At 46.3% G+C, this 71366-nt stretch overlaps 1 protein-coding gene, 1 long non-coding RNA gene and 1 pseudogene across 3 annotated transcripts; 2 read left to right on the plus strand and 1 right to left on the minus strand.

Annotated features, from left to right (window-relative positions):
* Window positions 1-503: 503 nt before the first annotated feature.
* Window positions 504-35546, plus strand: LOC149997509 (F-box/WD repeat-containing protein 10-like). The gene is given in 15 exon segments (XM_090257482.1): window positions 504-677; window positions 3594-3701; window positions 4904-5021; window positions 5613-5684; window positions 7528-7704; window positions 8823-9020; window positions 9112-9314; window positions 17113-17272; window positions 21289-21419; window positions 22379-22521; window positions 29435-29593; window positions 31223-31491; window positions 32321-32455; window positions 34674-35127; window positions 35129-35546. Coding segments are annotated over 15 exon segments (2868 nt in total). The 3' UTR covers window positions 35496-35546.
* LOC149997510 (uncharacterized) lies at window positions 28263-28848 on the minus strand. The gene is made up of 2 exons (XR_016514255.1): window positions 28773-28848; window positions 28263-28676 (listed from the first exon to the last, which is right to left on the minus strand). It is a non-coding gene; the product is annotated as an uncharacterized LOC149997510 (long non-coding RNA).
* Window positions 35547-44520: 8974 nt separating the features above from the next.
* On the plus strand, window positions 44521-57974 carry LOC149997511 (Golgi apparatus membrane protein TVP23 homolog B-like; annotated as a pseudogene). Its single transcript, XR_016514075.1, has 5 exons — window positions 44521-44651; window positions 49441-49530; window positions 50485-50616; window positions 56205-56333; window positions 57680-57974. The product of XR_016514075.1 is annotated as a Golgi apparatus membrane protein TVP23 homolog B-like (transcript).
* The last annotated feature ends 13392 nt before the right edge of the window (window positions 57975-71366 follow it).

Here is a 71366-nt window from a genome sequence, read left to right on the forward strand (position 1 = left end):
ATCAGCACCTGGGAGACTGTGCTCTACTTTTTTGTCCCCTCAAGTCATACAACATGACATAATGTAAGAGGAGAAAGTCGGCCATCACAGGGACGCAGATCCTTACCGTTTGTGCTCCTCTTCCTTGATTTCTCCAGCTCCCAGCTTCCTCCTTTCCCAGAAAGCCCACAAGGATTCCTCCTTCTTAACAGCCTGCACCGCGCCTTCATTTCCAACCTCCTGTTCTCTATGCAGCCCTCAGAGAGGAGAGCTAGGGAGCTGGGGTGGTGTCCATGGGGATCACCCCGCTGTCAGAGGCTGGCCTGGCGCCCGCACCGACTGCCCCAGGGATTGGTAGGCTGGTGGTCTTCTGAGTTGTTGCCGTGTGCCCAGCAGAGGCAGGGCCCCTGGGGGTGGAGGCTGAGAGGGACACCACGGTAGAGGCCACCGTGCTGGTGGTGGTGGTGCCCAGCCCTTGGCTGGAAGCATGGGAGCTCTGCTTGGGTGCAGGTCCGTGGGTGGGCATGACGGCGGGCGCAGCAGCGCCTCCCAGCGTAGGCTTTTTCCCAGCCCTGGCGCCAGGGGTCGTGACCAGGGTGCCCTGGCGGGTGCGCTTCCGGGTGTTGTGTCCGGAGCTTCCCGCAGGGCGCTGGGTGGCCGTGCCAGACGGGCCTGGAGCCGATGACGAGGCGGCCAAGGCAGGCCTGGGGCCGGCGTGCGTTCCCGGGGGGGCCTGGGCGATGCTGCCCAGGGCTGGCTGGCCTACAGTGGAGACTGGGGCCTGGGCTGGGCCTGAGGCTGCCCGTTTTATGCCTCGAGAGCTGGGTGGAGCCCCCGAAGGAAGTGCATAGGGAGCGGGGCTGGTGTCCATGGGGGTCACCCCGCTGTCAGAGGCTGGCCTGGGAGGTGGGCTGGTGTCCATGGGGGTCACCCCGCTGTCAGAGGCTGGCCTGGGAGGTGGGCTGGTGTCCATGGGGGTCACCCCGCTGTCAGAGGCTGGCCTGGGAGGTGGGCTGGTGTCCATGGGGGTCACCCCGTTGTCAGAGGCTGGCCTGGGAGGTGGGCTGGTGTCCACGGGAATCACCCCGCTGTCAGAGGCTGGCCTGGCAGCCAAGCCTGCAGATGTGCAGGCCGAGGGGCTGGCGCTCAGCACAGAGGTGACTGGAGCACCGGCGGACACAGGGGCACTGAGGGCAGGCACAGGCTGCGGGCAGGAAGGCACAGGCTCTGGAGCCCCCCAGCCCGAGAGGGCCCACGCCTCACCAAGCAGAGCCCTGAGGATCCGCCACCGCGCTTCTCGGTCTCTGTCCAAATCTTCTGGGGTCACCCTGTACCCGGGGTCGGGACCTGGTGGCAGGCTTAGAGGGGGCCCTCGCCTGCGCGGGAGCAGGCAGACCTTCCTTTTGCGGCGCCTGGAGGGTGCTGTGTCCCCTCTGGTGGCACCCCGGCCCTGCTCAGGCTGGCTCAGCCTCCGTGGCAGGGCGGCAGCTGAGGAGGGAGCCCCAGGGCGCTGCTGCCTCAGCGTCTTCCCGGCCCTCTGGGGCAGCCCGGCGTGGCAAGGGGCGGCACGCCTCCCCCTCTCCACCGGAGGGCAGCCTCGGGTGGAGCTATAGGAGCTGGTGATGGGGTTCCTCTTCCTGCAAAGGGAGGGGGAGCCCCTCACGGAGGCCTGGGCCTTACCGCGCCTTCCGTCTTCCCGGCCCTGCACCTGGAGGGTGCCCTGCAGGGGCCCAGGCCTGAGCACCGAGGCACGGAGGCCTCCCTGGGCCCCCGAGAGCCTGCAGGTAGGCGGGGCTCCCTCACAGCCCTCAGCCTCACTCTCTGGCACAGTGGGCTCCCCCCCCTCCTCACCTACCTCCTCCCCGTGCCCCCCACAGGCCCACTGGTAAAGGGACCTCAGGATCCCGAGCAAACGCCACAGGCTCTGGGGGATCCTCACACAGACACTCACGAAGGCTGCAACACCGCATGTGAGCAGGTGCTGGCGGGCTGGCCCTGCAGGAGGTGGAGGAGCAGGGACAACTGGGTGCCGCTGGCGGACCAAGGGAAACTGGCCACCTGGGGGAGCTCTGAGCTGGCCCCCTGGTCCCCAGGGCGGGGGGTGGGGGCAGAGTGCACTCAGGCAGTTGCCCATTGGGCGCGTCTGGGAGCTCTGTCCGGGAGCACAGAAACCGTCCTCAGCAGCCAGAGAGAGCTCGCCAAGAAGTATCCGTTGGGCTGTTGCCTGGATACACTTGGAACTCCCCGGAGGGGGGGGGGGGAGGGGGAGGGGGGCCACGTGGAGGGCCGGCAGGAGGAAGGCGCGCGCTCCAGCTTGCCCAGATTCTGTGGGAAGGGCGCGCCCAGACGCCTCTGGAGGTCAGTTCGGGGCTTCCCCATCTCGGGCTGGGGGAGGGGCAGGCGCACGCGAACGGCTTCTGCCAATTACGCAGCCACTGATCCTGCACCGGCCGCCCAGGCCCTCCTGTTACAGAAACAGGAGAGTCCAAAAACAAACCGCAGAGTTTGCAGCTGGGAGATAGGGAGCAGGAAGCAGCTTTCAGGATGCCCTTGCATGCCTGGAGCTAGTGGCTGGATACATTGTTGCAAAGATCCGCTTTACTTCCAAGACTCAGGGAGATGGGAGGGATCTTGGACTGTGGGCTGGTGTGGAAGAAGCAGACAGAGCCTAGGGAAGAAGCGGACAGAGCCTACTAGGGTTCTGTGAATGGTCAGGACGGTTTGCAACACCCATGGCCTGAGAGGACGAAGGGAGAGAGAGGAGGCAGGGAGGAAGAGAGGAGCTGCAGACATTTTGGGCTGGCTCTGGCTCTAGGAGGCTCACTCTAAGGCTCTCTCTGGCCCTCACGCCCTCACTCTCTGGCTCTTGTGGGCTCCCTCCATCTGGCTTGGAGAAGGGATCTCCAGGCTGCTTTAAGAAGAGGCTCTTGCCAGACTGCTTTGAGAAGAAGAGATCCATGCGATTTGCAGGAAGAAGGCAGTTTCCAAGGAGGCTGAGAATCCAGGCGGTCCTGCATTGAGAGCTGGAGGGCACCACAGCACAGAAAGGGCCTCCCCAGTCAGAACTGAGTGATTGGCAGCTGCTGGTAAAGCTGAACTGTGCCTGGGAAGTAGGGAAACGGTGTTTCTGACTTCCGTAAGACTGGCCAAGTCTGGGAGGGGGAGGCAGGACTTTGTGTAAATAAACAATTCTTTTCCTTTTCACCAAACTCTGGTATTCAGAGTTGTAATTCTGGCGGCGGGCAATCGGACCCCTAACTAAACAGCCCGAGTGCAGGGAGGCAGCGGGCCCAGGAGGCCGCGTCCATGGGCCCGCGACGGCCGGCGGCAGGGACCGCGCGCTCTGTGAGGGCGCGGGGCGCGGGGCCGAGGTGCCCGGGCGCGCGGTGCATCGGAGCACCGTGGTGCGAGGGAAGGCCCGGCCCGCATCCCGGCGCTTGCGGAGCCACCCTGCGTACGCGGCCCGACTCTGAGGCGGCGGCCGGCCGGGGCATGCCGGGGAGCCCGTGCTGAGCCCGGCCTCCGTCTCCCGAGCCCGCCGTGGATGATGTCGCTGCCCCTCCCTCCGCGGGCCGTCGGGCCTCGCCGCCGCGCCGACCTTGTCGGCGGCCAAGGAGAACCCGTGCAGGAAAGTCCAGGCCAACATCTTCAACAAGAGCAAGTGTCAGAACTGCTTCAAGCCGCGCGAGTCGCATCTGCTCAACGACGAGGACCTGACGCAGGTGAGCGGGCGGGGGGTCCCAGGGCTGCCCCAGAGACGGAGAGCCAGGCCCCGCGCAGTGCAGCCGCCGTCCCGGGCGTCCCCTTCGGGCTGGAAGTTCCCGGGCGCGGGACACCCCGCTGAGGGTCTGGAGGGGCCGGCTGAGGCGGGCAGAGCGCCTCGCCCGGGGTGCCGGCGACCCCCCCCCCCCCCGCCGGTCCCGACGCCCGTGAGACCATAGTTCTGCTGTGGACAAGCGAGCGGACGTTGCCTTGTGCCCGAGGCGGGCGGAGGTGGGGGTGCATCTGAAGGAAATGGAAAAGGAACAGAAAAAATGTGCGTGAGTCCTTGGGGGAGGGGGCGGGGGGAGGGCGAGAAGTGTATTGATAGACTCGGGACAAAGGGAAGATGCTCGAGCGTGCCGAGAAATAACATCCTTTCCCGTTCCCGTAGCCCTGCCGTGTGATTCGTGCTTCTTGGGTGACTCAGCAACGCCTGGTTTTTCTTAGTAGGAACAAGGCGCTTTAGGAGGTCTTGCTGCCTCACGGCACCCCCACCCCCCGAGTCTGACTTAGGGCCGCACTTAGACTTGTCCCCCAGCGGGCCCGGGGTGTCCCTCGTGTCAGACCCAGCCTGCCCTTGCTCCGCGTCATCGCCCCTGTCGGGGATTGCAGAGCTGAGGGGTCCTGAGGTCTAGGGGGAGGGCCTTGCTCTTGAACTTCACCTGGGGCTCCTCTTCTGCGCTTGGGGCCCAGCTCTCCAGTCACTTTCGAGGACTGAGGAGCCTGTGGGTCCTGGGGAGAGTCGTTCCCTTCCTGCTCTATCCGCCAGGCGAGGGCTTTAGGGGAGGCCAGTAGCTCCCAAACGTGCATCAGAGTCGCAGCCTTGAGGAATACAGAGCCCTGGGCCGACACCTGGGGCGACGTGGGACATGGGGCGTTTGTGTTGGTGGCAGCTCCCCAAGAAGTGGGGCTGGGCTGTCGACCCCACTGGCCTTCGGGAGCCAGTGTCCTGGAGTCTCTGGACCCTGGGAGGGCTTTGGCACATGCTGATTTCTTGGGTTTCCTGATGCAGCCCCGTCTGTGTCCCCGTGGGGTGTGTCCTTGCCCTCTGCCCTGCCTGCATCCTCTTCAGAGATTTTTCTGCCACACCCCTGAATCAGCCCAGGGAGCTCCTTTCACATTCCGGGGAGTGTGGGGGCTGGTTTAGCCGCTGCTGTTCCAGAAGAACCCCTTCGAAGGAAGCCGCTGCTTTCAGGTGCACCCGCCTGGCTGTCTCGAGTGCTCCTTGAGTGCCCACAGGGCCGCGCGCGTTCACGGGGCTGAGGAGAGTGGAGGGTTGGGTGGAGGGCTCACGGCCTGGGACTTCGTGCCTCCCTCTGAGGTCAGGTTCCCACTGGCCAGGAAAAGACTCCTTTCATCTAAAACCAAAAAAATTGGAAACCAAAAAACCCAAAACAGAACTGCGTCACCAGACACTGACCGCTGCAAAGTCACAGGGTTGTTAGGACCAAAGGGCCAGGTCCTCTCGGGAAGGCGGAGCTGCTTCCTGGTTAGGTGTTCGGGGCTGCGGGTAGGGTTTGCAAGGGAGATTCCCTCTTCTTGGCTGGATGCCTTTTTCTGAGAAGCAGTGGTGTGGTGATGAGGGTCCTGGGCCTGCAGTCAGGACACCTTGCTTCTAGTCTTGGGTGTCACTCGCAGCTGCGTGACCTTGAACAGTCCCTTTGCCTCTGTATTGTTCATTTCTTTTTCTGTACATTGGGACTAGAGATCCCTGACTTACGTCACTCACCAGGCTGTTGTGAAAAGCAAGGGCTGATAACTTATCAGACTTTTTGTACAGTAAAAAAAGAATCACCTACAGAATAGTAAACTTGGATTTAGGAAATTCATTCCTGAGCTTGGCAAGCATTGTTCATATATATATATTTTAGAGGGAGGGTTGATCCACTGTTCCGCTGATGTCATCAGAGTCCTGTTTCAGAGAAAGCAGAACAACATTTCAGGTGAACAGGCCGCAGGGGGAGCCAGGGGAACCCGAGACCAGGGAGCCAGACTTCAAGACCTGTAAAGGGCCCAGAGGTGTGGACAAACCAGGTAGATGGGGACTTTCCAGAAAGCAGGGAAGAGTTCTTTGTCTTGACACCCGATTCTGTTTACTGAAGGACAGATTGCTGAATGTGACTTCCTTCTAGAAAACTGTCAAATGACAAATGCAGAAGTGTGTATAGAACTTTTAACTGTCAAGCATTTAAAATGGATTTTTGTATCCTTTTGGCCCGGAAATGGCTGGTCTGTGTCTATTACTTAAGGCTGGTGTGGTTCATGATCAGTGGGCTAGAGACTGGACTGGCCTTGGAAGCGACATAAGGGGAGAGCTACTGAATTGCCTTGCCCTTCACCTTGCACTGTGCAGAAACCAGGCCAACAGGCCAAAACTTAGGGCTTCCCTGCCCCTTCCCCCTTCATTCTGCCATATTCCTTGCTTGCACATAACATCCAGCCTTGAAGTGGAGCTTATCCAAGGCTGGAGAAAGCAAAAGGGCCAAATAAGGCGAACACCCTAGCTCTCCAATTTTAGCTCGTGTTCCGAATCCTCAGGAGGGCCTATGAAATCCCAGGTGGCTGGGCTTTCTCGGGCCCCCTGACTTAGCAGGCCTGACAAGTGGCATCTCTAACAAGTTCCCAGCTGACACTGAGGTTGCTGGTTGGCACTTCACTTTGAGAGCCATTGATCTAGGCTGTTGGTGAGAAGATCTCGGAAATGTTTGGCCAGCTCAATCAGGGATGCAAAAAGACGAGGAAGGAGGCAAGAGATAGGAGATTCCTCAGGGGCCCGGGAGTGGAAGGTCCAGTGTGGGGAGGCACAGGTTTGGGAGGACGGGCAGGAGAAGGCTGGGAGGGAGTGTCAGATGGAGGAGTTTCAGAGTCAGAGGTCTCCAAGGCTGAGAATTCTGAATGTCTGTGAGACCTGATTTGCAGTGGTAGTTGTAGACTAATGGAATCCCAAACAACTTTAAAGCTAGATGACCTGCAGGGCAATTGGATCCCGATGTATGCCACTTGGCTTCCTTGGTGCATTAAGGAAGTAAAAGAAAGATAATCTGGAATGAAGAAATGGTGAAGAAAAAAATCAGAGAGTCCTACAAATAGATGAGAGGTCAATCAGGTGAGCTCCTTAATGTTGTAGATGAGGAAGCCAAAGTTCATGGAATCTGAGTGACTTGAACAAGGTCACTCAGCAAGGGGGTTGGAAACCAGGACTCGCCTCCTGAGCATCCCCCATAGTGCAGTGCTGCCCCTCACCCCATGCGGGACAGACCACAGCAGGCCTGGCTTTCACAGGCCTGGCTTTCACGCACATGTGTTGTTCTGTGGGTCTCTGTCAAAGGCTTTCGTCGTTCTCCACAGGAATCAGCTACTGCTTTAGAGTCGAGTCCAGTTACAGGTTGTGCAACCTTCTCCTTTCCTAGGGAAGCATCTCTCTTAAAACCCTGAATTTTCTGTTTTGTCTGAAGGATAGATATGCACATCAATGAAGAAAATGAAGCCAGAGTTTCAGAGGAGCAGACCCTCTTCCAGCTCTCGCCCACAGCGCTCTCACGCTCTTTCCTGCATGTAGAGCACCAATAAACTGCGTCGTAGGTGGGCTGGTAAAATCTAATTAGGGGCTTTCTGTGATTCTCGCATAGAAATTCAGGAGCCCCAAATGAAAATAGACATAACTGGTCTGGCCCATTTTGTGCAGAATTAAAAGAAGCAAGTAGAAATGAAACCATTTACCTCTGTTCGTTCTCCTCCACACACCTGTTTAAAGAACAACCTTGTCTTGACCTTTTGCTTTTTCAGGGCTTGATCAAGACTCCAATCATGTGTTCTTCTTCCCTGAAAAAGACTACAACCACCAGTTTGATACGTCACATGTTAACTGGGCATCCAGAACCAAGAACACATCCTTCCCTTTGTCCAGGGACTCAGGAAGAGAAAGATTGCTTGAAAAGCTTGTGGGGGAAGCAGCTCATACTGGTAAGTCAGGCTGCAGTGGGAAAGCCAGAAGCTATGGGACTGGAAGTCCCAATGGAGCCGGAGGGACTGAGAGAGCAGGAGGAGGCTCTGGGGAGGACAGATTCGGAGAATTAACATTAATTTTTCACCTGTGTTGGACTCGCTGCTATTTGGTCCCTCATATAATCACACATCCAGAAAGGGAAGAAGCAAGGATAAAATCACTTAGGATGACCCAAAAGCCCATGTTTTCACCTCCCCACCTTGGTTCCTCTGAGAGACCCCCTGAAAACAGAGATCGGAAAGGAAGCTGTGGTCAAGGGCTTCCTTGGACGTCTCCCTCTGTCCCAGGCCACAGTCCCTTCCTAGCCCCTGACCTGTGGCGGTGGGCACCTCTAGAATTCAACCGATTCTTTTTGAAAAACTCCGTGGTTACTTTGGCAGCATTGGATTCCTTGAGGAGGAAATAAGAGCAATGGGGAATTTGAACCCTGACCTCAAGGCCATCCCAAGTTGGTTTTCAAAGCAAGACATGTACTTGAAATAGCAACAGGAGACACAACCCATAGGTTCAAAAACATTTTTTCTACAGGAAATGTCAAATTTCAGAAGTAGATAGGACAGTATAATAAGCATTCATATAACTATCACCTAGCTTCAGTAATTAACAGAAAAGCAAAGAGTGTCACGTGATAGTTCAGATTTCTAATTTCTCTTGAAAGCTCGGATGGTCTGGGAGGCTGAGCCCCACAATCTCCCACGGCAATGGTTAGCTGCCGCTGAGCAGCAACTGGTCCCGCTGTCCTGTACTGCTCACACCACCCACCTCCCTGTTCTTACGTCAAACATTCCTCTTTTTAAAAATTGTTTCAGATACTTTCTTGTTGGAGTGATCTGAAGGAAATTCCAGACACCCTGGCATTTCACTTGCACAGGACAGGCTTTGAGGCTACAGACATATCCTTGAGCTGGGAAGGCTGCGAAGTACTTGTAGTTTGGTTAGGGGGTTTCTGTTTTCATTTTGGCAGAAAAGAATGACAAAATCCAGCAGCCTAAGAGCAGACCCTTGTGAGCTCTCCTGGCCTGGAGTTACCGCAGGCACGACCCACCTGTGCACCTTTCTCTGGCTTTATTCTCAGAGAGACAATGGAAGAGTTCGCTCCAGTGCATTTCTGAGCTGAATAGGCTGTTTTCTGGGAAAGCAAACGTGTCCAAGAGAGGGTGCACCCCCTCCAATCTGTTGGTTGACCTGGATGCTGTCAGAGACCTGTCTGGGGTCAGCAAATACCGGGACTTCATCCGTCACCTGCCCATCCACCTCTCCAAGTATATTCTGAGTATGCTGGGTTGTACTGGGGGATTTCTTAAGTGCCCCCCACCATTGCAACCCAGTGTGGAGGTTCCCATGTTTATATATATTTTTTTCAGGTATGCTTGATAAAAGCAGCCTGAACCGATGCGCCTCTGTGAGCCAGCACTGGGCTGCATTGGCACAGCAAGTCAAGATGGACCTGTCGGTGCACTCACTCATTCAGAGCCAGACCGCCTGGAGCCCCACTTCCTCCCAGAGGCCGGCCTGGCTGTGCGCCGTTCAGCCCACTCAGGAGACCCTTCGTGGCCTCCTACTCCCTGTTTGTTGCTTTGTAGCTTTCAACAGTCACCTCCTTTTGGTGTGAACTTCCCATTAGTCACCATTTGCTATACCATTGTCAGCGCACCCAGCAGGGACAACATGTACGGAAACGTCTTAGGAAGAGAAAGGCCGAGGCTGGAGAGTCCTCACAAAGCAGGGACTCCACCCCCTGCCCCCACCCCGAGAGCTGCATTGTGGTTTATGAAATCAGAACGCCATGAGAATGTTTTAGGTCAGCCTGACATAGGACATGGATGTCTGTAAGACCACAAAGTCTGTTCTTAGGTCAAATGCAATTTTCCCTGGTAGTAGCCATTTCTGGCATTTTTATTTGTGTTTCTTATCTGAAGCTTAACTCAAATTATGGACTTTTGGTAGCTGGGACTTTCCCAGCAGAGACAGATGAGAGGAGAGGGGGAGGGGCAAGTGTTGTGAGGCCGGTCCCGCTCTGGAAAGCTGGAAATTGCTCGCCATGTCTTTCCGGTCTCGCTCCCAATTTCTGGCATCGTTATCCCCTTAGGCCAGTCTACACACCTACTGGCCTGCCTGGCCAGGCCCGGGCCTTCCTCGGCCAGAGCTCACCCATCTTTCGGGTCTTGCCAAGCACCAGTTTCCCCTCCTCTTGGAGAGTAGGAACCAAGAGCAGCCATTTTCTGTTTTTGTTTTTGTTTTCCCCCTCAGGGGTCCTACACAAGGGGAACAGATCCTCATTACGCCAACAAGCTTTTTATCCCAGTTCCTAAAATGAGACTATGGAAAGCACATGCGTGTGAGAAATCAGAAATGGAAACTGAGAACAAAGGTGGGTTGTGATGGCACTGGGGGCAAGTCACTGTGAGTGGCACGCTCTCATTGGCTATTGAAGGCTGGAGTCCAGGCTCAGTCCCCACACAAGGGTATAGGACACGGGAGGATATAGGACACAGCGTGTGGATATAGGATACTGGAGGTGACGTTCCTTAAGGGAGACCAGAGTTCTGTGCTATCTGCTCTTAACTAGGTCACTTCCTTTTATTTTGTCTTAAATGCCTCACCCATTGAATGGGTGGGTTGATTTGGTTTGTCCTTACTTCAAAGCCCATGGCCCTGTCCTACGTCCATGGCACCAAGCCACCTGGTGCAGGGCTCAGAGCCAGGAGCACGTGAGCGATATAGCTGGGCTTTTCCTCCACACCCATCACTCCCTGCATCTGGAGGCTGCCAGAGCTGCAGCTCTGGGACCAGAGGCCAGGAGAGGAGGGCAGGGCCGGTCCAGAATGTCCAGCGCCCAGGATGAATTAAGCTTTCTCACCTTTCACTTCCAGATTTGTTCAGACTCTAGGCTGAAAGGGGAGAGTTACTCAACCGCAGATCTCCCCACCGAATCTTATGCAATAATGAAGAATAGGTGGAAAACTCTGAACTCTATGTTCTGCCTATCCAGTCATGGTTCATTCCTAAAACCATTAGGTTTCTGCTCCCTCTGCTTTGCCTAAGGGCCTTTTATTTTGAAACTATGCAGTGGGCCTCAAAAGAATGCTTAATGAAGGGTGGTCATATTGCAGCTTCCCATAAAAAACTGTGCAGTAGAAATTATAATTTGAGAAATAGAAGCATCCAGAGACACCATCTAGTTCATCTGTCTGTAGAGGCCAGACAGGTCCCACGAATGAGGGAGGCGGTGGTATGAGCAGTAAAGGACGATGGGACCACGATGAATTTGAGGGTTCACTTCCCAGCTGAAGGGGCCAGTTGCTACTCAGCTGCCACTAATTATTGCCATGGGGGATTGTGGAGCTCAGCCCCCGAGACCATCTGAGCTTTCAAGTTAGAAATCTGGATCATCACGCGACTGATTAAAAACATAGAAGAAAAATTACATGGGCAAAAGAAAACATTTGTTTACCACATGGAACCTGGAATTTTTTTTTATCTTTGAGTTGGCCCATTCACTCATTTTATAGATAAAGAAGCTGAGGCACAGAGAGTTTCAGGTTCCTAGCCAGTGATGACCTGCTCTTTCCAATCCTGTTGCCCTGTTAAGTACAGTGAAACTAATACAGTTCTTCCTTAGGTGATGTAGCTATAATCCCCCGGCAAAAAAGGACTCCTGAGACCGTGTTTAATATTTTAGAAATGTATAGTTTGAGAACAGAGAGAGAACAGGTAACACAGCATGGAGACCAGAAGAGAACATGTGAAAGAGCAAGACTAAGCAGTCAAGGGGGCTGCTAGGAAAAGGTGGGGGTCAGTGCTTCTGAGCGGTGCTCATGGCAGTGGGCACTGAGCTCAAACAGTGTGCCAGGCAAGGCACCAAGGGCTTTGTATACATTCTGCACTTGATCTTCGCCATAGATAGCATTGCTCCCAGTTCATGGGTGTGGAAACGAAGGCCATGATGTTAGAAAATTTACCCAAGTTCTCGTAGCTGGTCAATGGCAGAGCTGGAATTTGAACTCAGGTCTTGTTCCTCTCAGTGACTCTACCATGGTGCTTCTAGGCTCTCAAAACTGAATTGATTTTTGCAGCATTATCAGGAGTGTGTAGAGGACACTTCCCCTTATGATTTTTGGGTATACTGACCAAAAAACTTATGCAAAATGTATGTGCACAAAATCCTTCTTTTTGAAATATCTGTATTTTTATCATAATTTTAAAAGTAATATACTGTTGGTGGGGGGAAAAAAACCCACCAAATGCCAGAAAATGTATAGAGAAAAACAAAGACCTATAATCTTGTCATCTAGAGATAACCACCATTAATATTGGTGTCTATTCTAGAATTGTTTGCATACATAAAAATATTTTTTAAATAGAAATGGAGTTACGCTCTACATATTTCTGTAACTCACTCCAGCAAAATACTGCGGGTATGTTTCCATGTTAAATATGAAAATGGTATTTATGGTAACTGCATAGCATGACATCATTTGGATTTGTCATAAGAAGACCCTTTAATAATAAACTTTCCGCCGTACTTTAGGCCCAGACCTTCACTCTTCATTCATAAGGTTTGTGGAGAGCATTTCTATTTTATTTTTGGCTCTGAATGGTACTAACAAATTGCATCTTGACCAGTTCTTACGGGGAAGACAGAGCAGAGAAGGGAAAGGCAAAGTTGAGTTTTTACGACTAGTATGGTGGTAAGTACTCTTTAGAAGAGATGATGACTGGTTGAACTCAAGATGTGACAGATGGCAATGAGGACAAAATTACTCCTCATATTTAGAGTGACCATACATCCCATTTGACTGAAACATTCTCATTTTATTTGGTGATCCTGGAGTAATTAATAATAGTGACCCCTTTTGCAATCAAAATGTTTGAACAATAAATTGTCATCCTGTTCACATGTTATCTATTTGCTAATAATCTTATGACTGGGACATTAGTTCAACTCACCCTATTTTATTGGGCTACGAGCTCACTGAGGGCAAGGTCCATATCCTCCTCACCTTTGTATTTCCCATGGTTCCTATTAGCACAGGACTTTGACCCTGACATATGCTCACTGGATGCTGGTTAAAGAAAAAGAGAGAAACAGTGGAATATGCCGGGGTATAGGGCTTCCCAGCTGTGTTCCTCTGAGGTTTTCCATGAAAAAATTCTCTGTAGTCAAATAAGTTTGAGAAGATGGTCGAGTTACAGGTGTTCAGAGTCGCCCCCGAACTGGGGGAAGGGAGGTGCTCTCGGTGTCCGAGTGGGCGGAGGGGCGTGAGGAAAGTCCCACGGTGGCCGCAGAGGGACGACGCTACGGCTGCCACGCTGGGCCAAACGTCGCCGGCCGCCGGGCGCCGCAGCCCCTTACCCTTCGGGGTAGGTGGGGACGCATGAGGCACTGGGCCCCGCAGCCAGCGCGCAGTCGGCACCACGCGGCCGCCCTGCTCCTGGAGCCCCGAGGGACAGGGGGGCCCGCAGGCCGGGACGCCGGCGCGGAGAGGGCACCGGGTGAGCGAGCGGGCGGGCGGGGGGGTCGCCCTGGGCGTCTCCAGGACCACGGGCGGGGCTCGGGGGGCTTCCCGGGGATTCCGGCGGGTCGGCTCCGCCCTCGCGGTCGCCAGTTTCCCCGGAGGCAAACGGGCAAAGCCTCCCTGTTCCCGCGACGCGCTGAGCCTGGACTCGGTGCCGCCTGCGCGGCCGAGCGCCCTGGCGACAAGGAGCCTGGGATCCCGGGCCGGGCGGTGGGATGGAGCTGCCCCGGGGTCGGCACCGCGCGCCGCGGCCTCGTCCACCTGCCTCGACCTCCAAGCTCGTGGCATCGATGCCTTTCGCACCGGGAGCTGCTTGCTTCCGGGCCGAGTCGAGATCGGAGGTTGGCCGCGTCCCCGCAGCGTGCAGGGAATGAGGAGCGGCTGTCGAGTGACCCTCGAGACGAGGACACCGACTGCCTGAGTGCCGTTCCTGGAGGTGGCGGGCTGAGACCGAGGTGGAGCCCGGATGGAGCAGCTCCGGGTCCGGGCAGCTGCCGTTAGGCCAGGTCTTGGTCAAACCCTGCGGGAAGGGCTGCGCCTGCGGGGCGGAGGAGGGGTGGACGCTCGGCCTCCCACGCCCCCGCCTCTGGGAGGCCATTTGCTCTCACAGCGGTCGGAGAGGGAGCTTGGAGAAAGAAACCCGCCTTCTGATGCGGGGCAGATGCCTGGCAGCGTTTCCCGGTGACCTGTAGCCAACCTCGCTGCTCCGCCCTGACACGTCCTGCCCTTGCAGCCGCCTGTCCCCACCCCGGCGTGGCGAGCTCTCAGCGGTGGTTCCTGGGTAAAGCTGCGGGGCCACTAGTGCGGCTCTCCTGCGGCCCAGCCCATGGGCCCCGTGCCCTGCGGTGCCGCGCCAGCCTGCCAGGCACGGTGGCTCCTTGGCCTAGGGCGCCCGCCTCCCACCGCACCCCTGGGAGCAGGACAGCGGGGACCCCAGTTTTGCAGGGCTGTCTAGTTGCCAGCAGTTGGGTGTCCGTTTGCTGGAGCGAACTGCTCTGTGTGCGCCCTGTGGGCAGCCCCCCACCCTGGTCCCCTGGTGGGATGCCGCGGGAGGGCTTTTGTTCACCCTGGATAAGGGCCAGGCATGGTACCCAGGTCAAAGCGAGGCCCGTGGGAAGGTGAGGTTGGCCAGGGCTCCTGGTGGCCCTCCGTGGTTTCAGCATTGACTGCCACTGGGGGACCCCCAACCGCCATCCTGGCCCTTTTTCCCGGTGGATTCGCTCTTTTGGTTTCCACGTGATGGTGGGTCCCTTTGGAGCTCGTGGCAGAACCGGCATCCTAGGCTTGGTGTCCCTGCCGTCTGGGGCTGCGATGTCCCGCGCGGGAACGTGCCCGGGCTGCTTCCCTCACACTCGCGCGGGCTGACCTCGCTCCTCTGCTTGTCGCTCTCCCGCAGGCCCACGCCTCCCCCGGGGCTCAGCGGCAGGCCGCGCTCTTCTGCCTGCAGTACGTGGGCGTGCGCGTGCTGCTGCTGCTGCTGGGCCGCCGGGGCGTGGACTTCCGCCTGCTCAACGAGCTGCTGGTCCACGGCATCCACGTGACCATGCTGCTGGTCGGCGGCCTGGGCTGGTGCTTCATGGTGTTCGTGGACATGTGAGCGCTGCCGCGCGCGGGGCCGGGCCCTCCTCGGCGCGGGGCGGGTCGGGGCCCTGGCGCGCTGCGCCCCGCACACGCGTGCGGCCGGGAGAGGGGCCGGCTGGGACTTCTGGGCGGGGGCGCTGCGTCCTCTCCCCACCGGCTTTCCCCTCTGGCCGCTCTGCGCGCGCTCAGGGGCGCTGTCCCCGTGGCGCCGTCCCCGTGGTTCCGGGCTGTATTCGGAGAGCCTGTGTCGCTGTCCGTTCTCCAGGACACTGGCGGCGTGTGCTGCCCGGGAGCCAGCACCCCGGTCCCTGCCCTAGGGAAGCGTCCACCTCCACTCACCACACTGCCACTAAGCTGTTCATGCCGCCCTGGGCCCCCGGGCCTGGCACAGCCCGCAGGCCCTCATCCGCCCGGCACCCTGAGACATGCAGGGGTCTGGAGTCCCAGGCCAATCTCCAGGGTCACCTTGGTTTGCGCAGGTGCAGTCCGCGGGGAGTCACAGGCTCAGCGGGGTCTTGCCCCGGGCAGGTCCGGCGTCGTCCTGGACAGGTCTGAGTGGGGGTTTCTGCAGAGGCATCTCAGTCCCCTGCTCTTTCTTTGAGGGAACACCCAGAGTTGCAACCTGCATGTCTGGAGCAGAGGTCAGAGGTCGCGGGGTGTGCTTGGAGTGTACACCACGAAACCGGCCAACACTGTGTTTAAAAGCACCTCTCAGAGCCGAGGGTGCGGCCCAGGGCAGGATCTCTCCTCGAGGGGCTCAGCTGCTCCTTTGTCCCCGCCTTTGTGCTGTTGGCCTGGAAAGCAAAAATGAATGTGGCCCAGGGGCTGCTCTGGGTCACAGGGGACACACTGCAGGGGCCCAACGTCTTGTCCAGACCCCTCACTCTGACTTTCTGCATCAGGGGGGACGGGGTGGCCATGTGGTTTAGTGGCACCGCGGGCCTCCTTAGCAAGTGAGAGGGCGCTCCCAGTAACTGTGCTGGGACAGGACAGAGGGCCGATGAGGCTTCACCCCGAGTTACCCCACACCCCTAGGCGTGGGCGGTAGCCCCGTTGACCCTGTCTGCCCAGGCAGGCCAGTGGCCCAGGGGGGCTTTCAGGACTGTCAGGTGCCACTGGAAGAAAACCCAAATCAGGTAGAGAAAGCAGAAACCACTTGGCTGTAACTATGCCCTTCAGTTTGTTTGTAGTCAGACTCCTGAGACATCGTTAAACACACTGGGAAGGCCACAGCACATAAGACATTCAAACAATATACTACTATTAATTATTATTACATATTGTTATTAATCATATATTATGTGCCAAATCTACCAATAAGTCTACGAGGTAAGTACCATTATTATTGCCAGTTTACAAATGAGAGAACTGTGGTACAGAGTGGTTCAGTAACTTATCCGAGATCACACAACTAGTCAGCGCTGGGCCTGGGACTGGATCTTGGGCAGCCCGGCTCCAGAGCCCACTATTTAAACCTTGTGCTTTGCCCTGTCACAGAAGCATCTGGCTGAAGTGGAAATCTGTAATAATGATAGCTGAGACCCCAGGCATGCTTGTTTATTAAACACACAGTGTGACTTACACATGTTTCCATGTACCTCTTAGATATGTTTCAGAAATATACATAAAATATTTTGGATCTAAGTGGCTGTGGTAAATTGTTATGTTGTTCTAGGTTAAAGACCAGCTCTATCACTGAATCAATGCCATGAATTCTAGGCCTGGTGGTCACTCCAGGGACCCTTCTACCTAATGCCAACAAACATTTATCAAGCATTTTCTATATGTTGGTCACTGTTCTAAGGTTATATGCCTTGATGCAGGGTCTCTCAACTTCAGTACTATTGACACTTAGGGCTGGAATATTCTTTCTTTGGAGACAGCCTTGTACATTGTAGAATGTTTAACAGCATCCTTGAACTCTACAGACTAGATACCAGAAGCACCTTTCTCACTGCTTGTGACGACCAAAAATGTCTTCAGATGGTGTCAAATGTTCCCTGGGGGTGGAACTCACCCTGGGTTGCCAGTCACTGCATTTGTGTATTTAATTCTTCACAAAAATCCTATGTGGTAACTTCTGTTTTATCAACGAGGAAATGGAGCTTACACAGAAATTAAATAACTTCCCCTAAGTTACACCTAATAGGTACTAAAAGTGAGATTCAAATCCAGGCCTCTTAGCTTAACCAGGTAACTTTTCTGCCTTCCAACTGCTTTTTAATTTACAAGAACTCTATATGGTATGGCCCTTTGGGCCCTCAGAAAATCTCAAAAACATTTCTTTGGCCTAATTCCTGCAGATACTGGGATCTCAAAAGTGGGGCTTGCCTACGAATCTTCAGTGGCCACCAGGGGACAGTCACTTGCATGGATTTATATAAGAACAGGCTTGTATCTGGAGCAAGAGATTGCCAGGTGAAAGGTGAGAAAGAAGTGCCCCAAACTTTCTGAGAAGTTTCCACAAATCCATGGGTTGCCAAAATACATATTTTGCTCATTTCTATAGGCAGTCATATTTACTCTTCTATTCATCCATCCACCCACGCATATATCTATTGATCCGTTGCTTTGACAACTATTGGTTGACTACTCACAGTATACTAGACACCGTTGCTAGGTGTTATGGGAAAAAATGAGTATAATATGGCTCTTTAATATGGCTTTTTATTTGCTCAAGAGACTCATAATCTCCTAAATGAAAATAGATATATAGATATATAATGGGGGATATAATAAATGTGAATAATAACAACTGCCATTTATTGAGTACTAACTCTGTGACTGGGATAGGTGCTTTATATGTATTATCTTATTTAACTGTCACAAGAACTCAGAGAGAAAAACCACTTACCCTAAATTAAAGCTGCTAAGGGGTAGAGTGGGATTTGAACCCAGGGCTGTCTGCTTCTAAGTCGTATGCTTCTAACCAACATGCAGAATTCTAAGGGACCACCAAAGTGAGAGCAAGAGGGAAGGCACCACAGACAGGATACTATATGAGTGTGGTTTTGAGGATAAGCTGTTTTACAGGTGGAGGGAGAGTGGAGGACATTCCAAGCAGGAGGAACAGCACAGTAAATTCACAGATGGTTGAAGCAAACTATGCATTCGGGGAGTTTCCCCTTGCTTGGTACAGCGACTGTGGTGTTGAAGATAAGGCTGCTACGTTTGTTTGCAGCCAGATTATCAAGGGCCTTCTGCATCGTGGTAGGAAATTGCACTTTATCCTATAGGACATGGGAGGCTCTATGTGCATTTTAGGCTGAGTATTGACATGATCTAGTGTGCATTTGAGAGAGTAGCGATAGTGTGGAAGAAGGATTTGGAGAGCAGTGAGTCGGAGACAGGGGACAAGTTAAGACACTACTCAGCCTAGAGACCTGTGGTGTTTTTATACTGACACCACTGGGGGCCAGGCGAGGGCGAAGAAACTCAGGTCGATGCGAGTTTACATTAGGGGGCATAGGCTCCCTGAAGGGAGATTTCTAGGGAGAGCTGGCAGGACTTCACCACCAATGTGATACGAAAAGTGAGAAGGATGGAAGGGCAAATGATGAGGCCAGACTTTTAAACTCAGGCCATGGGGGATCTGGAAGTCCCGTTAATGTCAGTAGGAACTAAGGCGGACTAGGAGGTTGGGTGAGGGACGGAGGGAGAGGTGACAGCATCAGTTTTGGACACGGTGAGTGCGGTAGGCAGAATAACGGCTAACCAGAGACCTGCACGTCATAACCCGGGGGAGCTATGACTGTGCTGCCTTGCATGGCAAGAGGGACTTTGCAAACATGATTAAGTTAAGGAATTAAAAATGGAGAAATTATTCTGGGTTTTCAATGAGTACCCATGTTAGTTACATGGATCCTTAAAAACAAACTTTCCTGTCTGTGACCAAAAGGGGATGTGGCTGCCTTGGCTGGTGTGGCTCAGTGGGTTGAGTGTTGTCCCGCAAACTGAAAGGTCGCCTGTTTGATTCCCAGTCAGGGCACATGCCTGGGTTACAGGCCAGGTCCCCGGTTGGGGGCATGTGAGAGGCAGCCGGTCGATGTTTCTCTCACACATTCAGGTTTTTCTCCCCCTCTTTCTCCCTCCCTTCCTCTCTCTCTAAAAATAAATAAATAAAACCTGAAAAAAAGGAGATGTGACTATGGAAGGATGGTCAGAGAGCTGCAACGTTGCTGACCTGGAGATGAAGGGAGGGCGACATGAGCCAGGAAGTGCGGGCGACCCATAGAAAGTGGAGAAGGCAAGGATACCGCTTCCTCTCCCAGAGTCTCCATAAATGAGCACAGCCCCGCTGACACCTTGATTTTAGCCTTTTGTGGTCATGCCAGATTTCTGTAAAACACAACATTTGTGTTGTTCCCAGTATCTAAGCTTGTGGGAATTTGTTACAGCAGCAATAGAAAGCTAATAAGTGGAGCATGGGATTCCCGAGGTGACCCAGGTGAGAAGTGCCGTGGGAAGGCGCATGCGTGGCTGTTCCGGTCCAGAGCTCCGGATACGTCGACTTGGTGGTTACCAGTTATAAGGAAAGATGGCAGCCCCTGTTATGGCTGAGGTTTCCTGTGCAGGTCGGGAGGAAAGACTGGAGGGAAGAGAAGCAAGGGGTCCAGGAAAGCCCAGCATGTTGCGGTAGATGCAGGCAGAAGACGTGGGCGAGGGAGAACGCAGCGGCGTTACGTCTGCAAGCACTCACACCTGCCTGCAATACTCCCTGCTTTTTTGCCCTCCTCGGCCTGAATGAAAGGCTCCTTGCCATCACTGCTTTGAGGATGAAAGGGTGCGGGTCAGACGGTGGAAGGGCAGCAAAGCCTCCAGCTTGGGAGAGCCTTGTGGGATCCCAGGCAGGGCCGTAACAGGACACGGGGAGTTAGGTGCTCACCTTGGGTGTAAAACTTAAGGGGGCACCAAAAAGAAACCAACTCCTCAGTAATCAAGATACATACTTTAATGCAGTATTTGAAAGGTCAAAATTAATGCACGTGATGAAAAATATCAAAATCTCTCTCTCTTACCCTAACCCTGGCCCTGGCCAGCAACCTGCCTGCTTCTCCTGGGTTCTTCCTACCTGCCTGGGTTACCAAAATAGAGGGAGAAAGAGACCATTGGAAATCTGAAGGGTAACTCTCCACTTTTTAAATTCTTTAAACCAGGGCACTTTACCAATGAATATTTTAATTCCTCTTTCACCTTTTACATCTCTAATTTGATAAAAGGGCAATATATATGTAAAAAAAAAAAAAAAAAAAAAAACCAACGTACTCAGGTAAAGTTAATCTGGTGTCCATGGATGAGTGCATGGCCCCTGGATCCCTGGGTTCAAATCCCAGCTTAATCTGCCAACCACCTGTGTGATCTCGAGCAGGTTGCTGAACCTCTCCCTGCCTCAGTTTCCTCATCTGTAGAGGGGGAAGAATAACAGCGCTTGTCTTGTGAAGATGACCTAACACACGTCTAGCACTTTGAATGAGGCCTGGCGCATGGCTAGGCCTATACACCTATCAGCTGTGGTTATTCTGTCTTAGGTCGTGCGTGCTGCTGCGCGGGAGGTACTTTGGGGGCTGATGAAGCCGACTTTAATGCTCTCATGCCTGAATTCGTGGCACCCACTTTCAATTTCTGCCCATAAGCTCTATTCTCCCACCCACCCATTTACTCTCACATTCACCCTCCTGGCAGCACCTGAGGCCAGGGGTCCCCAGCCCTGTGTTGGGAACCGGGCCACACAGCCGGCGGTGAGTGATGAGTGAGAGAGCGGAGCTTCGCTTGCATTACCGCCTGAACTCCGCCTCCTGTCTCGCCACAGGCCCCCAACCCCAGTCCCTGGAAAAACTGTCTTCCGTGAAACTGATACCTGGTGCCAAAGAGGTTGGGGACCGCTGCCCTAGGCTGCTGCTCTAGCACCATCTACGTAGAAGCAGCAGTAAACCTGCCCCCAGCTGTGACAATCTCTCCATTAGTAAAATCCAAGTCAGAGTCAGAAATATTTAAAAATGTCAATGAAAATAGCTTTCTTTTCTCTGGGGGATAGAAGGTGTGGCTCAGGAGCACAGCATTTGGGAAGAATGCTCCTGACACCACAGAACACGTGTCACCATTTTCCTGACATGGCCACAGCCGGCATCTTTCAGGCTTGAGAAGGAATCTCATTGGGGATGAGCTGTCCAGCACTTGGACCCCAAGGCTAAGTTCCCGGGTTAGAGCCAAGGTCTAGGCATGGCTGGCTCTCCCAAGGGCCCGTGATCAGGAAGCTCTGAGCGGCACGTACACGGAGCTGTTGGAGAGCCTGTGGGGGGGAGGCCAGCCCAGATGAAGGTCTCCCGGGGTCTGACTTGATGGGCTCCACTAGTCTTAGCTTCTGTGATGGGGTGTGGAACTCCACTGTAACCTGCCTTCACCCCCTTCTTACCCCCCACCTTTCTCTCTCCTTCTTCTCAGAGTGGGATGTAGAGACAGGGAAGTGCCTGATGACGTTTAAACACAAAGACCCCATCTTGGCCACCAGGATCAATGACACCTACATCGTGAGCAGCTGCAAGCGAGGGATTGCCATGGGTCAGCTGGTAAAGGTGAGGGTCTTGGGCTGTGGAGGGAAGGGGGTGGTGCAGTGACGGGTGGAGGAGACCGATGGTCTCCCCCCATGTAGCTCCCTAGACCACCCCGGAGCAGTCGAGTTGCGGTCACCAGAAGGGAGGTCCTAAAGAGCTGCGGGGGAGGCCCCCTCCAAACCTGAGTCATTGTATGCTGGTGGAAAGTCAGGGCCTGTGTGATCAGGGGGGTGGTAGTGGAAGGGTGCACTCCGACTCAGCATTATATATGGGCTCAGGATATTTTAACAGCAGTAAAGTGCCTTTTCTTTTTCCTGAATATTCTGCCCTGATTCTGGCATGGGTAAGGGAATGAACGAAGTCACAATGGTTTTTCTCCTTACCCTCTGATGAGAACACTGGCTGTCTTGACAATGATTGAATGTTCACATACACAAAATGTTCTTGCCGGATTTGAAACCCCCTGGCCCGAGGGGGTGGTGGTGAGGTCTCATTGACGTCAGGAGTGCAGGATCTCAGTGAGAAGCTGCTGGCCTGGCTGGTAGATTTTTTCCCACCAATCTTGCTGTCACTGTGGCCTAACCAGCATTTGCAGGAACAAGGATGCTCAGTGCCCTCTGGGACCTGGTCAGGAGCTGGGACGGAGCACTCTGCTGGCAGCAGAGGACAGTGGATTCTGGCCCTCTCTGGTACTGCAGGAAGACGGGGCCTGCCCCAGCCACAGACCTCCGGGAGCAAGTCCTGCCCTGACCACATTCTCCCTTCACTGGGAGAGGGCCCTGGAGAGAGGGAGGCATGGGCCCCACCGGCCTTCTTAGAGCCAAAGTAAAGTTGGCTGGTTAAATACCCAGTTAGTGGGAGTCCTGGATAGGTGTAGGGTGGCTTTGCAATTTATCTAAAGAAGCCTCCAGCTTCGGCCCTTGGAGGAGTCACACACAGAGTTGAAGCTGGGCTGAAAACAGATGCAACTTTCTTTGCAGACGCTCAGCGGCCATGAGGGAGCCGTGAAGTGTCTATGCTTTGACGAGTGGCACCTCCTCTCGGGAAGTACCGACGGCCTGGTCATAGCCTGGAGCATGGTGGGCAGATATGAGCGATGCCTCATGGCCTACAAGCATCCCAAGTACATGCCTGCAAAGCCCCGTCTGGACAATGTAGTGCTCTCCTTTCCCTGCCACAGCCAGGTCAGTCCCTTCTGCTGCCTGCTGACCTTGTGTCTGCTTTGCTCCTCACCCATTTCTTCTTCCTCTTCCCTTGCCTGTTACCCATTTCTGCCCCCACCCCATTTTGCCATCTCCCCCATTTGTTTCTCTTTAAGAAATAACAATACTAGATGTGTATTTTGAGAAATGTTTGAAATGTTATACTTACGGCACACGTGATATATCTGTTACCTACTAAATGTATGAGTATCGGCAGAACTGTCCCAAATAATGCCAGTTCCAGTAAATTTAAGTTTTTGGAATTGGCCTTTACCTCAGGAAGCTTGTGTTACGAAAGCTTAAAATGATCCAAGGGACGAAGGTTTAAAAATAACTGAAGGCTTTCTCTGTCTCACTTATTTCACTTACATGTGGAAGCTAAAGAACAATGTAAATGAACACACCAAACAAAACAAAACAACGGACTCATAGATACAGAGAGCAAGTTGATGGTTGCCAGATGGGAGGGGGTTAGAGGGCAGGGTGAAAAGGTGAAGGGAGCAAGGAGTACGTATTGGTGGTTACAGAACAGCCACGGGATGTAAACTACAGCATAAGGAATACAGTCCGTAATACTGTAATGACCATTTATGGTGCGAGGTGAGTACTAGACGTGCTGTGGGGCTCACTTCTTAAATTATATAGATGTCTAACCACTATGTTGTACACCTGAAACTAATATAAAATAACATTGAATGTCAACTGTAATTGAAAAAAAAAACAAACCCTGAAGTTTTAAAGAAGGAGTTTACTTAAAGCCTGTGGGCTGGATTCTATTCCAGGACAGCAAATGGATTTTATTTCACAATTCCAATCCCAGTTTAGTGGTGGTGGCTGCTTGGAACCATTGAAGAAGTAGGCTGAGGTCACATCTGGATGTATTTGGAAAGGGTATTGTGGTCAGTTAATACTTTTGCCACGGCCGTAGGTTTTACAGCCTGCTCTATGCCACTCCTGAGCCACAGGAGTAATTCTTCTTCCTCTGAGTGTGATACAAACACTTCTAGGGGATGAAATGCTATCTCAATTGGTTAAAACAGTAAATGAGCTTCCAGGGGAATCTATCAGGGGATGGTTATTTAGTAAAATACTCTCAAAAGAACCTCCTGAACAGGCACACCGGCTTTGTGGGAGGTGGAAGGGGATTTGGATATCTCTGTCAGTGGTGTGTGGCTGCATTATTGATGGGTGGGCGCTGGGACAGGTCTGTGTTCAGGATTTTTCCAACCCTTAGGTGATTATCAGTAACTCCTTTAGCATGTTATATGGATTATCAAAGCTTGACCCCCAAGAAGGGAGTCAAATCTTATGTCATCTGAAAATTGTAACTTCTTAAAACCTTCCAAACTCAATTCAGTAGGATTTAGTTTAAGTATTAGAAAGTAATTTGTTTCCAGAAAACCCAGCAATTTGGTCACTATTCCACCAAACCAAGAGCCTCCCACTCCACTTTAGCTACAAGACCTTCTTAAACCATTCTCACTCCCATTGAATGACAGTCCCAACATACCATTCACATTGGTCTTGATACCTTGCACGGTTACAGCAAATCCATAGACATGTGCTGGTCGTTGCTCTTGTTTATACGGCCCCTCCTCCTGCTCATCAGTTTAAGTGCTGTAGATATGTAAGTGCTCAATAAATATTTCCACTCAATTTGTAATGAGGACTTATTTGACAGATTGCTTTTCCGGAGAGTTATAATGATTGGGCTGATACCCATCTTTTGAATATAACATATGTGAAAAAACAGATATAGTTGCTGTCTGTCCTTTTGATCTAAGTTTTTTATCCAAAATTAAGATTATGCATACAGTGTGGGAGAGAATGGATATGAGAAATAAAATTAGAGAATACAAAGCAGGGCTGACAAAAATGATGATCTGCAGAAAAGCTATGTACTCTAGAGTCTTTTTAAGAAAACTCTTTAGTCTTTAATATCTTTTCTACAGCTAGTATTATAATCTTTTTTTCAACTTTTAAATTAAGATATACTTTACATAACATAAAAGTCACTATTTCATACTGTACAATCCAATGGTTTTTAGTATACTCATAACATTGTACAACCATCGATACTAATTAGAGAACATTTCCATCAGTCAATAGTAATGTCCTCTGCTTCATTTCCGATTTTAGTAATTTCAGTTTTCTCTCTTATTTTCTTGGTCAGCCTAAGTAAATAATTGTCAGTTATCTAGCTAAAGATTTGTTCATCTTTTCAAAGAACCAACTTTTGGTTACATTGATTTTGCTTTCTTGCTTCCCAATTCTCAAATTCATTGATTCCTGTTCCAAGATTTATTTTCCTTCTTTGTCCTTGGTTTGAGTTTAGTTTAACCTTCTTTTTGTAGTTTTTTTAAGGTGAAAAGTTAGGTTATTGATTGGAGAATGTAGGCATCTACTGCTATAAATTTCCCTATGAGCAAATATTCCATATTTTCTTCTGTTATTCATTTCTAAGTTAATTTATTGTGGTTGGAGAGCTTCATATGATTTTAATCTTCCAAACTTTATTGAGACTTGTTATGTGGCCTAACATAAGGCCTATCCTAGAGAATGTTCCATGTGCTTTTGAGATTAATGTGTACTCTACTGGTATTTAGTGGATGTTTTGTATATGTCTCTTAGGCCTAGTTATTTTCTAATGTTATTCATGTCTTCTGTTTCCTCGCTTACCTTCCGTCTAGTTGATCTATCCATTATTTAGAGTGTGGTATTGAAGTCTTCAAGTCTTCATTTGTTTGTTGAATTTTCCATTTCTCCTTTTAGGTAGGTGAGTTTTGCCTCATGTATTTTGGGGTACTGTACTGAAGTAAATCGTCGTCGTCGTCGTCGTCGTCGGCAGCCGTCCGTCTCGAGAGACGATGGTGTAGCTTCTTAAGAGTCTATCTGCACCGCCGAGAATGGCTGTGCAGTCCGACTCGGGAGTGACATGGTATCTGTCTCCTCCCGTGTTGAATCGACATCTTGTGATGACGCTGAAGCTACAGAGCCTGGGCAGGGTAATATGGAGGGTCTGCTGTTGCCCATGCAGCAGACCCCCCCTCTCTTCGCAGCTGAAGGGTCCAAGGGAAAGACGGAGTCGATACAGCTTGGGTTCAGGTGCGCCGCAGGAGTTGCCGGTGTTGACTACAACGTCAAACCGCCTTAGGGACTCCGGCTCCGGATTTTCTGTCGGGGTTTACTCCCTTAGCCTTTCCCCTGAAGAGGTATGCCGCAAGGCAGCGGAGGTTTTTTGGAGTCAGAGTTTTCCTTCTCTGATGTACCCTGACTGGAAGATCGAACCAGCGACACTTAGCTCGCAGGCCGACGCTCAATCCACTGAGCTAAACCAGCCAGGGCAACTGAAGTAAATATGCATTTGTAATTGCTGTATCTTCTTGATGGAGTCACTCTTTTATCATTATATAATTTCCCTTTTTGTCTCTAGTAACAATTTTGTCTGCAAGATTATTTTGTGTGATATTAGTATAGCCACTCAGCTCTTGTTTGGTATGGCTTATCTTTTTCCATTATTTTACTTTTAACTTTTTTTGTGTTTTTGATTCTAAAGTGAATCTCTTGTAGACATCATATAGTTGAGTTATGTTGTTTTTAATCTTTTCTTCCCATCTCTGCCTTTTTTTTGAAGAGTTTAACTCACGTACATTTAATGTAAATGACTTATTTTTACCATTTTGATGTTTGTTTTCTATAGTCTTATGTATTTTTGTTTCTTAATTCTTCTATTATAGCCTTCTTTGGTCTTAGATTGTTATTTTCTAATGTTTATCAGAGAGGTTGGTCTGTGTTGTCCTCGCCTGTTTTTAGTATTAGGGTAATGCTGGCCTTGTAAAATGAATTTGGAAGTATTCTCTTTTCTTCCAGTTTGAATATTTTAATATGAAAACTCTGGAAATCAAATCTTTATTATCTCTAGGGTTTGTTTTTGTTGTTGACTGTTGTAGCTCATTGCAGTTTTTATTGGTTTGTTTAGTGTATCTGTGTTCTTTGCCTTGTTTGGCCACTGAAGTCTCCATTTCATTACTTTGGTATTATACTAGCGATTGGAAGGAGATTTACTTGAACACCTGGAAATAAAATGTCTCCAATTCTTTGCCAGGGTGCTCTGTGCTATTGATGGAAGCCTTGAACACTCATCCAAGCAGGCTAAAACTCTGCCTTAGCTCTTACTTCCCATTTGTGTAGAACATCATGGTCAGCCAATAGTGAGAGTGTAGGTTTTATTTAGTTCTTTGCCACGTATGCACACAGCCCCAGGAATATGTATGAGCTTTTTAAAGTCCTATGGACATTTTACTCCCCAGATTTTTCTCCAAAGCTTTTGATTAGTCAATTGTTTACCCTAAAAGATATGTATTGCCTTAGGCAGCAGTGATGAAAACATTAGCCTATAAATTTTTTCAATAAATTCCCCTAGGCAGCAGCTTTAGCACTGAGTTCCTAGCAAGGTGAAATAAATTAAAGTCTTTGAGTCCGTTTTCAGGAAACCATCAGACAGGTCATTTAATTCATTATGTATGAGGTCAGTTCTGTTTCCTGCAATACCAGGAATGTGAGCTATTTTCATGGCTACCACTGGACTGGGGAGTTAGAAGTGGGACTAGGGTCCATGCTGAGGCTAAGCGATTGTTCTTGTCTAAATGCTCCCTGGCTTCCTGTAAGCCTTTGATTATTTTCCAGAGTTCCTAAATAGTTGATTTGGACAGAGGGTTGTTTTTTTTTGTTTTTTTTTTTTGGCCACATTTTTCATTGCTTTAATGGAAGGGCAAAATTTTGGAGTTCTTTTACCTCCATTTTTATTGACATCACTTTTTGCAGTGTCTTTTGATAAACAAGGAACAAAGGATGAGACCAATACCTTATTTCTAGGACAGAGATAAAACCTGAAAGGAGACTGGTCTATGCTAGGATCATAATACTACTCACAATTAAGTCAGGTACTGAGCTGTTTTTTAAATACTTTCACTAATTTAATCCCAACAGCAGTTCTCTGAGGCAGAAATCACTACCCCCTTTTCATAGAAGAGAAAACTGAAGACCGAGAGGTTAAATTACTTTCTCAATGTCATACAGCCAGTTAGTGGTAGAATCAGGTCTTGATCCCAGCTTTTCTGATCCCAAAGCCCGTGCTTTACCTCAATAGACTGCAGTGGTATAGGCTGAGCTATCTAATGTCACAGGGACCTATGAGAAGTGCAGGTCCTGCTCAGCAAGATCAAAAGAGATACAGAAAGAGGCAAGCACTTCAACCACAAGGCACCTTCCCTCGTGCTGTTTCCCCTGCAGGTGGACTAAGATGCGCTTAGGGCACCAGTACAATAAAGTAATTGTATTTCCATCTAAGGCAAAAACTAGAACTTTGTTGGACTTTCTTATATTTAATTTTATCTATCTACCTATCTATCTGTCTATCTATCATCACATGATGAGGGATTCAAGTTGCATTGGCCTCATTGCTGTTCTTTGAATAAGCTAAACATGCTCCTGCCTTTCAAGTTCTTTGTTATTTCTGTTTTGCTGGTGGTAGGAGCCTTGAAAAGTCTTAATCTGGCCCTTGGATCTTATCAAGACTCCCACCAAATGGCATGAAGTCAATGTTATTTTTTCAACACATTGTGGCAATGGTCATACTCTGAAACATGAGCCAGACACTCACTTTTCCAACAAAGATTTATTGAGGGCCTGCTATGGGCTCGGCCCTGTGCTGGGCATGCAAAAATGAATGAGACATATGTTGTACCCTAAAGAACCTGTCAGTAAACTAAAGTTTGTGTGTGTGTGTGTGTGTGTGTGCATGTGTGCAGGGGGAGATGGAGAGAAGAGATGGTCTTATGGACTTAGATGAGTAGAGATGGCAGGGATGGGTGGACTTGCTTTGAGTATAAAATAAAACAAGCCTTGGCTGGTGTGGCTCAGTGGATTGAGTGTCAGCTTGTGAACCAAAGGGTTGCAGATTCGATTCCCAATCAGGGCACATGTCTGGGTTGCAGGCCAGGTCGCAAGTTGGGGGTGCGCAAGACGCAATCACACATTGGTGTTTCTCTCCCTCCCTCCCTTCCTTTCCTTCTCTCTAAAAATAAATAAATAAGATATTAAAAAAAAATCGAACAAATTGGTGACATGAAATTCAACTTTTCAGTATCATCCATAGGAATGGGTTAATTACTCCTCTCAGAATTGAATATTCCATATATCTGGAGTCTGTCTTGGACCCAGCTGTCGTAGCAGGATTTTGTTGGAGACATCCACTTAAGTCTCCTCCTGCTCTTTTCTGTTTTCTTGCTGGTCATCAGAGAAGGAAACTCATACATCTTGTGCCTGGGTACAGTTTTCCTTCAGGATGTTTAACTGAAAGAATGAAAGCCACCAATTTAAGGCCCAGAATAAACTGCTCCAATACCAGGTTTTTGCTTCATATGAAAATGATCATTTTTGCTTGTTTATTTCTTTCTTTAATACTGTTTGAAAAGGAATCAAAACATTAAATAATTCTCAGCAGACTTTTGTAGAAGTCAACAGCTAAGAACCAAATGTAAGAGAAAGGCAGGATCATCTATAAAACAGACCTCACAAAAATGTGTGACATAAGCCTTTGTACTTGGTCACCTACGGCACTGTGACCAAATGGCAGACCGGAAGGGGAGAGTACAGCCAAGTCTTGAGTGTTACTGGTTTACATCCAGAATTAGAAGATAATGGCAAACATCATTTTAGGGACAATTAAAACCACTGCCTCCCAACCATACACAAAAGACTGAACTACAAACAAAACAAAACACAAACAAAAAGCCTACGCGGCTTGCTGCCCGTCGCTCTGTTCCCTCCCAGGGAGGTGCTGCACGTCGCCCTTCTCTTCCTCCGGGTCATCAGCGCCTGCGCAGATGGCAAGATCCGCATTTACAGTTTCCTGAATGGGACCTGTCTGAAGGTGATGAAAGCCAATGGCAGAGGTGCTCCTGTGCTCTCCTTCTTTATTCAGGGCAACAGGTGCGTGGTAGGTGTGGAGGTTGGAGCCATGAAGAACTCTGTCGGGATGATTTTCTCTTCTCTGGGACACAGCCTTGGATTTTCTGGCAGTGGGAGAGCGTAGGTGAAATTGGGCTCTCCTTCAGTTTTGGCTGGAGGAGAGTAATAGTCTCAAGGGAGACTAAGTGGACTTTGCACCAAACTTAGCAAATCCTCTAAATTTGTTCTGGATGTCTGGGCAAATCATGCAGGGAGTGCAATATGGCTTTGCTGCGGGGACCACAGTCTGCCAACTGCAGCCCCTGCCTGCTCGCTGAGCGTGCTCTCAGCTGCCAGAGAGCCCCGCGACTGTCTTTGACACCTCACTTCTGATGTGGAGCCGTACGAGGAGGCTCGGGGTGGTGGGGGTGGCAGGGGCAGGAGGTCCAGTGTCCAGTGGGACAATGCTGAGCAGATGAGTTTACAGAAACCAGAACCACGACTAAACTAACTGTATGTAGTACTGTTTGTATTATGTCACGTTTGGGGTGATATTATGTGAAAATACCCAAATAGAAATAACTTTTAAATTCTACCACAGGCTCACTTGAGACATCAGTTAGTCTCCGTGAATTGTATCGCCTTGTCTCTAATGAAACTTTATTAATACTCCTTCTCATGTTAAAGGGGGAGGGCTGGTGATAAGTGTCAGTGAACAAACACTTCTCAGTCATGGAGTAATAACGTTAAAAAAAATCACCTCTTTTTCTCATTCATGACCTCTGAAGAGAGACTATTTCCTTTTGGCTTGAATTAAAATAAACCTGAAAGAGATTTCTAATTAGAGTGATTCCCCAAATTTTATTCCAGTATTTTCCACCAAAACAAGTCACTGTTTTAGAGAGTTAACACGGACAATTAAGGTCTTGAAATTGCAGCCTCTTGGAGCTGAGAGGAACCTGCACACAGAGTTTCTGTTTCTTGCTCAGTGAACCCTGGGAACCACAGAAACCAGTGCGGAGGTGCGAGGCAGTTCCTGGGGGGCCAGGTTTGGAACTCCCGTCCTACCAGGTCATTGAAGTGGGGATTAGGGAGACAGAAATCATCCTGCTTTACAGAGAAGAAATGTTCCGTCTAAACGTAGAGCAAGCACAGAGCTGCGGGAGGGCTGGAGTGAAGGAGAGTGGGCTGGATGGAGGGTCATCGAGGGAGGGAAGCCTCCCCATGAAAGAGTTTTCCACGTCCCCATCACAGCAACAGAAACATGACTTTGGGGGCTGTGCTTAAGAAAAGAGTGAATTTCAAGACCTCTGTGTGCAGAGTACCTCAGCCTCTGCCTTGAGCATCCTAGGTACTTGGAACTCACTCTAAGACCAGAAATTCTTTTAAAAGTATTCTAACGGCAAAAGCAAAGTAATCAGAACATATGTGCCCTGCTCACCTTTAACAACAGCAACAACAAATCAGCCACAGGGCCCGTGACCTCCGCTGTGTGGCCTGCTGCCTGTCGCCACTCCAGACCCTTCAACACGCCCTATTGGTGTGGTCACTCCCCAGGGCATCTTCCCTTGGTCTGAGGGCTGGACAGGACAGGAGCTGGTGTGCAGATTGGGAGGCCGGGCAGCGGCGGCCTCCACGCTCCTTTTGTGGGTCATCTTGTTGTGGTTCCAGGATGCTGATCAACACGGAGAGCAATATTCTCCTGTTCCAGTTTGAGAATATAAAGTGGCAGTACTCCCAGGAACAGGCCAAACAGAAGAAGAAGGACAGAGAGGAAGACAGGGATGAAAGCAGCCTCACAGAAGTCCTCTCCAAGGCTAGCACTCAGGTGTACAGCCTGAGGGGCTCCACGTTAAGCAAACAGATGGTGGCCCAGGAGTCCCTGTTTAGTAAACCCCACAGGCACCGCATTCTGCTGAAGGCAGCCAGGTTCCTGAGAGGTAAGAACACGGACTCCCGGGTCCTCTCCGCGGTACCCAGTGGAGCAGGTGACAGGCTGCCAGGACTAGTTTCTGTGTGGGATGTTTTGGCCAGTGGCTTCTTAATGGTAAATTCCCTACCTGCAAGGAAGGGGGGAGCAATTCTCTTTGATTTGCCAGCTCAAGGGAACCCCCTGATTTTCCAGGCCTAATTTTTCAGGCTTATTAGAGTCTTTGTACAGTAGCTAACATTAGCTCTTAATACTTGCCATTAAAACAAAAAACAACCAACCAACATCTTCTCCCCATGCCCCCAAGCCAAACATATAGTACATAATTGTTTCTTAGGACAAACAAGATATTATTATACTGCAGAAAAATGATCAATGCAGAATGTGTTATCTCTAGACTCCTGATTGATAACATGCATATCTGGAAAATATTAGTTATATAGCAAGTGTGTGTGTAAGTGTGGGTCAGAGTGACATGGCTCATGCCATTTATAAGACACACAAAGAATAAATTACGTAGGGGCTGGAGGAGAGATTCCTTTCCCTTACCTGCCCTGTATTTGGCTTGTGAAATTGCGTCCAGAGATCAAGAGATTGCCTCCCAGCATATTACCTGCAAATGGTCAGCTAGAAGAGACTTTGGGGAGTTAGATAATGCTCAGAGCTTAATAATCAGTAGGAAAAGTGGGTGGGAGGAAAGTCAAGAGGTGATCTAATACTAGTTTCATATGACAAGCAATAAGATGTTGGTTTGGGTGAAAACCAGCCCAATTATCAGCTATTTACACCTATTTGGATTAAGTAAAGCTATTATTGTTTCCTCCTCAATCTTTATTTAGCAATGTCCATGGAGCCAACATCACACCAAAGAGGTGGCAGGAAGAGAGCAAGTCCTGTTTCTAAGGAAGCAAACGCCTCAGATGGGAGGCAGGAGAGTTTGGAAGCCAAGTTCCTCGCAGGAGATAAGATGGATGGTGATACTTTAGTCTGAATCTGTGGCAAGATCCATCCCTCTCTCTCCCCACCCCCCACCCCCTTTCTCTATTGCTCACCTTGCTCAGTCTAGTTTTTCAGCAGATCGACACTTTGCTTGGCTTTGATAATTCTGAATGAATGGACAAAATGTCCAGTTTTTCCTAAGAGTGATTGGTTTTACTTCATTGTCGCTACTAAGTTGAGGCCGCAAAGTGAGCACCTTCCTAAGAGCCAAAGCTTCTAATTCTGGGCTCACAGCCTGACTCCCTTCCCTGCCAGGCAGCCTCCACACTTCTTGGACTGTGTGCCACCAGTCTGGTGAATGGGCCACAGAAGAAAGAAGAGGCAATTGAGGCTGATTTCAGAGGGCGTTTTAGGGGATTTCGTGAGGAAGGAGATCAATTTGGGGGTGGGTGCTATGTATGTGAGATACGGAGATCAGGGGGAGAGATGGGGAAGGAGCTTTGAAGAAGAGTTACTGGACATCACAAAGAGTATCACCCTGTGTGGTTTCTGAGAAACTTTGATAAAGATTTAAACTGCCTTTCAAATAGTTTTGGTTAATATAGTAGTTTTCTTTGACTCAAACTCCCCACAGAGACGACTTTCAAAGTGAGGATAAGACAATTACATTTTAGTGGGTACCTTTGTATATACCCCTGTGTTTGTGCACCCGTGTGGGTATTCCTGTAGTGTGAAGTCTTGGGGGTGGCACTGCTGAGCCAAAGGATAATTTCATTTAGAAACTGGAAAGATACTGCCATAGTTGTCCTTTAAAAATGATGTATGAATTTACCATCCCACCAAGGACGAGCGAGAGCTCCCACAGCACCCACGCCAACACTGGGTATTAGCCATCATTTTGTACTGTTTGTAATGATAGGTAAAAATGGTATTTGCATTTCTTTAAGGATGATCCCAAACTAAATGTCCATCAGCGGGCAATGACTAAGCAAATAATGAAAAATCCACATTATGCCATATTATACAAAAGCTAAAATTGTTATCACGAGGACCTACGTGTATTGACTTGGAAGGAGATCCACAATATATTATACAAAAAAAAAAAAAAAAAAAGAGACAAGTTAATGAACAAGGTCATCATAATTCCTTTTATAAAGGGAGAAAGAGCTGTGTGTTTTGTCACACATGTACACACGTGTGGAATGGTTTTTTCTGGGATTGAAAGGTGTGGGGGAGAAGATTTTGATGTCTTAAGTTTATTGTGTTATATGTTTTAATAAAATATTACTTAATTCAAAAAGTATGAGTCTTGGAGAAATTTGAACTTTTATCCTATCCTAGTACATTCATACATAAACATTTTGGGATAAAACTATTTGGTCAAGGAAAATTGTATGCTTAACACACAGATGCATCTTATTTGCTAGTTATAGATTGGTAGACTTTGGGGTACAGACTTTCACTCTCTAGGTTTGACAAGACAAATGGCTTCTACTTTTCATGACTCAGTTATTCCCTTTATAAAATGGGAATAATACTTTCAGTGTATCCGTGAAGTACTGCAGGGACTGAAAGGACAAAATGAGGTATAATAGATTCAATATAATAGATTTGCTCACCTGGGAAGACATCCTTTTAACTCAAGGCACCTTGGAGATCCTGACCATAATGTAGTGTGAAAGAATGAGTCCCTGGCCCTTGTCAGTAGCTTTTGGACCTGCTGATGTTGTTCAAACATTTTGGGAACTCCTATTCTGGAACTGCCTTTTGGTCCTGCTGTGATATTTAACATTTCCCACGGATGACATATTTTTAAGGCAGTTTTGATTTTGGAAAATGTCCAGAGATCATTTGGAATCAAATTTGATTAATGTGATGGAAATCAAATTTTGTGATTCACTTTTTCTTTAAAAACAGAAGTATGTTACTATACATTTACAAGGCCTGTTTTGTGTGAATCATAAAAGAGGTATGAAGTTTCAAAAATGTAGAGCATTGGGATCATATATGTTCCCTCCAAAATATGCATATCTAGAGGTTAATACACACTTGCACACTAGTGTATTTGTAAGAGACTGGTTGTATTGAATATGTTGTAATTGCTGGTATCATAGAGGATTTTGCCCACATAATGGTATATCCATTAGGCAACAAAGATCTCAGTTTGCCACAGCAGTTAGAATTGATTTAATTGTCATGCATAAGTACTTAATGTTTTGATAGAACACTGATTTGTTTTCTTATTTTTTGAAGAACCAGATAATGTGGAAAAAGTACCAAAACAAGAACAACTGCAAACTCCCAGAGACCTGACCAGTCACTCAAAGAGAAAGTCCCGGCAAATCACTATGTTGCCAGACCGGTTCCTCCTGACCGTTAGTTCCCTGCAGCAAGCCCATCATTCAGGGAAGTTTGCCTATCCCCATAGGCCCCAGACCCAAGTCACTGATGCCTGGATACCTTCAATTTCACACCCAAGGAAGGTCCTTAGTTTCAAAGGAAAAGCAATCCAACATGCAGTTGATAGGTTGAGAGCCAGCAACCCTCCCATAGATATGAAACAAACCAGTACTCCCCTTGAAGTCCAGAAACTGCAGCCTAACTTGAAGAAGTCTTTGCACAGTCCCCGAGTCCAGTCCAGCATACCCCCGCCCATGATTATACACGCCAGGCTCTCTGGCAGCTTAAAGGGTGAAGACCGAGCAACCAATTGACAGGACAGTGCGCAGTGTCAGCCCCTTAACCAGCATGCAGGTCATGAAGCCACACCGCATGCTGGCTCCCCCAGTAGGCCCGACAACCCAGTCTGCCAAGAACGGATGGCCTCGCTTCTACACGGCCCTCGATCCCTTTAGAATGAACACGGAATTCATGTTGTTGACTGTGCGGGAGGAAAAAGAGTACGAGGAAGCCAAGGTGAAAGAATATCAGGCCAGAGAACCCACTGGAGCAGTTAATCCAGAAAAAGCCAGCAAAGCTGCTTGGATCAGGAAGGTCAAAGGCCTGCCTATAGATAATTTCATGAAGCAAGGGAAAACAGCAGCCCCTGAACTTGGTCCAAATGTATTTATCTGAATCACACTTGGGAAATCACATTGTCTTACAATAAAAAGGAAACTAACTCGATGTTGGTGTTTGGCTTCTTGTTCTCTTTCTCTCTCTCTCTCTCTCTCTTCTGTTTTCTGATGTGGGAAATGCTCACAATAAACATCAGGACGCAGAACTTCAGCAGCAAAGTGAGGTGTTTTTTCATGATTCTGCACTAATGGGCACGCAGCCAGAGAGGCGGGCATGACAAAGTGGAAAAAGCAAACTGGCTTTATCCTAACGCAAATAGTCCCCTCCCCTGTCTCTCCTGTTTCTTCATTAACTGAGTACTCCAGAGTTACAATCTAGCGTGATTATCTAAGGGTCATCAGGTAATAGGTCTGTCTCTAGCTCTCTCTTACAGATTCTTTAACTTGTTTGCTGAGTTGTCTACCTACATTTTCCCATTTCCCTGTGTTTGTGATGAATATCTTCCTCCCTTTGACCTCGGAGATATTTGTGATGAGCTGAGGAATGTCATTTCCTAATTTGTATACTTATATTCTTTCTTTTTTAAAAAAAATTATTTTATTGTTTATGTTGTTACAGTAGTCCCAACTTTTTCCCCTTTGCTCCCCTCTGCCCAGTACCCGCCTTCTCTCCAGCAATCCCATCCCCCTTAATTCAGGTCCGTGGGTTGTGCATATAAGTTCTTTGGCTTCACCCTTTCCTATATTATTCTTAACGTCCTCCTGTCTATTTTGTACCAACCAACTATGCTTCTTAGTCCCTGCACCATTTCCCCATTTCTCCCCCTTCCCCCTCCCAGCTGATAACCCTCCAAGTGGTCCCTGTACCTATGATTCTGTTTCTATCCTGGTTTGCTTAGTTGGAGTTTGTTTTTACTTTTTAGATTCAGTTGTTGATAATTGTGAGTTTGTTGTCATTTTAGTGTTCATAGTTTTGATCTTCTTTTTCTTAAGTAAGTCCCTTTGACATTTCATATAATGGCTTGGGGATGATGCACTCCTTTAGCTTTACCTTGTCTGGGAAGCACTTCATCTTCCCTTCTATTCTAAATGATAGCTTTGCTGGATAGAGTAATCTTGGTTGTAAGTCCTTGCTTTTCATCACATTGAATACTCCTTGCCAGTCCCTTCTTGCCTGCAAAGTTTCTTTTGAGAATTCAGCTGATAGCTTATAGGCACCCCTTTTTAGGTAACTCTCTGCTTTTCTCTTGCTGCTTTTAAGATTCTCTCTTTATCTTTAATTTGTGGTATTTTAATTATGATGTGTCTTGGTGTGGTCCTTTTTGGGTCTAGCTTGTTTGGGACTCTCTGTGCTTCCTGGACTTGTATGTCTACTTCCTTCACCAAATTTGAAAGTTTTCCTTTATTATTTTTTCACATTAGCTTTCTATTTCTTGGTCTTCCTCTTCTCCTTCTGGCAGCCCTATTATTTGGATGTTGGGATGTTTAAAGTTTTCCCAGAGGTTCCTAAGCCTCTCCTCATTTTTTTCAATTCTTGTTTCCTCATTCTGTACTGGTTGACTGTATTTTTATTCCTTATGTTCCAAGTCATTGATTTGAACCCCAGTTTCCTTCCCTTCATCATTGGTTTTGTGTGGGTCTTCCTTCATTTCATTTAGCATAGCCTTCACTTCTTCCCTTATGCATGTGCCATACTTAAACATATCTGTCAAACCTCTGAGCACCTTTATCACCAGTGTTTTGAACTCTACATCTGTTAGGTTGGCTATCTCCTCATCGCTTAGTTCTCCCACTGGAACCTTGATCCGTTCTCCCTTTTGGGCCATACCTGTCTCCTCATCTTGACAGGCTCCTGTGTTTGTTTGCCTCTGTGTCTTAGGTAGAGCTGTTACACGTGTTATGTTGTAAGGGGTGGAGCCTTAGGTATTTGTCAGTATAGGGCAACCTGTTTCACCATGTTGTGGCACTGTACGTGTGGGAGGGGTCTGAGAGGGAACAATGTCACTTGCTCAGCACTCGCACCTTTTCCAAGCACTTCTCCCACTTCCATTTGGGACTGGCGCCTCTCTAGCTGTTGCCCTGGGTGTTGTTCCCAGAGTGGGTGGGTCTGCGGATGTTCTAGGACCGTGGGGGCCCTTTAAACAAGTGGACTCTCCTGAGATACTGGCAGTTTTTTCCTCTGCCCCAACCCCCACTGGTTTGCACAGTCAAAAGCAATGAGGCTTTATTTTCCTGGTGCTGAAACTGTGAGCTGTGCAGTCTGGTCTGGTGCTGGGAGCACTCCCCTGGTGTCCCTCCCTACTTTTAACAACATGTGACTGCACTTTCTGCTGGCCTGTCACCACTACCACTGCTGCTGCCACCATCACACTGCATCCTCTCTGACTGGCTCCGCCCCTTCTGCCTGTCTGGATGAGTATTTCTTCTTTTATATCTTTCTTTGTTGGACTTCCATGCAGCTCACTTTTCTGGAACTTCTGGTTGTCTCTAGTTTTGAGGTAGTTGTATTCCTTCTTAGTTGTGGAGGGAGATGCAGCGTGTCTGTCTAGGCCCCCATCTTGGCCAGAAGTCCTTATATTCTTTCTTTGTTTTACTGTTGACTCAGAGACTGACCCCTTGATTTATGATTCAATCACAGTTGGCCTTAGCTATTAATTATTTCCCACTGGTTTGACAGTTGCCAGCTTCCTTGTTCACTATATTGGCAATTAACATGGGGATTCCTAATTATCTTCCCATAAGCCAAAGAATTGATATTATCAAAGTAAGAAAACAGAAGGAGGCTGGGAGAGATTAGCATTTGTATTCCTACTGAAAACCATTCACTGAGACTATGGAAGCCCAATTTTATGGATGGGAGATAGGGAAGTGATAGTTGGAAATTAAATACCATGCATCACTATTAATTTAGTACTATCATTTTTATAGGAAATAAACTGATGAGATTATATCAGAATAATGCACTGAGTTCCTTGGTATTTTTGCATGGAAGCCTGATGAAGCTCAGTGTGTTCAGTTAAGAGTCTAATAGCAGAAGCCCTCAGTGGCGTTGACCTATTGCAGTTGAGAACATTATGTGTTCTCTTCCTTATTAGGGCTATCTTCTGAAAGAATTAAGCAGATTTACCTTTTCTACAAAGGGGGTCACTAATATCAAGTGCGTTGAGGTTTCTACTTATACCTTCTGAGGATGGTATCTGGGTTCAGGCAGGTAATTTAGAATAGAGCATCCTGCCACAAGGGCATGGCCCAATGGGGAGCTCAAGTCTCATCCAAAGGGGGTAGCTCCTACTCAGTGGCTCAGCATGGCCACAGGATGCTGTGAGACAATAGAAAATATATATTGGCCTGTGCCCCTGGTTCCTGGCACAGAGCTCCCAAACCCCCTGGAAATTCCTAAGTGATAAGAGCAGTAGGAGTATCTTTTGTTCTAATGAGGTGACTTGGGTGGGCTCCTGGATGGGCTCTGGTCCCCAGGAAGATCAAGCAATGATTCAAAGCTTGGAATTTTCAGCCCACATTCCCATTCTTTAGAGAGAAAAGAGGGGCTGGAAATGGATTTAACGATTGAACATGCCTGCACGTGTAAGCTCCATAAAATCCCAATAGTAGGGGGTTTGGAGAGCTTCCAGGTTGGTGAATATATCCCCATCCTGGGAGGGAGACACACATCAACTCCACAGGAGCGCCTAAGCTCAGGACCCTTTCAGACCTCATCCTATGTATCTCATCTATCTGTTATTCTGTGTCCTTTATCGTACCCTTTATTAATAAACTGGTGAATGTAAGTGCGTCCCTGAGTTCTGTGAGCTGCTCTTGCAAGTTAATTTAACCTGAGGGGGGCCCTTGGAACCTCTGATCTATAGCTGGTTGGTTAGAAGTACCTGGGCTTGTGACTGGCATCTGAAGTTGTGTGTTATAGTGTGTGTGTGTGTGTGTGTGTGTGTGTGTGTGTGTGTGTGTGAGAGAGAGAGAGAGAGAGAGAGAGAGAGAGAGAGAGAGAGAGTCTTGTAGGATAGAGCCCTTAGTTACTGTGTGATCTGATGCTATCTCCAGGTATACAGTGTCAGAATTTCATTAAACTTAGTAAAGACCCACAGAAGAGAAACACAGTAGGGAAGAACTGTCTTTTTTTCCTATACAGATGGTAATGAATTCAAATAGAATGCAAAACAAAACAACAAAAATCCGAACCCCACAAAACCCTACAACCTACACTTTGGATGGGCCATCAAAAACATGGCCTCTAGATGTACAGGTAACCTGTTCCAGGCCTCCACTTTTCACTGTCAAGTGCAGGAATATAACTGTTTGCCAAATTGAAAAAATATATTTTTCATTATTAGGTTTAAAGTAGCATCGGCAAATAGCCATGTAAAAACAGTGATATGAATAGAAAGAATCCTCCCAATTAAGGAAATGTGCTAGTGCATATTATTCCCTGAGCCTTCCACAGCAGTTTGAACCATAAACCATACAAATAGGATGTTGTTATAGTCAGTGTCATACATGACTTACAGTCCCTGAATTTCAGGTCCTTCATATGGGCAAAACTGTTACCGAACCGAACCCAGAATCACTTTGAGTTCTTGTCTTTCCAAATAAAAAATTTTAACTCAGGGATAACGATAATGAAAATAAGATTTATTTCAGCTCTGCAGAGAACAGAAACTTTGAGAATCACAACCAGAGTCATACCTGCATGTGAGTGCTCAGGCTTTTTATTGGGGTCAGAGGCTGGGAGTAGGCTCTTCCATTTTGGCATAAGTTTCTATGGCTATGGGGTGCTGACCAATGTGATCTTCTCCCCACATGTGCACCCTGGTCTCGTTTTCCTTTTCTTTAAGCGCTGTGGATAAGTTAAATAAAGGTTAGTTGTTTATCTTGTGTTTCTCTTGTGATTTTTGGAACAGGGCTGCTGAATTAATGGGTGAGACCCAACTCTCTTCCTATCCCTGACTTGGTTTGCTATCTCTCCTGCCCAACATTCCTCCCTTCTCTGGACACCTAGGGTATCTTGCAAGTGCAAGAAGTATCAAAGGAAGCTCCCAGACGAGGGTGATCTAAGCTATGTATTCTCTGGTCAGGGAGAAGAGATAGAAACCATTTGCTCTCACGTGTCCTTGGTTAGGGGAGATAAAGTCTTGTGATTTAACAGCTGTCAGTTGCTCGTACTGTTTGGCCTTGTTTACTTTTCTTATCTCTTTCCCCATTCCACTTGCCCAGGAATTTTCCTAGCTTCTTACTGTTCTGTCACGAGATCATACCATTAGCAGCTAAGCTTATACAACGGTAAGAATACCATCTTCTATTTACTACGTACTTACATTGTAGGATACTGTTATCAGCTCCACTTTACAATTGAGGAAAGGTGTAATGGAGGTCAGCTAATTGGTGGGGGCGGGGTGAGGAGAGGTGAGGGGGTGATGGGGCCGGCTCCAAACCAGATGCTCAAACTCCAGCGCTCAGCTCTCACTCTGTTCCTTATTTTCCCTGGTTTCTGCTTTCCTCCCATAATAAAACCCTTCATTGTTTACTCAGTCCTCCTGCTTTGTTCCTCTTAGGAACTTTTTACCCCTTCTCAGGAGCACATTAATATTTTTTCAGTTTCTAAAATGTAAAATACAAATATGATACTGTACAGGAAAATACATCCCATAAACCGTTCAAACAGAACGCAGCTATGGAAACATAAAGCCCTCCACCTTAACCCCGTCTTCAGGACATCGATGCTGGTGGGAATGGCAGCTCTTAGGGAGCAACAACATCTCCAGGCGACAAACCACGAAGCTTTCCCTGGTAAGCCAACAGCGGGACAGGGATCCTTTCCTAGCTGGTTTTACGCTCGGGCTTGGATCAGCGCTCGCCTCGGATGGCACGGCTCACCCAGATCCCTGGTGGCCTCCGCCGCGGTCGGCACTTCGCCCAGACCACGCGCACTGCGGGCCCCCAAGACAGCCGGTCTCTGGGTCGCCCCGCTCACTCCCTCCCTCGTTCTCTGGCGCCCCGCCCCGCCCCCACGATCGCCCCGCCCCCACGCTCGCCCCGCCCCGCCCCGTTACGTTCCTCCCTGGAGGCGCCTAGAAGCGGAAGTGGGAACCGGATGCACGTGTACTTGGCTCCCCCTGGCCTGACGTGGCTCCTGGAAGTGGTGCTGGCGCGGGGCCACGATGTCGCCGCAGGTGAGTTGCAGCGATGCCTTCTGAGGGCTGCGGTCCCTGGGGCTCGGCCTGGAAGGTGGGTGGGGCGCCAGCGGGGCATCCCGGGCCGTCGTGTCTGCGTGCCGGCTTGCTGCCGGAGTGGGGGGAGGGGCGCCGTGGGTGGAGGGCCGCGGGCCTTTGTCCGGGGACGCGACTGGGCGCCCCGGAGCCTCTAGTGGACGGTGGCCCAGGTGGCCCAGGGGCCAGAGACGTCGGTGTGGAAAAGCGCATTGTGGACGAGCGCGGAGCGCGGGGGCACCCCGGTGCCGGCCTGCTGAGACGCTGTCGTGGGAGGTGGCGGTGGTCTTCTCGGCCGGCCTTGGGGAGCGGCCTGACCCGTCGGCGCGCGCTGCGATCCTGCAGTAACGGGAGGCGCCGCACGTTTCCAGTCCACAGCTTTACAACCAGAGACTAGGAGGAATAAGTAGATAATCTCTTACTATTACAAAAAGATTACTATAAAGTGCTCTTTCGCTTAGATGATCATAGGTGATTTTTCCCCATCGGAGGGATTTTCGTGGCCCAGGCAGTGTTCCAGGCCCGGCCACACTGAAGCTGCTGTAGCTGAGGTCACCGATGACCTGGGAGAAACGCAGCGGGCACTTTCTGCCTTCACCCTGTGACCTCTGCTTTCCTCGCCTTGTCACCTCCTCCGACGCTGACCCGCCTGCGTGTCTCTTGCGAGGACCACTGTAATTACGTCATTGGGGCCACCTGGATGGCCCCCATCTCAATATCATGAATCACTTCTGCAAAATTCGTTTTGTCAAGAAAATGTACATATTCATAACGCCCAGGGATTAGAACTTGGACTTCTCTGGTGGAGGAAGAGGAAGCATGATGCAGGGGGATGGCGGGAGCAAGGTCACAGAGGTGGGCAGTGGCCCTGTTGGGACAGGAGAGTTTTTTCCGCCAAAGCGCTGTGGGTTTTAATAGGGGGATGATATGACCGAGTGTGGGAAGGTCTCATGGAGATTGGACTCCGGATCGGGAGTGTCACACAGTAGATACGTCGCCATCATCTGGAGGGCTTTGAAAAATCCTTATGCCTTGACCACTCCCCAGACCAATGACACCTGAACCTCAGGGTAGGACCCAGGTGTCGGATTTGTTCTGGTTATTTATTTATTTATTTATTTATTTATTTATTTTTAAAGCACCCCACGTCATTCCAGCCTGCAGCCAAGGTTGAGAAGCACTGTCTCGTGGATCTGAATTCATCTTACCTTTCTAGCTCTAGTTCCTACTTCCCTTCTTCCCCTTTTCACTTGCTCTGTGGGTTCCTTGGCCTTTCCCTGTACATGCGTGTGTATTCTCACTCGTGTACCTTTGAAAATGCACCCTGTCGAGGGGCTTCAATGAGCAGGAGGCCTGCTGTTCTGTCAAGGCCCAGCTGATAAACTCCTTCTGGAAGCTTCTCTGCGTGGGGGTTTTGCCAGATGACTGGGATGGGGCTGAAGGAACTGCACAGACCCTCTTCCTAGTTGTGAATTGCAGATGGCTAGACCAGGTCTCCGTCTTGCCTTCCATCCTGACGTGCATGTTGTCTTGCATGCAGTTGGCACGCACATAGTGAATCCATTGTGCTTCATGGATATTTTATTTTCTTATTAGGACAGTAACGATGACAGTGAAGATGTTGCACTCTTTGATGCAGAGGAGGAAACAGCTAATAGGCCCAGGGAATCCAAAATCAGGTATGAAGATAACGTTTAAGAGTTGTGTTATTGTCCAGAGCTGCTCTGTCTGCAGACTGGTGCAGCTGATGGGGTTCAAGGCAGGTGGTTGTGATGTACTTGCGGATATTGTACATCACTGGTATGATCTTTAGTCTGGTCAAAAATGGTGTTTCGTATTTCCTTTGGGAATCACTGGCATGTGGAATTTTATACAACACTGAGTTTCCAAATCTGCAAATACAATTAAGTGAACACTGGTGCGTTAATTCTAGCTCTGGTTTACTAAGAATGCACCATTTCTTTAGATGGTTTCTGTAGATGCATCATGGCATTTTGATTTATTGTGCAAATTTCAAAATTTTATCTTTTGTATAAACTACCATGAAAATATCAAGGCAAACATTTTTATTCCAAATTTAGTTCTTTCTGAAAGAAATTCACTTAATGACATCAAATTCTACCTAAATCGTGAAAACGTTATGCTGAGAGATGCCAGTCACAAAAGATCACATATTATACAAGTTCATGTATGTGAAATGTCCAAAATAGGCAAATCTATAGAGACAAAAGGCACATTAACGGTTGCCCAGGGCTGAAGAAGGGATGGTGTTGGGGTAGATGGGGAACATTTTCCTTCGGGGTAATGAAACAGTTCTAAAGTTGATTGTGGTGATGGTTGTACAGTCTGTGAATACATAGAAAACCATTGGATTATGTACTTGAAGTGGGTGAATTGAATGTCGTGTGCCTTATATCTCAATATCTCTGTAAAAAAAACAAAACCAAAACAGCTCTTCCTGATGGGTACTTCGTCTTCATGCCTGAAGTGATTTCTGAGGGCCTTTGTCAGGATTTTTGGACATAATGAAAGTAGGATACAATCCTAAGAATATGGTTTCTGTTATTTCTCCAAGCTTGGTAAAGTTTCTTCTTACATATTTTGTAAAAGTTTATGTTCAATGACGTGTTAAAGTCATGTTTACATAGTGTATTTGCTGTGACGGCAGGGCTTGGTCAAATAATGGGACTTTGGAAAAAAAGGAGAGGTCTGTGGTTTCTTCTTCCCTGAGTCACCTCTTTTATTTTGACCAAACTGCGTGATTATGCTATGGCTCAAGCATTTTTCATCTATATCCGCAATACCTGTCTGAAATGTAATTGCATTTCTTTTTTTATGTTTTGGTTTTCAGACATCCAATGGCATCATTTTTTCATTTATTCTTCCGAGTCAGTGCAATTGTAGTCTATCTTCTCTGTGAATTGTTCAGCAGCAGCTTTATTGCCTGTATGGTGACGATTATCTTGTTGTTTTCATGTGACTTTTGGGCAGTCAAGGTAGGTTTCATTATTTTTATTTGAAACCATTTAATATGATGAGATAGAATGGTATATGAACAGTAAAAAAGAAAATGAAACTTAGCATTTGGATTTGCATTAAACTATCTTTTTGTTAAAGGGCCAGGTGTATCAGATCACATGTAGGTTATTCTACTCACTTGCCTGTGCCTTATGCCAGCCTACATCAGCTTTAAAATTATACAAATAAATGTGACTAGAAGCTGCAGACCCTACATACTGTTTCTAATCCAGGTTACCAGTTTTGCTTCAGGGTCACCTCCAGCTGTCCCATGTATGATTTCCCGGAAGACCCCAGGATAGTTTGTTCACAAATACTTCAGGAGTACCCATCCTTTGTGAAGGCTCTAGGGCAGTACTTCTCAACCAGGGCCAGTTTTGCCCCCCAGGCACATATGTCACTGTATGAAGACTTTTCTGGTTATCATAACCGAGGTGGGGAAAGTGTGCTATTTGAAACAGCTAGTGGGTAGAGGCCAGAGATGCTTCTGAACATCTTAGCTGCACAGATTGGATAGTTCCCACAACAAAGAATTATCTAGGCCAAAATGTCAGTAGTGCTAAAGTTGAGAAATCTTGTTGTAGAGGCTAGCGAGGAGCATTAAGAAACAGTTTCAAACTCAGAGGCAATGGTAGAGGGATGGACAGATGTATAAGTACATAGATAGATGGATATGTGATATAGTAACTTTTAAAATATTAACTGAAGACCCTGTGTGTTCACTGTAAAACTAGACTTGTCTGTGTCTTTGGAAATTTTCATAGCAAAATGGTAGGGGAAGAATCAAAGGAGAAAAAAAGCAAAAGCTAATTTTGTAATTTCAGAGAGATGTATATCGATTCAAGGGCCTGTAAGATGTTACAAGTCTGGTCACACCCACCAACCCAGCCGTTTTAGACCTTTTGATTCTTACAGGAATCAGAGGTGACTGGCTTGCTGGTCGCCAGTTTCCATAGGCCACAACATGCTGAGAAGGAAGATTGCGCAAGTCTGTTTTCTTTAGGCTTTTCTTTGTACATTTCTTCTTTGGCTTGTTTTTGTTTGAATTTCTTCTGTTGCTTTATGCTCTGAATAGTTTACTGTATCCTGGTCACAATTTTGTCTTTGAGGAATGTTCCTTTTTCTTTGCGTAATTTCTGTTGAGCACATAGAACATGGCCTTCACTCAGTTCTTTTTTGTGATTTCCAAATTCTTATAATTAATCCTTCTGGGTTTAGGGTTTTTAAAATGTGGCCAAAAAGTATGTTTTCTGATGAGTGCTTATTTTTCTTTTTTTTAAATGAGGGCTTAAAAATGTCACCCTTTTATCTGTGGCAAAGACAACTATCCAAACCATTCCTATGTGAAGCGCAATTAAAAAGTCAAGATGGGGAAATTGTTAAGTGAACTTGAGGAAGGGGGTAGGCAGGATTCCAAACCTAGTAAGGACATACCTGTGTCATAATTATTATGAATCTTTATATAATTGTCAAAAGAAGAGATAGAATCATTAAAAAGTAAAATAGTTTTAAAAAGAAAAAATTAAAATCTTTTAAAAAATTTAACTGTTAGAGCCTATATGGTGCTTTTGTTTTATTCCTTACTCTGACAGAGTAAAAAAGGTTTAATAATAGTTTTTAAAATACAATGGTAACTATTAGTAAAACTTAAAATAAATTGTGTATCTTCCATGACGTTAGAGAAGGTAAGAGCAACTAAAACATAGCTTATAAAGGCATAATACAAGGTGACTGATGGAAGTGGTAGCAAATTAGTTATAATAGTAAATGTGATTTGATTAAACTCTCTTATTAAAGATTGGGTCAGAAATCAGAAGTCCAACCAAAAAGTTCTAACTAAAATCATGACATTAGAGAAAGTATAAAAGGCAAAGATAACATCAGACCACTTCAAACAAAAGGAAAGTTGGCAGTAGAATATTATCATTAGAGAAAATAGAAAAGGGAGCAAGACAGCATTCAATGGAGCAAAAAGGCCATTTTATAAATCACAGTGAGGCTTATCCGCAGAATGACATTACGTCAAACTGTCTAGTAAAAAACTTAGAAACATTAGAAGCAATGGAGGGAACATTGTGATGGGGTCTAAGAAGACACTGTCTCTGATCGAAGCAACAAAAAATAAGGAAGGTCTAAAGGATCTGAATGAAATAACAAGGTCAATTTAATAGCAGTATTTGGAACTTTTTATGTACAAGGATAATTTAATGACAGTTCAGTTTCTGTGCAACATTTGCAAAAATTAATTAGATGTCACTACAAAGAAAATTGAAATAAATTGCTCAGAGTAGCTACATTTTCTAGCCCAGTGCAACAAAACTAGAAATTAATTAAAAATGGTTGTGAATACTGGAATTTTAAAAAGCCAACCTGCGAAATATCTTGGCTTAAAAAGGAAACAAAAACCACAGATAATATCGATTATTATACCAAATGACATTTAAAAACTATAAATAATAGCTTATTGATACGTAATGACAGTGATCATCTGCACGCAATGTAGAATGTGTCTGAAGCTGAATTCAGAGGGAAAAAAATAGACTAAAGGCTTTTATTATTAAATAGAGGTCAAGAAGTTTTTTATAAATTAAATTTTGTTTTTAATTTTCAGCTGAGTATATGTTTATTGATTTTAGATAGGGAGGGAGGGAGAGAGACAGACATTGATCGGTTGCCTCCTGTACACGTCCTTACTGGGGATCGAACCCACAACCTAGGTATGTGCCCTGACAAGGTATGGAACCTGGTGTACGGGACAATACTCCAACCAACTGAGCCAAGCAGCCAGGGCAGGTCCAGAAGCTTTAAAACAAAAGCAGTAAGCTTGAGAGAAATTAGGAAAATAAACTCACATTGGTAAAAGTGGAAAGTAAAGAATTGGAAAATGGGAAAATGGAGGACGAAATAGTCTTAAGAGCCGTTATTTGAAAATGCCAATAAATAGACCTCTGGGGGGTTTCGTTCTTTGCCAGCTCTTCTCTTTTACTTAGCCCATAAATGTTAGCATTTCTACAAAGTTAATCAGTCTCGAAGGCTCCTCCTTTTGTTCTCTGTTCTTTTCCAAAGCACTGTCATCTGCGCTTCTGAGTTCAGCTGCTTATCTTGAAGCCAGGCTGACTCCCAGATCCGTATCTCCGGGTCAGGGTTGTCCTTGCTGCTCCACACCTGTCCGTCTGTCTTCTTGGTGTTTTCACTTGGCTTTCTGAGAGCACCTCAGATTCAACATGTGTGAAATATTCCTTGTCCTCTTCCAGCCCCCCAAATGCTGCTCTTCCACCACGTTCCCTTTCATAGGGCCTTGAATCAAGTTGTTTTTTTCACAAGAGAAAACCAAAAATATATGGATTGTTTTCTTTGTACCCCATGTCAAGTAATCACCAAGTTCCGTAAACCCATAGATTTGACTTTCTTCCTAAGGGCTTCCGTGCCTGCTTACGTACCTGTCATATTTCCATTTACACATTGCCTGAACTCAGGGATTCCTAATCTTTTTTGTGCCATGGATTCCTCTTGTGCTATCAGTAGTGTTTTTAAAGACATAAAATACATTAAGTATCACTAAGTTATATTGAAATATGAAAACATTAAAAAGGCAAATTTCTAATTTAGTAGTATGTACTTTATTCAGGCATTCAATAGCGGGATCTAGGAGCGGGTGTAATGACTTTGAAAGCAGTGATGAGCATAAACAGTATTTTGTGATATCTGCAACAAGTCCAGTACAATATGAAAAACTGTTTTTTATTGTGACAAAACCACAGGTACTGTTAATTCTGCTGTGGTTAACTGTCTACATTCGTAATTTAAAGGTAAACTAAATTTTAGCCAGAAGTTAGTGAAAATGAAGACACACTTTTCCCCATCCAAGTTCACAGAACCCCTGAATCTATTAGTGAACACCGCTGATTAAAAATTTCTTGCATTATTGATTCCTACTTGTCCTTTAAATTTCATTCCAAATGTCGATTCCTCGGAGACATTTTCTGATTCCTGACTAGATCGTATTTCCCTGTTAGACTACTAAGGCCCACGCTCCCCCCTCACAGTACTTAGCATGTTCGGTAATGCAGCACACTACGGTAGTAGACTGGTGGCTTATAAACTACAGGACTTTATTTCCCAAGTTCTGTGGGCTGGAAATCTAAGGTCAGGGTGCCAGCATGGTTACTTCTGGTGGGGACCCCCTCCTGAGACCCTGGCCTCTGCTGTATCCTCACCTGGTGGAGAGCAGAGAGAGGGCGAAAGCTCTCTCTTGATTCTTACAAGGGTGCTAATCCCATTTAGGAGGGCTCCTCTCGTATGACCTCATCTGATCCTAATATTACATGGTGGCGGGTAGAGCTTCAACATATAAACTTTGGGGACACATAAACATTCAGTCCGTGACAACCATTTTTAGCGACATTCAGCTGTAAAATATATGTAACCCCAGTCAGGATATATAGGAAAAATAGGTGAGAGCAGCTAAAGAGCAAGGGGTCTCGGAACACGGTAGGGAGCCGGAGAAAGGACAAGAGTTCATGAGGGGAAAGGGACGGGTAACGTTTCTGGAGAGGCCTGCTCTGTCACCTCCGCCCCTGCCGGCCCTGCCGTTGCCGTCTTGTTTACTCTTTGGTCCAGGCCTGGTGTGTCACAGTAGAAAACTGACTGTTGTGGCGGGAACGCGGATGCTGCTCTGTTTGTGAGAGGTTACACTGAGATATGACCTTATGGTAGGTCTTTAGATAATGTTTTTAAAATTCATGTGTGTGTATTAATCTTTCCCAGAATGTCACAGGTAGATTAATGGTTGGCCTGCGTTGGTGGAATCACATTGACGAAGATGGAAAAAGTCACTGGGTGTTTGAGTCCAGGAAGGTAAACTCCTCCTCCCTGTTTTTTGAGTGTCATTCATTAAGTTAGGTATAGATTACATTTTAATATTTATAGATGAAGTATTTAAGATTAAAAGTACTACCCCAAACATTTGACATGCCAACACTAAACCAGACAGCCTTCTACAACTAATTACATTTTTCTGACTAGTTCAGACCAGAAACAATGTGTGTATAGGAAGAAGGCAGGAAAAAGAAATAGAAGGATTGCAGTCTGAATTGATCAGAGCAATCTGTTCTTGAAGTCGGACCTTCAGGGGCCCTAGGGGGCTCTGGTCTGTTTCGGTGGTTTGCTTATCTATGGTGAACATTGTTTTCCTGTGGCAATCGGTTTGGGTGGCAGAGGACAAAATTCTTGGAGACAGTTCCAATGATATTGCTGACCTGCTTAGAATGCCTTGACAGGTATTTCTCAGAAAGCAGCAGAGTGCTCAGTGAGCCTGCGTTCCTTTGTGTTATAAAATCTACTGAATAAACAACTTACTACTCTTTTAAATTCCTAAGATACTGTGGTCATTGTCCAGAATCCCTTAATTCCATTTTTTTTTTTTTTTTTTTACTGGACCCTGACTTGACCTTTTAGGATGAGTAGAGACTTGATTTCCTTGATCCTTCCCTATGAATAAACAGTATAAATGTAAGAAGAATTGAATAGAAGCCTATCAGACCATCCTTAAACTGTCTGCTCTGCCCTGAAACTGCAAAATTCTTGATTTAAAACAAAGTATATTAAAACCAGTTCTTAAAATTACAGTAGTGGTAGATCTACTGTTTTTTGGGGTGTTGGAGGTAGAGGTGGGGGTTTGTGATTTAGGACTTGGGTTATCTGTATTAATTTATTTGAATTTGAGGGTAAGATGTCTTTCATCAAAAATGTTAAACTTCTTACTAGTGAATATCACAAAATATTGATTATTAAATTCATGTTCTTTTATAGGCATCTTCTCAAGAGAATAAAACTGTTTCAGAGGCTGAATCGAGAATCTTCTGGTTAGGACTTATTGCCTGTCCAGTGCTTTGAGTGATATTTGCCTTCAGTGCTCTCTTCTCCTTCAGAGTGAAGTGGCTGGTGAGTATCAGGGCAGAACTAGTGAATAATCCATTAAGATGCCTAAGGGACGATCATAGTAAGCAGCCATGTAGGTTAACACTAGGGGCCTGTGTTGAATAGGCAGCTTGATCATGTATTTCCCACGATTGATTTACTAGCTCTACTTTTTAAATATTGGTGAGCAGAGTCCTGTTAAAGATCCCATTTCACCAATTCTGCAGGTGCCTAGTAGAATTTTAGTTGAATCCCCTTATATAGAGATGACCGTGTTTATCAGATTATTATCCTGTTGGATGAGGATGTTCAGTAAACTCCAAACAAACATGTTTAGCTTAATTTGTAACTAACAGAGTAGTCTTTTTGAAAATACTGGTTGCTAACCTTTTCTGGCTATCTATTGCTTATATAGTAAATCTCAAAACTTAGTGTCCTAAAACATCAGCAGTCATCGTAAAGGGCTTGTCTGGAAGCTCTGGCTGGGGATCCTTCATAGTTGCATTTGGCCAGCAGCCGTGGCTGGTGTGGCTGGGAGCTGTAAGGTGTCTCCTCTGCATGAGTCCCGTGGCCGCCCGTGCGGCCTGGACATACGTCCTGGGCTTTCTCATAGCCTGGTGGCCCCGTGGCAGTTAGGCTGCTTACTGGAGGGTCAAGCTCCAATTAAGAGAATTCCAGCTCACAGTCTGAGTTACCCTTTACACCTGAATGAGTGTGCTCGGGTTACCATAACAACGTACTGCAGACTGGGCGGCTTAGACAACACTTATTTCCTTACAGTTCTAGAGCCTGGAAGCCTGTCCAGAGCTTTGGGTGATATTTGCCTTCAGATGTAGGCAGGGTAGTTTCTTCTGAGGCCTCTTTCCTTGGCTTGTAGATGGTCGTCTTCTCCCTTTGTCCTCACGTGGTCTTCCCTTTGCACGTGTCTGTGTCCTCTTTTCCTCTGCGTATATGGCCATCAGTCATATTGGATTAGGGCCCGCACTGGTGACCTCATCTTATTTTAATTACCTCTTTAAAGACCCCATCTGTAAATATAATCACATTGGGGGTACTGGGGTAAGGAGGTCAACGTACGCACTTTTAGGGGACATGATTCAGCCCATAATAACCACCTAGCCTCAGAAGTCACAGCATCACTTTGCCACCTATTCATATTCGAGAGAATGGGAATTCGGCTTTCCACCTTGATGGGGAGAGGGCTTAAAGAAGGTCCAGAAGAGCATGTGAAACAGGAGATACTGTTGCTACCATCTTTCAAAAACGTGATCTGTTACTTGCCCCAAACTGTGAGTCTTGTTCTTTTAATAGTTAACTTTGTCTCATTTAACTATTGATAGCAGATATATTTTGGCTTTACTTATGTTTTTTTTTCCCCCCATTTTTTATTATTTTCTTGTCCCCGTTTTGCTATATAGGTTCTCTTTTTTCTTTGTGTGTACATATACATAAACACTTTCTTTTTTGCAGTTTGGAAGGTTTATTGTTTACTTTTAGTTTTTCTAGTATTTATCTGTATTATATGTTTCTATCATACCTTCTTTCATGAATTAGGAAATGTATTTAATAGCCATTGATTTCCTGCTATGGTATGGAGATGGTCAAGTTAACACTCAAGGGTTCTCGCACCTTTCCTCCCTGCTTCCACCTCTGTATTTTTGTTGATTATACAGTTGACCCTTGAACAACATGGGAGTTAAGGGTGCTGACCCCCCAATGCATTTGAAAATCTGTGTATAACTTTTGACTTCCAAAATCTTGATTACATAGTCTTATTTTAGTTATTTAACCTAGTACACTTAAAGCTGTTTATTTACTTAACAGGCTTTATTTAGAAAGGAAATGAAATACTCCCTTTCTGTCGCCTGAGTTTTGTTTGTTCCAGTGTTATTCTCGTTGTCAAGGTTTGGAACAATTACCTTTTGAATGACATTTCTGACTGTTTGTTCAGTCTTTGATCTACAGTATTTTTAAATACATTGATTCGATCTTTTTATGGCAGCTTTTCCTTTTACCTCCTGTATGGTTAGCTAAATTTCATTGTTGGGTGATTTTTTCCCAAAAATGTATAGGTGTTGTTTTCCTTGGCTCTGTCATGTTTAAGAATGAGTCTATTGATTTTATTCTTGAATGACAACTTGGCTAGATGAATATTCTTGGGTCATAGGTTCTTGTCATTTAGGAGACATTACTTCATTATTTTCTTAGATTGAATTTTGCAGAGAAATCTGAGGCTTACTTAACCTCCATGTAAGTGAGTGAATAATTTTTTTCCCTAGACAAATAATTTTTAAATTATTCTTGAGGTTTTAAAATTGTACCAAAATGTCTTCATGTTTGTCATTCTATATTGGTTTTTCTGGAAGCTGTGTGCCTCTAATATGCAGGCACAGGTTCTGCTTTGAATCAGGAAAATTGTGTTCTGTCAAGTCTTTAAATTTATGTTCTATTTTTTGGTCTCTCTGATTCTGAGGTGTTATCTCTGTTGGATCACTTTTATCTGTTCTTATCTACCATCTTTAATTGCTTCGACCTCTTGGTTTTCTTCTGTTTATTTACTCAGCAGATATTTTTAAGAGTCTTCTATATGCCAGACCTGTTCTTGGCACTGGAGATACTGTTAAGGGCTGGATAAATAAAGTGACTGCCCTGATAGAGCTTATGTTCTCAGTGGAGGATAATGTGGGCACGCAGTAAATGAGAGAGCAAGGTGTCTAGAAAGATAAAGATACAAGGTAAGAGTGGAGCATGCAAGGGAGAGAATAGCGGGCTCCTTTGGGCTGGGGCTTTACTGTCCATCTGGGAAGGTCAGCCCAGTCTTTCTTATTTTTCTCCTTTATTTTTATTGTTGACACGGTTGCCGATGTCCCCATTTTCCTCCCTTTGCTCCCAGGCCCAGCTCCCCATTCCCTCTGTCCATCACCACACTGCCGTCTCTGTCCAAGGGTCATGCATGTATATGTGTCTTTGGCTAATCTCTTCACCACTTTCTTTCATCGAGTCTCCCTCCTCTCTGCTCCCCTCCAGTCTGTTCCATGTATCCATGCCTCTGTTTCTGTTTTGTCAGTTAATTTTGTTCATTAGATTCTACATATAAGTGAGACCATATTGTATTTGTCTTCTCTGACTGGCTTACTTAGCATAATAATCTCCAGATTCAACCATGCTACTGTAAAAGGGAAGCTTTCCTTTTTTATGGCTGTATAGTATTCTATTGTGTGAATGCACCACAACTTTTTTATCTGCTCATCTCCTGATGGGCACTTGGGCTGTTTCCAGATCTTGGTTATTGTAAATAATGCTGCTGGGAACATAGTGTATATATTCTTTCAAATTGGTATCTCTTCAATAAACGTTTAGAAAAATGGAACAAATACATGCAGAAAAAGGAAACTAGATCACCTACACCAGTAACAAGAGTAAACTCAAAATAGATAAAAGACATCAGTGTAAATCCTGAAACCATAAAAATCCTAGAAGAAAACAGACAGTAAAATCTCAGACAGCCATCAGAGCATTATTTTTGCTGATACATCTCCTGAAATGATGGAAATAAAGAAAAGAGAAACAGGTAGGGCTACCGCAAACTAAAAAGCCCAGTCTTTCTGTAGCAGTGGCTCCGCTTCCCTAAGACAGCCGGCAAAGGCCATGTGACAGTGGTTTGCGCTCACGTTAGGGCCACAGGGCGGGAGATGGCATCACCCAGGCTCTTCATGAGTTTCTTGCCGCTGTGCTCTCTGAAGGGCATCGGCTGATGACTGGTGGTACTTCTGTGCTGCTGCTCCTCCTCCGTCCCTGCTCCCCCTCCCTGGAGGGGGGAGGGCATCACATGTCAAGCTGCAGGCATTTTCCTGCCTCTGTTGGGTTTTTATTGGTTGGAAGGGGCTTCTGCTCTCACATCTGTTTCTGCATTTTTTCTTCGGGTTTTCTGTATCTTCTGGCCTTTTGCCTCTAAGTTGTTAGGGGTGGTGGTTAGTAAATTTCTTTCTTAGAGCTTCTTGGACAGTTAGGGGCTATACAGAGCAACACCGAGCGGGCTCTCTCTGACAGCCAGCCCTTTTTGTATTTATTGGTACCAGCTTATTTGCCTTTAAAAAGCGCTTTTGCTATTTATATCTTAGCGGGAGGGAGATCTTGATATCTGGCTTTCTCTGGTTTACACCATTGTAAGCAAATAGTCTGCTTGTTTTAACTCCTAAATACAGTTTCAAATCGGCTGCCGCTGGACAGCGCCGATGCCTCGGCAGCACTCCTAGCCAGTCGTCTGCGAGCTCAGGAGCCGCGGCCTGTGGGTCACACGTACCCAGGGGTGTCCCAGTGTGAGAAGCATGGGAAGTCCAAGGAAACTTATTTAAAGAAAAACATAATTTTATGTTTATTTAGGTGACTAGCAACCTTACATAATTCTAACATGTTTATTTCTGTGAAACATAAATTTAAAACAGAAAGCATAACTATATACTTTCTTTACTAAATCTTTGAACCTATTCCTTCATTAGAACTTACGTTCTCTCACTTGCTTAAAATCACCTGTCCAGCTTGTCCAGGCGAGTAAGTCTGGGTTGGAAAGGGACGTTCTCTTTAGGTGTCTTACTTTCTAAAGATGTAAACATTTCCCAGGTGTTCCTTTTACTAGCAGATAAATTGATGACTTGGTGTTTTCAAGAATGTGTTGGCACACTACGGCCTGCAGGCCAGATTCAGCGCCACACCGGTGTTTGTACATTTTTATCGGGACAGCCTTGCCTGCTTGTTTACACATGGTCTGTGGCTGCTTCGGGGCTGGAAGGGCAGGGTTGAGTGGTTGTAGCAGAGACCCTGTGGCCCACACAGCCTGGAGCGTTTATGGTCTGGCCCTTCCCAGGAAAATTTGCCAGCTCATTCTAGAATATTTAACTGTGCGATCCCCTCAGGTTGCCCTAATTAACGTCATTTCCTTTAACATTTAAGAGTAGGTTTGAGTTTTTATTCTCAGTCCTTTGTGATCTTACTGGGGTCATCTGTAGGACCCCTAATGTGGCCACCAGGAAACTGCCCTGCCGCGGCGCAGCTCCTCCTGGCGCTGCACCCCCTCCACCCCTCTGTCTCGCAGCCGCACACGAGCGCATCGCTGCCCAGAGGCACAGGCTTGCTCTCCTGGCGGCCAGCTGAGACACACGGGTTAGCAGAGAGCAGAGATTCACCTCCGCATGCTCTCAGTTTACTCAACTTGAGCTATTTCTTGGGCATTATTTTATAATTAATTCTTAAAGGAGTAATTAACAGTTGAGCCTCTTCTGAGTCTCATTTACTTTTTTTGTATCTTTATACACAGACCCATGGAAAATGGAGAGAGAACAGTCCCCCCCGCCCCTCTGCATTCCCAGGGGCTAGCACGGCGCCCTCATAAAGCATCCGTATTGACTAAGTGTCTGCTAGGCGGGCGATGTGGCCCCTTGTGCAGTGTGTATGTGGGACGGGCCTGTTCTGGCCGGTGAAGCGGTCTTATTGGAGCAACCCCCACTTTGTAGAGCTTCCTTTTCTTGTTCCCGTGACACTGCCTGGTCTCATTTATGGCATAGAGAAAGGTTAATTCTAGGCCAGTAATTGTTGATCGTTTTTCTCTTTCCCAGGCAGTGGTGACCATGGGCGTGGTACTACAAGGTGCCAACCTGTATGGCTACATCAGGTGCAAAGTGGGCAACAGAAAGAATCTGACCAGCATGGCTACATCTTATCTTGGAAAGCAGTTTTTAAGACAAGTAAATGTTTTCTGGATGTGAGGATGAATTTGATGTAGTTGTTGACTAATGCGGTGATTTCTAACTCTTATAGAGTTTAATTTTTATGAAATACATGAAGTTTTTTAAGGCACATATTTATTTAAGTACGAGATGATAATGATAAAGTTATTTTAGTTGCTTTTTTGGAGGCTTTTAGGACATTCCAGAAATGTATTGTCAGTGATCTGAAATTATTTTAAAACCAGAGAGATAAAGTGTCATTGATAATTTTTTTTTTTTTAAAGTATCTTAAGTTCAGTTGCTTTCCATTAATTCTGGTGGCTCTAAAAGTTTGGAAGAATGCTGTTGTGTGGTTTTAGGGATTTTATAGGAAGCAGGAGTAGAAACAAATAAGACTGTAATTAAACTTTGTTTTTAAGCACTCAGATTTCTTTTTTAGAACACACAGGTTTTATTACAGTTCCCCAATATGACCATTTAAGTCAGGGTTTCCAGTGAGATAAATAGTACATGTTCAGTCCCTTGAGAAAAGTGAGCAGGCCTTGGTCATCTTGTAGTCGGCTAGGCAAGTAGCGCTGGGCTGGGCAGCGGCGCTCACACCTGCATGTGTGTCAGAGTCACCCAGAGACTAGAACGGATTGTTGGGGCACACCTCCAAGGTTCCTCCTCCTTCAGTTGATCTAGGTGGGGGTCTCATAATTTCCTTATCCCCAGGGGTGCTGATGCTGCTCGTCCAAGGATTCTGTTTAGAAAATGAAATCCCTGAGAGATTAAGTTCCTACTCAAGAATATGCAGCTGATAAGTGTACAAAGCTAGGGCTGAATCCAGCTCTCCTCTCTTGAGATTCATTGTTCTTTTCATTCTTCTATACATTTTCTCTTGTATAAAAAAGTAGAGAAGGGGAATTTTCTTGTAGGGACATGATTCTCCTCCAGAGAGTTTTGGCACGGCCCCAGCATACCTCTGCTGTGGTTCACCTTCGGGTAATTGTCAAGTGTGTGCTTAAGAGGGCCTTTTCCTTGGGATTTCCAGTGCTTCTGAAGTCGGGTGGACTTTGAATGTAGGTGAAAGTGGAGGCTGAGCGTGAGATGACATGGGTGGGGTTAGCGGACTTAATGGCACCCAGTGATGCTCTGCTACAGTGAGGCTGGCTTGCTGACGTCTGAGTGGATCCGTGGATTTGCTTCTCCAACGTGTTTGTAATTTTTAACCTAATTGGACCATTGAATGTAAGTTAATGTAGTAGCTGGTTGTGCCTACAAGTATAGAATATTTTCCTAGAGCTTTGAAGTCTGGTACATTAAGTAAAATAGCTTTTTAAAATATTTTATTTTTTTATTAAGGAGTTCTTTCTCTTTTGCAGCATACTGAAGATGATCAGACTTCCTGAAGAGAGGAAGAGAAAGCCCATGTGTCCTGTTACATTGGGGACAACTGAAGAGATTCTCGACTCTGAACATTTTAGGACTCAGTATATGTTTCAGAGACGGGTGTTGGGTTTGTTTTTCTTATTTTAAAATTTACTTTAAAAAAAAGGGAAAGTGGTTTCCATATTTAGTTTTTATTTCTAGCATTTGGGACCTGAAAACATGATGTTGCTCGAAACATTGTCAAAATTTGGTTCGTGGTGTACATATATGTGTGCATAGTCACATAATATCCATATTGATAAAAGTGTGTATGTTCATGCACATACGTAATGAAGACCTTTGCATTTTGATCCATAGCACGTAGAAGGATGTTCTTAACCTCATTTCAAGACTATGTGTTTGTATATTATTTCTGTAGATTATCTTCAGAAGAAAGTTTTGCTTCCATGGTAAGAGTGAGCACTTTGACTTATGTATAAGTTAGAAATAATTATTAGTTTTACAACTTAATATATATTCATGGTGAAATTTCTTATCTTAGGCATTCATGGCAGATAGAAACCAAATTTGGGTCAGTGGCGTGAAGTAGTTTGTAAAATTTTATTTATTTTTATTTGTAACAAGCATGTATTTAGATTAATTAGTATAAATGAATTTTCACACTTTATGTGTAAGGGATACCTAGAGATCGCTGCTGTTCTCTTTATTTTTTGGAAAGGGTAGCCGGACTTTACTTGGAATTCCTGGAAGAGCTTCAGTGGTCGTTGGACTAATGAAATCTTCCTTTTACCACGAAAAGAGTATTATTCTTATGTCAGAGTAAGAATAATCATTTAAATACCTGGCATAATAAATGCCTAAAAGATATTTTATTTTATGACTCTATTTTTTTTCTTGCTATAGTGGGAATATTGTAAATCATGCATTTGTATTAATGATATTTCTTAAAAAGCAATATATGTAACAGTTACAAACTGTTATAGACATCTGTAAATTCTCTTGTAGGTATTCTAAAACTTGGAGTCTTAACAGATTATTTTGTCAATTATTTATACATTGTTAAAAATTTATAAAGCTGTTTTATTTAATTGGGAGTGATAACTTTGAAGGTGCATAACTTTATATTTGTATAAAACTACTGTTTACTAAGCACTTTGGCATGTGTAATCTCATTTGATACTCATGACAAACTTGTGTGAGGCTTGTGTACAGATGATGAAATGGAACTTCAGGTCATTCAGTGACGCCCAAGGAAACACAGGTTACAAGAAGACTCATCAGGGTATATTACTGTTTCTAGAGGAAACATTTGTCTCTAACGTCTTTTCATTCTTTCTTAAGATGTGTGAGAAAAATGTCAATCTGTCGCCTCTTGCACATCCCCAAGCAGGAACCTGGCCCGTGACCCAGGCATGTGCCCTGGCTGGGAATGGACCAGCGACCCTTTACGTTGCAGTACGACGCCCAATCCACTGAGCCACACTGATCAGGGCTCCTTGGTATTTATTTAAGTGAAATAAAACTCATGTCCACACAAAAACCTGCACATGGATGTTTACAGCAGCTTTCCTCATAATTGCCTCAAATTGGAAGCAACAAGATGTCCTGTAGTGGGTGAATGAATAAACTGTGGTCCATCCAGACAAGGGAGTATTATTCAGCACTAAAAAGAAATGAGCTCTCAAGCCATGAAAAGATATGGAGGAACCTTAAATGTGTATTAGTAAGTGAAAGAAGCCAATCTGGAAAGGCTACACACTGTGTGATTTCAAGGGGATGACGTTCTGGAAAAGGCAAAATTGTGGAGACAGTAGAACTATCACTGGTTGCTGAGAATTGGGGAGGGGAGAAGAATGGAGCAGAGAGAACTTTTAGGGCAGTGGAAATACTCTGTGTGATGCTACAGTGGTGGGTACATGTCATTGTACATTTGTCCAAACCCAGAGAATGTGCAGCACCAAGTGAGCTCTACAGTCAGCTGTGGACTTAGTGTGATGATGATGTGTCAGAGCAGGTTCATTGATTGCAGCCAGTGTGGGGGATGTTCCTAGTAGGGGAGGCTGTGTGTGTAGAGAGTGTATGGGTAGTCTCAATTGTGTTGTGAATTCTAAAACTACTCTAAAAAGTAGTCTTAAAAATAAATAAAAAGATTTCAGATCAATAGTCTGATCTTTCACCTTAGGAAAGTAGAAAAAGAAGAGCAAAGTAAACCCAAAGGGAAGAGAAGGAAGGAACTGACCAGGGAAAAAAATGAAGACTAAAGTTACTAAAATCAGGAATGAGAGGGGTCATTGCTACTGAGAAAAAGCAATCTTGACTGACTACTTTGGTAAAGTGAATGGTGTCCCAATAGAATATAAAGCATTTTATCCTTGTTTGTGGTGTTAACATGGTTCTATGAACATTCAGACACTGTGCTTTCTCCCAAAAGTTCTTTATACGGCTTGTTTCAGCCTCACAGCATTCTTAGAGTGCTGGAGGTGTTTTATGTAGGAAGATGTGATCATGAAGAACTTGTGTTCGAGTCACGCATCCAGTTCTGCATCCTGGGTTTGACTTTGAACAAGCCACTTGTCCCACTTCTACTGATGAGGCAATAAGATAGATGCGAGTCATAAGTAAGATTACCCTTTAGTGGTGGTGGTGGGGGATGGGGTTCTTAAGGCTTAAACGAGATAGATAATCCATATGAAATATTCAGCGGTGTCCCAAGCACATGGCAAGTAATTGATAATGGTAAATTACTCAGAAAGCAAAATAGAATTACTTGCTAGTTAAAGGCAGGGTCATCAGGAAAATCTAACCCCTGGTTAAGTGACTTCTAAATTGGATTGACATCCAGTCTGGCATGGAGAATTCAAAGAGAGCAAAGCAGTCAGTTACAGGAAACAATGTGGATTCTTTTTTATTTAGCTTAGAACAAGTCAGAGATTATAACATTATGAACTGGCAACTTGCTATAACGTTCATTTATAATCTTTTATATTTGAAACATCCTGTCATACTTTTTCAGATTGCCAAAATTCAGTTATACTATGGAATCTTCATACTTGTAAATTGTGCATCGTCCACTAGATGGCAGCACAGCAGCATAAAATAAATGGAACAGCTGTATTGCTGTACCTTACTGACTTGGTCTAATGGGAAATGATGGTTTTCCTGGAAAATTCGCCTGCAGGTAGTGCATTAGGACTAAATCCATGTTTCCGGTTGTGCAGTTAATTAAAATCAGTGCTGATGAATGAATAGATGCTGAATGAATAAGTACAATAATATAATTCGTACACACAGTGTATCAGACATCAAGATAGGTACCACAGACACAAAGAGATGTAGGAACTATCTGTGATGTGTACCTGCCTTCCTCACGCCACCAAACACACCCATCCCCTTCGAACAAATGAGAACTCTGAGGATTAAAGGACAGTAGCTTTCCCAGGGTCACACAACTAGAACGATGCAAAGCCAGGACTTGTCAATCAACGGTGGGGGAAGAAGATGACTGAATTTAAGATATGTTCAATTTAAAGCCAGTAGTCACAGCCAAGTATCAGAGTGTGATGGAAACCTGGAATTCTCCATGATGATTGGGCCAAAGGTATACATTTGAGAGGCATCTCTAGAGCAGAATCGGAACTGTAACAAGGTATAGATTTGTGTATGGCAAAAGTGTTCAAGAGGAAACAGTTGATGTGCAAGGAGCAAGGTGACAGGTGACGGACGGGCAGAGGATTAAGGGTGCGTGCGCGGGAGGCAAACCCAAGTGTAAGTCGTGGCTTCATACTTAATGGCTGTGTGTCCTTGGGCAAGATACTTAACCTCTGACCCCTTGCAAAAACCCTATGAGGGACATCTGTCTCCATTTACTGGTGGGGAAACTGAGGCTTTGAGAATGTAGGAATTGAGCCAAGGTCATGGTGTATCTAGTACACGATGGCTCCAAGATTGTGACGTGGGCCTATTCTGCCCAGTACCACATGCTGCCTAGCGATTCCTTGCGTGTTTGTGAGTCTCCTTGTATCAGTCTGACTTCTTGAGGGAACCGGTAGGAGAGAGAAATATTTATATACCTATAGCTATGTATCATTAGGATATATTCCTTGAAATCTTGTTATATAAGTATATGCATACCTATTATGTACGCACACATATGCAACGATTTTTTTCAAGGAATTGGCCTATACAATTGTGGGAGCTGGCAGGCCCTGTTTGGTCGGGCGGAGCAGCAGGCTGGGACCCTGGCTGGAGCTTATGTTGCAGTCTCCCAGTCACCCTTCTTTTTCCTCAGGGACAATCAGTTTTGCTTTTCATGTCTTTTAACTAATTACATTAGACTCACCCACTTCAGGGCAATCACTTCTAGTGAGGTCAGCAGTGGAAGATGTTAACCATGTCCACCAAGTACCTGCACAGCGACATCTAGTTGTTTACTGTTTGAGCAAACAGCTGGGTGCTGTAGCCCTACCAAGCCCCCGACACAAAACTAACCGGCACACTCCTGCAGCCGTCTGCAAGCCCCGTGACAGCGGGGAGCCTAGCGCTCTCATTTGCCTTTCTGTTCCCCAGCCCAATGCTGGGCACCAAGTGGCACTCAGTAATCGTTCAGTGAGGTGTGCTCACCCCTCACAGCCATGAGAGAGTGAACATATTTGTCCCGTCGTCAGTGGTAGACCTGGGCCAGGCTGCAGACTGTTCTCAAATCACTCATTACCTTTTCTGGGCCCCGCATGGAGCAGCGGGCGATGAAGATGAACCAACCAATGGTCCCTGCCTGCTGGGGCCCTGTGCGGGGCTGCCACCCCCAAGAGCTGAGGAGCGGTCCTTGCAGGACACGGTGCTGTGCATATGCTCTCTTTGTTTTTAGGTTTCTGTTGGCGCCTGATTCTAGCTCCTGAGGCTATTTGCAACTGTATCTCCGGGATGAAGCACGAAGGTTCTCAAGCTGGGGCTAGGTAAGGGTGTGTGACGTTGGATCTGTGATTGCCCGTGGTCACTGAAAGACCAGCCCTGGAAGCACCCTTCTGAGACCCAACAACCCTCCGACAAAAGACAGAGACTGGACGGCGGACGCACGCAGATGGTGACAGCACCAGCTGAGAATTAGGCTGCAATACAAATGCACTCCCTTTGGGAGCCTTCTTGAGCATCTGATTTTATACCTCCCTCCACTTGAAAGAAAATGGTGTCACCTCCTACTTGGTGACAATTTAAAAACATCTTGGAATGCTTGCTTAATCTTTTTTCCTCTCTCCTTTCTCTAGGATCACACCATGCTGCCTCCTAGAATTCTGTCTTTCTCCCCTTTCCTTTGATTTATCTACATAAATAGCCTGGCAACAACCAAACACTCATCTTAATACCCTAATACCGAGGGCAGAGATGGACTTGCAGGAGATGCAGGAAGACTTGTACAGAACTCAAAGACTTGTTTAGTAAAACAGGACTGGGGGTGGTAGAATTCTTGCTAGGACTGACTTGTGTATCCTCCCCCAACCCCCAATTCATAAGTTGAGGCCCTAAGCCCCCAATGTGCCTGTATTTTGAGATGAGGCTTTTAGGAGGTAATTATGGTTAAATGAAGTAATAGAGTAAGGCCCTAATCTGAAGAATTGGTGGCATAAAAACGGAAAGAGGGATCTCTCTTTCCAAGTGCACACACGGAAGCAAAGCCATGTGAGGACAGACAGAGAAGGTGGCTGTCTATAAGCCAGGAAGAGAGCTCTCAGCAGGAGCCCAACTGTCTTGGCACTCTGAGCTGGGACTTTCAGGCTCCAGAACTGAGAGCAATAAACTTATGTGGTATAAGCCACCCAGTCTGGGGTATTTGGTAACAGCAGCCCAAGCTAATACAATACTAATCATAAAGAATTGTAATATTTTAAAGTTTGTCTAATAGAGGATATAAAATGTGACAGGGAAGCATAAAGGAAGGAAAAACTAATTTCATGAAGTCATTCTCACGTCCAGGAAGAAAACAGAGAAAGGGCGTCCTAAGTCAAAGGAATTGCTTATGCAAAGGTGTGGCGAGAACATGCAGGTACACGCGCGTGCGCGCACACACACACACACACACACACACACACACACACACTGTGTGGTACAACCACAGGAGGCCTCTGCTGCTCCAAGTGCGCTTGGCTTCCCTAGCATTTTTTGGTCTTGCACGTAAGACATCTTTTAAATACCCTGGATATTTATCTTTTATCTGTGACATGCTGAAAGTGTCTCTCGTCTGTAACTTGGACTTTATTTAAGGGATTTGGTTTGGGGCTTACTGTATACAAGTTTATTTTATTTTTTTAATGTAGTCAGATTTACTACTTTTATGACTTGACTTTTCAGTATTCATTGAAAATACATTTTCCTTAAACAGTGCATAATGATACTCTGCATTTTCTTTTTTTTTTTTTTTTCAGATTTAATGTGTTTTATTGATTAAATTTTTACATTTGTGCCAATTTCCCTTCCCTCTGCTCCCCTCCACCCGGTGGCCCCCCTCCCTCCAGTTGTCCCCCCCTTTTAGATTATGTCCATTAGTTGTGCATACAGTTCCTCCCAACCTCTCTCCGTCTATTCCATTCCCTCCTACCTTAATCCCCAATTCCTATATCATCTCCCTCCCTTTCCCCATTCCCCCTCCCTGTTGACCTCCCCCTAATATGCTTCCCGTACCCACAGTTCCTCTTCCACTCTCGTTGCCTATTTAGTTTGCCTTTGTTTCATCTCCCTAGCTTCTGTTTTTTTTTTTTAAACCAGTCCCTTTAACATCTCATATAACAGTGGTTTGGATCTAATGAACTCTTTCAGTTTTATTTTGTCCTGGAAACACTTTCTCTGTCCTTCTATTCTGAATGACAATTTCGCTGGATAGAGTATTCGTGGTTGTAGGTTTTGGATTTTCATTACTTTGAATATTTCTTGCCAGTCTCTTCTTGCCTGTAGGGTTTCCCTTGAGAAGTCAGCTGATAGTCTAATTGGGACCCCTTTGTACATAATTCTTTTCTTCTCTCTTGCTGCTTTTAAGATTCTCTCTTTATCTTTAATTTTTGACATTTTGATTATAATGTGTCTTGGAGTGGTTCTCCCTGGGTCCAGTTTCTTGGGAACTCTCCTTGCTTCCTGGACCTGCAGGTCTATTCCCTTTCCCAAGTCTGGGAAGTTCTCCTTTATTATATTTTCACTCAATTTTTCAAGTTCTAGTTCATCTTCCTCATTCTCTGGCAAACCAATGATTCTTATGTTGGGCCTTTTATAACTGTCCCAGAGGTTTCTGATCCTTTCGTTGTTGCTTCCCATTACCTCTCGCTGCATTGGTTGACTGCTTGTTCCTTCTCCATATTCCAGTTTGTTGAAATGAACTCTGGATTTTATTTCCTTTCCTTCTGTCTCGTATACTGTTTTGTTCCTTTCGTTATGAAAGTTTTTCGCTTCTTTCATATCTTTTTCCTGCTCTTTTGTGAATTCTGTAAGCCACCTGATAACAATGGCCCAGAACTGAGCCTCTGACAGGTTTCTTATCTGTTCGTCTGTCAGGTTCTCTATCTGCTGCCTGGTGAGTTGTGTTACCGGTATTTCTAAAGTTGCCTGCCTCATTTTGACAGATGCTTTTTGTTTTCGTGGGCTGGCTGTCCGGGGCGGTGCCTGTGTACGCGTCACAAATTAGCGACCAGTGCCTGTCTGCGACCTATTTCGCAGCCCTGTGGTGCTTTCTGTGGGGGCGGGGGTCCAAGATGGATTCACACAGTTATTCAGCTAGGAGACCGGGATCCGTCCTCCCGCCCCCCTGGGCCTCACTGTTCAAGGCGATGTGGCGGCCGCTCTCCCCAGCTCCGGAGTCGCGCACCGCCAGGGGCTTGGCCACCGGGACTCCTCGCCGGGGTCGCGCACCGCCAGGGGCTTGCGTAGCCGCTCTCCCCAGCTCCGGAGTCGCGCACCGCCAGGGGCTTGGCCACTGGGACTCTTCGCCGGGGTCGCGCACCGCCAGGGGCTTGCGTAGCCGCTCTCCCCAGCTCCGGAGTCGCGCACTGCCAGGGGCTTGGCCACTGGGACTCCTCGCCGGGGTCGCGCACCGCCAGGGGCTTGCGTAGCCGCTCTCCCCAGCTCCGGAGTCGCGCACCGCCAGGGGCTTGGCCACCGGGACTCCTCACCGCCTGCCGCTCCGGGTGCCACCGCAAACAGCACTGCCCACTTTAACTCTTACCTGCCCAAATGGCACCGCTGGTTTATAACTTCATATGTTGGACTTCCGTGTAGTTTTATTTTCTGGAATTTCTAGTTATCCTTTGTTTTGAAGTAGTTGTATTCCTTTATAGTTGTAGAGGGAGACCTAGCGTGTCCGTCTAAGCCTCCATCTTTGCATTTTCTTTTAAAATGATAAAATGAGGCTTTTTATCTTTAACTTTTCAAATAATCCAGCCTTTATTTTGGTGTATCATGTGAAGTAGGGAATCTTATTTTACCTCTTCCCATTGAGGCAGCCAGTTGTCTCGGCACCTCGTACTAAGGGGTTCAGCTTTTCCTCACTGGTCTGTAATGCCACTTTGCCACATACCACGGTTGCCGTATGTATGGCCTAGTTTTCTTACTTAGTTGGAAGGGTGCTTTGTGTATTCTGATACTAATCCTTTGCCATTGATATATGTTGCAAATGTTGTGCCTCAGTTCAAAATTCTGGTGAATAGGAGTTCTAAAATTTTAAGGCTGAAATTATCGATTTTTTATAGTTTCTGTTTTCATGTGTCATATTTGGGAATCCCCTTCTTACCCAAAGGATATGAAGATATTCTTCTAAATATTTCATAACTTTGTCTTTTACATTTATGTTTTAAACCTTTAAGATTAACTTTTATGTACAGTGTGAAGTAGAGATCTGTAGTGAATTTTATCATTTGCTCACAATTCTTCCTTTGCTGCCTGCTCTTGCCTTGGCTTATTGTGGGCAGAATATTGATCACTTTCCCACTGTCTTTGAACATAACCATGTGACTTGCTTTGGTGAATGGAATATGGGCAGAGGCAATGTATACCCCACCCAACAAGAAACTTTAAACCTGCCTTGCTGTGTAGCTTACCCTGTTGGAACCCTTACATGCAACATGAGAGGTGTGTGTCCCAGGTGGCCACTGCTCCTTCAGCCTGGTTCAGAGAATGAGAGATACATGGAGCAGATCTGAACTGATATATGCCGTGGCTGACTGCAGATGTGTGTGAGACTTGGGGGATGTTTGTTATACAGCATCATTGCAGCAACATGGCTGACTAAACACAATTTAATTTCTTTTTATTTTCAGCATGGATAACCAACTACTGAAATATCCATCCTTTCCACAATGATCTTCAATACAAACTACATCATTAATTAAGTTTTTGTATGTATGTAGGTCTGTTTGGGGGCTTTTTCAGTTTCTTTTTTTTTAATTTGAATATTCCTGTACCAATACAACATTAAATTAATTCAAATTTATATATAATAATTGCTAATCTTGTAAGGAACACTCCCCTGAATTGGTTCTTCTTATTTTGTTTAATCCTCACCTGAGGACATGTTTCCATTGATTTTTAGAGGAAAGGGGGGAGAGAGAGAGACAGAGAAAGAGACAGAGAGGGACAGATGTGAGAGAGAAACATCAATTGGTTACCTCTGACACCTGCCCCAACTGGGAATCAAATCCACAACCTAGGCATGTGCTCTGACCTGGAATTAGACCGGCAACCTTTTAGTGCATGGAAAGACACACCAACCAACATGGCCAGGGCAGTTCTTAGTCTTTAGGAATATTGTGGGTTGTTTTTTTTTTTGCCTTCATTTATATAAATTTTAGAGTCAACTTATTAAGTATCAAGAACCCTAGTGAGATTTTAATTAGAACTTTACTGAAGATACATTATCACTTGGGAGAATTCTCATCTTTGCAATATTGAGTCTTCTGATCCATGAACATTGTGTATCTCCTTATATCTTCTACTATTTCGGTAAAGTTTTTATCATTTTCTCTATAAAAAAGTTTGTTAGCTTTATTGCTAGGTACTTTTAGGTAATTTTTTGTTGCTATCATAAGTGTTATCTTTTACAATTTTCTAAATATTTGTTTTATGTTCACATACTGTAGGATTTTTTATGGAGACAATCATATAAACTGCAAATAAGGACAAATTTGTTTCTTCATTTCCAATTTTTATATATTTTTTATGCTTTAATACACTGGCTGGGAACACCAGCATAATGTTGCAAAGATGTGGTGATAGCAGGTAACACTGCTTGCTTTTAATATTAAAGGAAATGCTTTAAATATTTTATCATTAAACATGATATTTGCTGTACAATTTTTGTAGACACCATTTATCAAGATAAGGAAGTTTCTGTTCATTCCTAGCTCTCCGAGAGACTTTGTCAGGAGTGGGTGATGAATATTATCTGATATTTTTTCTGCATTCATATGACGGTCACTTTCTTTTTCTCCTTTGGTGATGAATTATGTTAAGTAATTTTCTAATGTCAAACTAACCCTACATCGGGATAAGTACATGTGATCATGATGCCTTACCATTTTTATGTCTAGCCGAATTGGGGTCACATTTATATTTTAAAGTAATTTATTTATGTTTATGAGTGAGATTAATCTGAAATATTTCTTTCTCGACTGCCCTGTGGAGTGTTGATATCAAGGGCATGCCCTCTTTCTCCAGTGTCATAGACTTCTTTGTGTAACACTGGAAATGTTGTTTATTGAATGATTGGTGCCGGAGCCACCTCTTGAGCCCGATGTTTATTTTGTAGGAAGGTGTCCAGGTTACTATAGCCTCATAAAATCAGCTTGGGATGGTTTCCTCTTTTTTGTTTCCCCCAGGAAATATTGTGCAAAGCGCAGAATGTGTGTGTTCCTTGAGTATTTGTAGAACCTCTCTGTGTGTGTTAAATTCCTAACTTAATTAGTTTTATTGTTATCAGTCTGTTCAGGCTTTCTTTTCTTTCTTTTTATTTATTTTTTACTCGATTTGGTTTTTTATGTTTATATTTGAAGAGCGTTACCCTGTTTTCCTAGTTTTAAAACGTGGGAGCATGACATGATCAGGCTGGAGTTGCAGAAAGGTCTTTGGGCCGGGTCACGTCAGTCACTAGAAAGCGCACATTTTCCCATTTAAACATGAGCCTTAGGTGTGTGCTTAGGAGGTTGGGACTTAGAGCCCTGCTCTCCTGGCTGGGCTCCTGGAAGACATCACTAGTCAGCCTCAGAGCTCTTTCTTTTCCACTGAACTCAGTCTTAGCTGTGGTTCTAGACAATCACCTCTAGTTAATTACAATGAATGCTGACAGTGTTTAACTGTTTGCCATCCTGGGGCCGGAGGAATGCTTAGGATTCTCTAAGGCACAGTAACAACCTCTCCAGGCCATGGGCTATGTTTTCAGGGAGCCCGGTTATCATCTGCTTTCCAGACATAGGAGCTATGTAGACATAGGCTGCCTGCTCATGGTTTGGGGATAATTTGGGGGTACTGAGTGCCAGGGATGCCTTTTGGATGATGTAAATGAAAACCCCTTTGAACTTGGATGTGATGTTGATACAGTGTACAGGGTCACAATGCCACAGGGTAGGAGTTGATTACACCTCTGAACCCCTTAGTTTGGGGGAGAGCCTGATGCTATACTGGTCCCAACTTCTGACTCTTAGTGCCTGTGGGGGCCTTTGTTAATAAGTGGAGATGTTCTTCTTGGTTGAAAGCTATTTTAGGCCTAACCTTTGGTGCAGAAGAAAGAACCGGTGTGAGACTCAGCTCTGAGCTCACATTCTGTCTCTGCCACTTACCAGTTGAGTGGCACATGGCTCACCTTCGTCAAACCTGGCTTCTTACTCTTGAAGGAAGGAATGGCAGTATCCACCTCGAAGAGCTGTTTGGAGATTTAATGAAACCACCTAAGTCATGGGTCAAGTACATAGTGTATATTACAAATGACCAGCACTTATATAATGTTTGCTGTGTGCCCTGCACTGCTCTATGCCCTTTACATATATTAATTCATTTAATGTTCATAACTCTATGAAGGAGGCATTCTAAGGGTCACCTTAATTTGATAAGATGAGGAGGCAGACACAGAGTGGTTGATTGTACCCAGGGACACACAGCTTTGTAGAGTCAGGATTCTGACTCAGGAAGTGTGACTGCAGCAGATGCTCTTGACTGCTCTACTGTGACCTCTTAGGGGCCAGCGAGTCCCTGTCTCGCCTGCGTGACCATCGACACATATTTATTGGTTACCTGCTCCATGTGGGGATCTGTTAGATGATGCGGAGGATACATTATTAATAAGATACATTTTGGAAGGAAAGTTCCATTTAGAAATGCATGTGTAATCAAGTCGAATGTAGTTTCCAGGTTACAGAAACTGTGGGGTAATGGGACGGGGACAGAAATTCAGTTAGTCAACAGGAAAGCAGTGTCCCATGGTAGTGACTGGCACTGATTATCCTTCCAGAAATTCCTGTGGGAAGGTTATTAACTAGGCACTCATTTACTCAGGGCATGAACTGACTCACTGGGGCTTGGTCAGTGCTGGGGAGCAGGCACCCGTTTCTGGGCTCCTCGCCTCAGTTTTATACCCCGACCTGCAGTAAGGCCTTTTGGATATCTGTGCAGACTTGGGAAGCCTGGGCATCACCTCACACTCAGCCTTCTTGGAGTCCAACTCATTGTCCTGTTGCTAAATATTAGGGACTGAAGTATGTCCCTCCAAAACTCATATGCTGAAGCCCTAACCACCAGCACCTCAAAACGTGACTGCATTTGGAGATAGGCTCTTTAAGGAGGCAGTTAATTTAAAATGAGGCTGTTAGGATGGCCCTAACCCAATGTGACCTCAGGAGGAGAGGCGACCAGGAGACCAAGGGAAGCAGAGGGAAGGTGCTGGGAGGACACAGGGAGACGGTGGCCGTCTGCAAGCCAAGGACGGCGGCCTCGGGAAGAGCCAACGCTGCGACGCTTGAGCTCAGACTTCTCCAGAACTGTGAGAAGATGGACTTCTGTCGTTTGAGCCGCCTAGTCTGACATTCGTTGCTGTGGCCGCTCTCACACCAGCGACCAAAGCCCTCAGGCTTCCCTGTTCTGGCTGCGGCGCGGCGCCCTGCTGCAGCGGCCTGAGCTCCCTGCGGCTTGTCCTGCTCTGTCCACGGCCCACTCTGGAGGCGACGGGAGATGCGTGGTGAAAGCTGGGTTTAGGGTGATTGTGGTCTAACTTCCTTGGCGAGGTATTCAGAGACTTGTCTTCTATCCCCTGAACTTTCTGGTTCCCCACAAACAAAACGAGACAAAACACAAAAACAAACCTCTATTTCCACTGCTCTCTGAATGCAAATGACTGGTGACATTTCAGCCTAAAAGTCACATCTAATGAAGCACCCGTCTTGTTGCTCATGTCTAAGCCTCCCCATTGGCCCGGAGGCTTCCTGAGTGGAAAGATGACACGGCCCTGGGCAGCAAGTTCTCGCTCCTGGTGCCTGGCACGTACTTCTACTTTGGGGTTTCTTTTTTCTTTTTCTTTTAGAGAGACAGAAAGGGAGGGAGAGAGAGAGGGAGAGAGGGAGAGAGACATCACGTCGGCCGACTGCCTCTGACCGACTGCCTCTCACACGCGCCCTGGACCCGGACGAACCCGCAACCTGGCATGTGCCCGGTCCGGAGCCGGAG

This window comes from Furipterus horrens, unplaced genomic scaffold, assembly GCF_987537825.1.
Source record: "Furipterus horrens unplaced genomic scaffold, mFurHor1.1.pri manual_scaffold_11, whole genome shotgun sequence".
Taxonomy (NCBI): Eukaryota; Metazoa; Chordata; class Mammalia; order Chiroptera; family Furipteridae; genus Furipterus; species Furipterus horrens.